This window comes from Peromyscus eremicus, chromosome 1, assembly GCF_949786415.1.
Source record: "Peromyscus eremicus chromosome 1, PerEre_H2_v1, whole genome shotgun sequence".
Lineage (NCBI taxonomy): Eukaryota > Metazoa > Chordata > Mammalia > Rodentia > Cricetidae > Peromyscus > Peromyscus eremicus.
Window position 1 is genome coordinate 17,240,890 of NC_081416.1, and position 60,948 is coordinate 17,301,837.

At 54.3% G+C, this 60,948-nt stretch overlaps 7 protein-coding genes across 13 annotated transcripts in view; 3 read left to right on the forward strand and 4 right to left on the reverse strand.

The window, feature by feature from the left end:
* Positions 1–2,376, reverse strand: part of Sfxn3 (sideroflexin 3) — an 8,463-nt gene extending 6,087 nt beyond the window's left edge. The window contains exons 1-3 of the mRNA XM_059257380.1: positions 2,181–2,376; positions 840–1,003; positions 165–335 (exon numbers count right to left, since the gene is read on the reverse strand). Coding sequence (XP_059113363.1) covers positions 165–335; positions 840–1,000 — 332 coding nt within the window. The 5' untranslated portion in view covers positions 1,001–1,003; positions 2,181–2,376. The remainder of the gene's footprint in view (positions 1–164; positions 336–839; positions 1,004–2,180) is intronic.
* Positions 2,377–4,200: 1,824 nt separating this feature from the next.
* LOC131902774 (PDZ domain-containing protein 7-like) lies at positions 4,201–14,787 on the forward strand. Its single transcript, XM_059253746.1, has 8 exons — positions 4,201–4,576; positions 10,051–10,191; positions 10,399–10,573; positions 11,086–11,262; positions 11,505–11,652; positions 13,103–13,163; positions 13,500–13,925; positions 14,232–14,787. Exons 1-8 carry the CDS (start codon positions 4,351–4,353, stop codon positions 14,588–14,590), a joined length of 1,713 nt encoding a protein of 570 aa, XP_059109729.1. The 5' UTR covers positions 4,201–4,350; the 3' UTR covers positions 14,591–14,787.
* Positions 14,788–20,652: 5,865 nt separating this feature from the next.
* On the forward strand, positions 20,653–22,237 carry LOC131902775 (PDZ domain-containing protein 7-like; the record flags this gene model as incomplete). Its single annotated transcript, XM_059253747.1, has 3 exons — positions 20,653–21,250; positions 21,472–21,572; positions 21,977–22,237. Coding segments are annotated over 3 exons (960 nt in total), but the record flags the coding sequence as incomplete, so codon positions are not given.
* A 646-nt stretch (positions 22,238–22,883) lies between these two features.
* On the reverse strand, positions 22,884–33,829 carry Lzts2 (leucine zipper tumor suppressor 2). Of its 5 annotated transcripts, none has more exons than XM_059257420.1 (5): positions 33,709–33,829; positions 27,677–28,126; positions 25,783–26,445; positions 25,053–25,310; positions 22,884–24,216 (listed from the first exon to the last, which is right to left on the reverse strand). In XM_059257420.1, the coding sequence occupies exons 2-5, from the start codon at positions 28,082–28,084 to the stop codon at positions 23,524–23,526; spliced, it is 2,022 nt and encodes a 673-aa protein (XP_059113403.1). In that variant the 5' UTR covers positions 28,085–28,126; positions 33,709–33,829; the 3' UTR covers positions 22,884–23,523. The 5 variants fall into 5 exon arrangements, with proteins under 5 accessions (XP_059113403.1, XP_059113387.1, XP_059113394.1 ...); XM_059257404.1 differs by having other exon boundaries at positions 33,699–33,821; XM_059257411.1 differs by lacking the exon at positions 33,709–33,829 and adding an exon at positions 32,026–32,512.
* A 2,397-nt stretch (positions 33,830–36,226) lies between these two features.
* Positions 36,227–43,555, reverse strand: Twnk (twinkle mtDNA helicase). Of its 3 annotated transcripts, XM_059257437.1 has the most exons (6): positions 43,377–43,555; positions 41,234–41,360; positions 40,177–40,417; positions 39,653–39,760; positions 39,269–39,410; positions 36,227–37,311 (listed from the first exon to the last, which is right to left on the reverse strand). In XM_059257437.1, exons 3-6 carry the CDS (start codon positions 40,296–40,298, stop codon positions 36,991–36,993), a joined length of 693 nt encoding a protein of 230 aa, XP_059113420.1. In that variant the 5' UTR covers positions 40,299–40,417; positions 41,234–41,360; positions 43,377–43,555; the 3' UTR covers positions 36,227–36,990. The 3 variants fall into 3 exon arrangements, with proteins under 3 accessions (XP_059113420.1, XP_059113427.1, XP_059113415.1); XM_059257444.1 differs by lacking the exon at positions 41,234–41,360 and having other exon boundaries at positions 43,377–43,554; XM_059257432.1 differs by lacking the exon at positions 43,377–43,555 and having other exon boundaries at positions 41,234–43,086.
* On the forward strand, positions 43,111–44,262 carry Mrpl43 (mitochondrial ribosomal protein L43). The gene is made up of 3 exons (XM_059257457.1): positions 43,111–43,295; positions 43,395–43,501; positions 43,614–44,262. Exons 1-3 carry the CDS (start codon positions 43,165–43,167, stop codon positions 43,853–43,855), a joined length of 480 nt encoding a protein of 159 aa, XP_059113440.1. The 5' UTR covers positions 43,111–43,164; the 3' UTR covers positions 43,856–44,262.
* A 1,583-nt stretch (positions 44,263–45,845) lies between these two features.
* Positions 45,846–60,419, reverse strand: Sema4g (semaphorin 4G). Its single transcript, XM_059257469.1, has 15 exons — positions 60,336–60,419; positions 57,016–57,530; positions 56,778–56,926; positions 56,482–56,544; positions 53,020–53,118; positions 52,814–52,907; positions 52,554–52,667; positions 52,190–52,353; positions 51,947–52,116; positions 51,513–51,657; positions 51,165–51,387; positions 50,815–50,930; positions 50,553–50,713; positions 50,343–50,404; positions 45,846–48,128 (listed from the first exon to the last, which is right to left on the reverse strand). The coding sequence occupies exons 2-15, from the start codon at positions 57,137–57,139 to the stop codon at positions 47,296–47,298; spliced, it is 2,517 nt and encodes an 838-aa protein (XP_059113452.1). The 5' UTR covers positions 57,140–57,530; positions 60,336–60,419; the 3' UTR covers positions 45,846–47,295.
* Positions 60,420–60,948: the final 529 nt, after the last annotated feature.

Below are 60,948 nucleotides of genomic sequence, written 5' to 3' on the forward strand. Positions count from 1 at the left end.
ACAAATGGAGGCGAGGTTCTGAGAAATGGAAAGAATTCTTACACATCCCCCCCCACACACATACACACTGTTCTTTACCCAAAAGGGTGCAGAAAGTGACTTCCAGCCACCCAGCCGTGTTCTGGGACACAACGCTCAGGACGGGGACATGGGATGAGACTTACCTGTAGAAGGTGAGCATGCACCCAGTAATGGTCATGTTCATGGGCACCTGGGCAGACATGCGGCCAATCAAGACCACCTTCTCCCCTGTGTCCGGATGGAATGCAGAGTCGTACACATACTTGGCTCTCCATAGCTGGTCCTCAGTGAGCCCCGGGATTGCCACACCAGCCCTGCAGAAGTTGGCAAGGAACCAGCAGGCTGTTGTAGGGGTCAGACCTGTCCTTCCTGACTCTGCTGCTTGCCTCAGGGAACTCTGGGCAATGGACCAGGAACTTTGACACTCAACCCCAGAGTAAAGGAGCTCCTTGTCCACAGAGGAGACCAAATGCCTCTCATATGTGTACTTTGCTCTTTCTACATCTTTCGTGGTCCCACATTTTCTTCAGGGTCATGGTGATGGTGGTTTTCAAAGGGTCTGAAATGACTGGGGGCGTTGCAAGAGTTAAACCTCCAGAGGACAAAAGGGTTATTGCCTGTCTGTCTGCTTGGAACTCTCCTTCGGGCCCCTCTGTCCTTGCGGAGTGGACAGCACTGGGAATGGTCATTAAAGGGGATCTGTGAACTGTAGAGCTGCTGTCTACCCACAATCCAACGCTGTCTCCTCAACCCAAATGTCCTAAAATCCTTTGAGCTAAAGTGCTGTGTCACTGTCATCTGGTGTGAGGCAGGCTCACCTGTAATTCTGCACAATGTTGCGGGAAGCTTCCAGCTGGTCCCCGGACAGCAGCAGATTTCGAGGGTCAGTAACTGTGAAGAAGTGCCGGGCTCTGCCCAGGAATGTGCTTTGGTCCCATCGAGGTTCCTGGATGTTGATATCTAAGGGCAAGTCACCCATCTTCTGCAAGGCAACAAGAGCGAGGATCAGGTCCAAGGACTTCACTCGGGGAAAACTTTGGTGGCTCTGCCCTGCTTCCAGAAACTATGACCAGTCCTTGCAAGAGCTCAAGGTGACTCCAGATAGGTAAGGTGGGGGAGGAGTTGTTTTCCTAGGTAGTGTTTTAGCCAGGGACCTATAGCTACAGAGGAGGCGGAGGGAAGACCAGAACCAAGAGTATATGTAGCTTCCCTCATGCTCCGGCCTGGTGCAGATTTTACATGGTGGGGATTTACATGTGTGTGGTTGGTTCAACGGCAGCAACTAATCCGGGCCAGCTATCTTGAGCTCCGGCTGTAGGAGCATAGAACACGGATAACACAGCCAAGCCCATTCCAGCTTCAGGCCCCAGCTGCTCTAAAACCTAGATAAGAAAACTTCCGAGGCTGTTTGGGAAGATGACATCCCACATTCAAGGCCCTGATTGGAGGAGACCAGGATCACTAGCCACCTGAGGGCTGATCAGTACCAGATCTCAGAGGCCTCGAGTGGCAGCCATTTGTGAGTATGAGAGCATGCACACATCACCTTCAAACCCATCTGCTTCAACTCCTGCACAATAACCCAGGACTCTCCGGGTCCCTGGTTGCATAGGGCTGACACAGATACCCATGCAACTCCCCCTGAGCCATCTACCTCAGGAAAGGGCAAGATTAAGTGCCTGCCCCTCCACTCAGCACAAAAGGGAATGTCAGAAGCAGCCATCTGGCTGTGCTAGGCAAAAATCCTGCAGAATGACTAATCCCCTCCAACTCCACTTCCTCCCTCACAGCAGACAACGCCCCTACCCGACTCTCACATACCCACGCACAAAGACATGCATGCCCTCCTTGGCACACAAACAGGTTAGACCCACTGTATACATTAGCCAACCAGCCAGAATACCGTTACACACACACACACACACACACACACACACACACACACACGAGCAATATCTATCATGTGCAGATATTTTAAAGTATGCCTGCCTACACATAGCCTCACCCAACCAATCCTTCCTTGTGCCCTGCAGGTCCTAGCAGACCTTGCATTCTGGAATTCCCACCAGACAGAGAGCTCCTTTCAAGGCAAGCCTCCTCCTCTGACCCTAGGCCCTCACCCCCACACTCTGAAGATTCCCAAGGCAGCAAACACTCACGCTTTCCGGGGTTTTCAGCCTCTAGCAGCTCTCAGACCCGCCTTCCTCACAGCTCTCTTGCTTTCCTCCCAGCCATCACCGGGACGTCACGCGTGACGCTGAGCAGCAGGGAAGGGCGGGGGCTCCCTAGGCTCGTTTGCCCAACCCGCCCCCGGCTTGGCAGAATTCCGGGGCCGTGGATGTCACATGGAGGGACTCCCCCCCCCCCCCCCCCCCGACCAGGCCGTTGAGAACAGACCCGACCCAGTCGTGGGAATCAGTTCTGGCCGCCTTCCCAACAAGAGGGAGGAGGGGAGGAGCCGCCCCACTCGCCTCCTTCACTTGCAGTCCCTTGGCTTGCCTCGGGAGGCACCCGACCCAGCAGCACTCCGTCTAGGTGCACTGGGCGCGGGGGAGCGGCGCGGAGGGCGGGCCTCTGGCGGTGCGCCGCCCGGAGGGACTCGGGTTACTGCTTGTTTACTTGATGGCTGCCTTGGCAATGGGCCTCTGCCTGCTTGGCCCCCTGGTCTGCTATTTCAGGACCTATGGGCTCCTCTTGCAGATCCTCACCATCACATCCCTTCCTAGCCACATTCCTGTGGTGCCTGCGCTCCTGTGTCCCCACCCCTCTTTGCCACCCAACCCCCAGCTCCATTGTGCTAGCAGTTTCCTTACGCCCCCAGCACTGAAGCTCCAGCCCCTGGGATGTGCACGGCCAGTCTCCCGTGATCTCTGCCTGCATCCAAGCTTGAGCATCAGAAAGATTCCTCTCCTGGTGTGCTGTGATCAGCTGCTCTGTCTTGCAGACTTTCCAGAACAGGGTGCCCAGAGAAACACTTTTTCGACTGAGGATGTGAAGGCATCACACACACACACACACACACACACACACACACACACACACCTCACCCATTAGCACCCAGAGCACGGCCGCTGCACACCCAGGCTCCAGCTTTCGTTCCTGCTCATCTCAGGTCCACATTCGGCTCTTTTGCTCATGACATTCTCCCACAGGCAGACCTCAGGAGTGACTACGAAAGGGATGGCAATTTCACGAGCCCAGGCAGGCAGGGTGGCCTGGAGAAGACGCGATTCTAGTCGCCAGTGCGGGGCTCCAGAGCTGCCCTAGGTTCCAATGACCGGTGGGGTTCAGAATTGGGGCGGGCAGAGCCCAGAGGTACCAGGCAGGTGACTAGCTACAATCCGGACCGGGTACCACAAGTGCCAGAAAAGAATGACTGGCAGTCTCAGCAGCCAATGGGATCCCAGGACCGTGCGGACCAGCCTTATTCCCCGCAGCCGCACCGAGCGTGGGCGGGGTCCTTAGCGGGTTCAGTGTCTCGCGCTCGCCGGCGGGCAAAGCGGGCGGCTGCGCAAGCGACCAGGTGAGGGGGCCAAGTCCTAGAGGTAGCGGGGCAGGAGGGCCCACAGGGGAGTCTGTTTTTTGGGTTACAGAGATGCTCCAGAGGACGTAGCCCGTGGTTTTGCACTAGCGATTGTGGGGCTCTCTCTAGCAGATCGCGCAGTCACGGAATAGGGTCTTTCAGCAGCTTTAGATCCGCAGCCGCAGCCGCAGCCTGGAACCTGGCGGTCCCTTGGGGGTGGCGGTGGGGGCAAGCTCGGCTGCAGCTGTCCCAGGTCCTGAAGTCCAGCTCTAGAGGCTAACCCCTACCCACATACACATACACAGGAAAGATGCTGCAGTAAACTGTCCTGACACCCATTTTTCTCGCTCTTTTTAAAGTTGCTGTAATCCCGTCTCCACTCTCTGGAGGACTAGAGACTGGTGGGTGACTCAGTTGAGAGCAGCAGTGAAGGGTGAGAGCTCCCCCATGGCCTCATAGAAAAAGCTCCCCAAATCCAAGATGGTTCTGAACTGGGCAGATTTCCTCTGGCCCCAGGGTAGGAGAGGTGAGGGTCCCAAGAAATGAGAAGGCAGGATGCTCAAGGCACGGGGAAGTGTGGAGCGCTGGTCAATAGTACAACACTCATGCCTCTCCCCCAAACCCTGTTCTTCCTACACAGATTTGGAACCCACACTTCTAAGACGCATTGAGACTGAAGGCTTCCATCTGCCTCACTGAGACTCCAGCCCTACAGAGAACATGGAGCCTGGAACGTCAACAGCCAACCTCTGGAGGACAAGCAGACTCCGTCTGGACCTGTAGGGCACTGCCCCAGCCTCACCACCATGGCACGTGGTTTCACAGTGGGCTTTGACCCATTGGGTCTAGGAGAACTCAGCTCTGGTTCTCTGAGCTCCCTCTCCTCCCGAGGCCACCTGGGCAGCGACCCAGGCTCCACAGCAACACGATACTTGCTGAGGAAGCAGCAGCGCCTGCTGAATGGGCCCCCCCGCGGAATCCGAGCCTCATCACCCATGGGCCGAGTCATCCTCATCAACTCGCCCATTGAAGGTGGGTGTGGGGCCCAAGAGTGGCTTAGATGGGGATTACTGAGGACATCAGGGACCGCCAATTCGGATGAAGGTTGGTTAGACTAGTACGGTTAGGGGAATTCAAGAGATGGAGTCTTAGGGAAGGGGATCATCTTTCATCTACCCTTGCCTCTCCTCCAGCCAATATTTTAAGGCCTCAGGGCAGTAGAAGGATCAGAGGTGGGAGATGAAACCACTGTGTAAGGAAAAGACATATGTTAGCCCCAGGAATTCACAAGGCGGGGTGCTGAGTCAGGCTCTGCATCCCTTGAACTCCGACTTTCTCCTGACTCATTTGTATGTACACCAACCAATCAGTTGTGTGACCAGCTCGGTGCTGGACTATGGAGAGTCGGTGTCCAGGCTTCGGGGTGTGGGGGAGGGGCCTGAAGACACAGCAGCCTATGTTCAGAAAAAGGGAGGGGGGGCCAACAGGGAGTTGTCAGGGAGTGTAGCCCAGAGCTGGGTCCTTAGGAGAGAATGACTGTGTATGGCTGCCTGGCACTGTGTCATCGCACACCAATTCTGTGTCCACCCTGCTTAGCTCTTGCAGGGGACCTAGAGGGATGAAGCCCAGGCTTCACCTTTCAGGAATGTGCAGCGTAGTCCAAAGTAGAGATGCAGCAACAAGAACGGCTGGTGGGGTTGCAGCTATCCCACACAAAAGTCAGAGATGAAAAGCATGAAGCATGATGGGACGAATGCTTGGACCACAGTAACAGATGTGAGGCGGCAAAAGCTTGTGAGCAAGACAGAGCCTTGAAAGCCAGGAGGGGAGCGAGCCCTGTGGGACCGGGCTCTGTGGGCAGGACCAGATAAATATCTCCAAGTCTTCTCCTCTTTCTTAGCCAGCACAGTTCCCCTGGCTGGATCCCAGAGTGAACTTTCAGGCCTGGTGTTTCCTCTGATCCAACTAGGAGCCTCTGTCCCCTTCCAAAGTCAGCTGGGCAGGGGTGGGGTGAGCTGCCCAGGATGTGGCTGGCACGCTCATTGAGCACGGTAGGTCCCGCCCTCAGACAAGCAGCAAGGCACTGCTGAGGTCATTATTGCCATTCTGACCAAAAAGCAGAAATCCCCGGAGGACAAGAAGGCAGGAGACATGACCCTTTCTTTTTCTCTTTTTTTCCTTTCTTTCTTTTTTTTTTTTTTTTTTTTTTTTTGGTTTTTCGAGACAGGGTTTCTCTGTGTAGCTTTGCGCCTTTCCTGGAACTCACTCTGTAGCCCAGGCTGGCCTCAAACTCACAGAGATCTGCCTGCCTCTGCCTCCCGAGTACTGGGATTAAAGGCGTGCGCCACCACTGCCCAACATGACCCTTTCTAACCAGCCCTTCCTCCCCTCCTAGTTTGCTCATTCATTTTTTCATTCTTTAGCTCATCTGTTTATTTATCCAAAAATACTTATCAGATGCTATGCACTGTGCAACGTACTAGGGATGTATGGATGGGAAAGAACCTCGAAGTCCCATGATTAAGCTTGCAGACTCCTGAAAGACAGTAAATAATGCGCAAATAAACAATAAGACACAGGCTAGAAAAATTCTGAAGGAAAAATCATGGTGACCAGTAGACATAAGAATGTTCCTAAAACTTCAGAGCAGGCCAGGATTGCCTGGGAGAGCTTGCTGGAAGACAGATTGGGGGCGCGGGCGCTGATGAGATGCTCAGTGAGTAAGGACACCAGCTGCCAAGCCTGATGACCTAAGTTTAATCCCCAGGATCACACTGTATAAAAGAACTGTTTCTTGAAAGTAGTCCTCTGATTTCCACACATGTGCCATGACATACACATGTGTGGGTGCATACACACACAATAAACTAATAAATGTAATTTTAAAAAAGATTGATTTGGGAACGAGGTTGGAGAGATGGCTCAGCAGTTCGGAGTACCGGCTGCTCTTCCAGAGGACCTGAGTTCAATCTCCAGCACCCAGATGGTAGCTCACAACCATCTGTAATGGGATCAGATCCCCTCTTCTGTCAGCATGCATATACTTCTGTCATATACATAAAAGACATAATTAAATATCTTTTTGTTTTGTTTTGTTTTGTTTGGGGGGGGGTTGGTTTTTTGAGGCAGAGTTTCTCTGGGTAGTTCTGACTGTCCTGGAACTTACTCTGTAGACCAGGTTGGGCTTGAACTCAGAGATCTCTTGCCTTGGCCTCCTGAGCACTGGGATTAAAGGCATGCACCACCACCACCACCACCACCACCACCACCACCACCACCCAGTCATAAATAAATATCTTAAAAAAAAAAAAAGAATTATAGGCAGGGCAGTGGTGGTCCACACCTTTAATCCCAGCACTCGAGAGGCAGAGGCAGGTGGATCTCTATGAGTTCCAGGTCAGCCTGACCTACAGAGCTAGTTCTAGGACAGCCAGGGCTACACAGAGAAGCCCTGTCCAAACCCCCTCCCCCCAAAAAGATAGATTTGGTCTGGACAGTGGTAGAACACTTGCCAAGCATGTGCAAGGTCCCAAGCATGTGCATGATCCCCAGCATCACAGTCAAAAAAAGTGGGGGAGGAAGAAGAAGGAGGGAGGGAAAGAGAAGGAAGGGGAAAGGGAAAGGGAGAGAGAGGGAGGGAGGGAGAGAGAGAGAGAGAGAGAGAGAGAGAGAGAGAGAGAGATGAAGGGATCCAAGTCCTCAGGTTAGAGACATTCAGGACTTCTCTGTTGTTTCTTTTCTTTTCTTTTTTATCTTGTCTTATTTACTGCATATGAGGGCTCTATCTGCATGTACTCCTTTATGTGAGATCCCACTATAGATGGTTGTAAGCCACCATGTGGACAGTGGGAATTGAACTCAGGACCTCTGGATGAGCAGTCATCTTAACCGCTGAGCCCTCTCTCCAGCCTCCTTGCTGTTGTTTCTTTTAAAGATAGATTCTCGCCATATAGTATTGGCTGGCATGTAGACCAGACCGGCCTCAAACCCCGTGACGATCCTGCCTCAGCTGCAGCGTATTGAGCTTACAGCCCTGGAAAGCTACACTGGCTGGTTTGCTTTGGAGACAGAGTTTCACTAGAGCTGACCTTGAATTCCCCATCCACGGGCTTCGGTCTTCTAGGGGATAAGATTTTATGTCTGGGCTACTGTGCCTAGCTCTTAAATTGAAACAAAACCCAAAACAAACAAAAATTAGAGCTAGGCCTGGTGGTGCCTACTCACTACCCCAGCCCTTGCAGTGGTCTCTTCAAGGTCAACATGGCCGACATAGCAGAACTATGTCTCAAAATAACAAGGACTGGGAATGTAGCTCAGTGTGGCAGAGGACTGGCCTAACACACAAGGCCCCAAGCTCCTCACCCTCAGGGCTATGAGTCAGCCAGGACGCCCTCAGGATTCTCATGTTTAACAGGTTTTCCAGTGATGCAGTGACTGCCACTCTGACACCATGCCCTGGTCCACCATGCCACTCTGAGAAAGTGATGTCTAAGATGAGAGGGGATGAGGATAAGGAGCCGAGCTCCGCCCCCCAAGCCAAAGTGAGAATATTACAGGAGGAGACAGTTTCTAGCTCATATGAGACACAAAAAACACCTCAGAATGGGTGCTGGAGAGACGGCTCAGAGGTTACTGGCAGCTCTTCAAGAGGTCCTGAGTTCAATTCCCAGCAACCACATGGCGGCTCACAACCGTCTACAGTGGGATCTGATGCCCTCTTCTAGTGTGCAGGCATGCATGCAGACAGAGCACTGTATACAAAAAACAAAACAAAAACCACCAGAATGGCTGAAGCCCACTGATGAAGGGAGGGCCACCAGGTGGCAGAGGAAGACAGGGAGGGCTGTGCAGGGCCAGGGACAGCCTAGAGTTCTAAAACAGGCAGGAATAGCTGATATGTATACTCAGTTCCTGTGTAGGAATGGAAAGCAGATGGCTAGGAAGCTCCAGGGAGGGTGAGCAGCCTAGTCAGGTCAGATGAGGGAGAGGGGATTCCATCCTCAGAGAACCTCAAAGCTCAGATGTGGCAGGACATAGTGGTCCCAGCACTCGGAGGCAGAGGCAAACAGATCTCTGAGTTTGGGGCCAGCCTAGTCGACATAGTGAGTTCCAGGACAGCCAGAGCTACACAGTGAGACTTGGTCTTGAAAACTAAAAACTAAAACAAACAAAGGCTCAGATGTAACATCCCAATGGCCCAGGGATGTCATAGGGTCCCCAAGGGGACGTGGAGGACAAAGCAGATTGTGGACAGGGAGCTTAAGGCTTTTTAGATAAGGCTAATGGGGCCTGAGAACTGTGTAATAACTGGTTAGGACACCCCAGGGTCCCTGTCTTTGTCCTGTACCACCCCTGCCCAGACTGTCCTTGGAGATTTCAGCCCCATCTGTCCTGGCCACACACTGAAATCTGATAGACCAAATTGAAGTGTGTGTGTGTGTGTGTGTGTGTGTGTGTGTGTGTGTGTGTGTGTGTGTTCTCTCCCTCTCAAATAGCTCTGGAGTAAACGTTGCCTGAAGGAAAAGTGAATCTCCCGTCGACCTGGTAGCAGCCTGCCTAGCACTCTTGTCGATTTCACCCAGAGGTCGTCTTGAAGGTCGTTGACCTCTGAGCTCACACATGACCTCCTCTCTTTTTGCTGCCCAAATCTCTCCCGTCTCATTTCTCTATGGAACCACCCCCTCTGCCCCTTCCCTGGGCCCTGCTCTGGGCTCTAGGGAGACACTGCAGCATGCTGAATTAGAGGGTCTGTCCTCGGGTAGCCATGTAGTCCCTAGAGCTGTCCCCCTAGAATCGGAGTCTATAGCAGAGGCCTCAGCAGTTCTTCCGTAAGGTCCGGGTCAGGGATTTACCAAGTTTCTGTCTTCACGCCTCCAGATGGAAAGCCTTACTATCTGTCCCAAACAAGAAAATCTGTCCCTGTCTGACCTCTCTGTGCGAGCTTGGTTCTGCCCTTAAGTGACTCTGGGCATCTAACGACCTCCACATCTGTTTGAAGTTAGAGCTGATTCTGTTGCAAGCTGAGAGCCCAGACTCCCCACAATGGAACCTTGAACCTTCCATTATTCTCAGAATGGCAAATTTTCAGAGATTGGACATAAGAATCCAGAAAACATCTCTCTCTCTCTCTCTCTCTCTCTCTCTCTCTCTCTCTCTCTCTCTCTCTCACTCACACACACACACACACACACACACACACACACACACACACGAGAGAGAGAGAGAGAGAGAGAGAGAGAGAGAGAGAGAGAGAGAGAGAGAGAGCACAAAAGAAGAGCATGGAATCCAATTGAGCTGTTCTCACCTGTTCCCGTACTGTCAATGAGTGGCCTGTGGTCTCAGAATTACCCAGAGGGGACTTGTATGCTGTCTCCATGTAGGGCCTTGTGCATCATCTGGGTGGCTCTGCACAGAAGCCTAGCCTTTGCAGACACCAAGTTAGGGACCCCAGATGCTCAACTGCCAGAATTAACATGGAGGTCATACTTGTGTGGTTATCTTCACAGCCAACAGTGATGAAAGTGACATCATCCATGCAGTTCGGGTGGAGAAGAGCTCCTCTGGGAGGCTGGGTTTCAGCGTGAGAGGCGGCTCTGAGCATGGCCTGGGCATCTTCGTCAGCAGGGTGGAGGAGGGGAGCAGTGCAGGTGAGCAGGGGGCCCTTAGGGGGAGCATGGGGTGTGCCACCTCTTCAGTGGGTAGCAGAAACCAGGTGGCCAAGGGTAGGGGCCACCTCTGTTCTGAGGGTGGGAACGGATGGGAGGCAGAGCCCTCTCTTGCTGAGTGGATTAGGGGACACAGCCTAGTGTCAACGGACGTGTGCGGCCCACTGACCCTTGCCCGCTCCGGTGCAGAGCGGGCTGGCCTGTGTGTGGGAGACAAGATCACGGAGGTGAATGGGCTGAGTCTAGAAAGTACCACGATGGGCAGTGCTGTGAGGCTGCTGACCAGCAGCAGCTGCCTGCACATGATGGTGCGGCGCATGGGCCGTGTGCCTGGCATCAAGTTCTCCAAGGAGAAGACCACGTGGTGAGTAGCACCCGGCCTTGCTCAGAAACCACCACCGCTACCACCACCACCACCACCCCACCACCACCACCACCCACGTCCCCTGCCCCTGCCCAGCGGCTCTACTCTCTAGCACTGAGCCCTGCACTCTCTGGGTATCTCCCCATGAGGACTTGTAAAGATCAGAAATGGGGCTCTGGGGCTCTGGGGCTCTGGAGCTCAGGGACAGAGACAGTGGTAAAGGAGATGCTTAGCATGGTCCAGGCAGGCCTTGGGCTCCATCCACAGCATCAAAACCAAACAGAAAAGGGAAAGGGGCCTCCACACGTTGCACTACTTAGTAGGGAAAGGTGAGGGGGTGGTTCAGATTGTTCCACAGGTTTGATGAAACCTATATTCCACTGAAGACTCTGGGCCACGAGAAGTCCTCTCCCCCGCCACAAGGGAATCATCCCTTTCCCAATCAGTTGCCAAGGCTTTTAGACTGGAAGTTCCTGGGGGACCCGGGGTCAGGGCCTCTTGTGTTTCGGCAGGGTGGATGTCGTGAACCGTCGGCTAGTGGTGGAGAAGTGCAGTTCCACACCATCGGACAGCAGCTCAGAAGACGGTGTGCGGCGCATCGTCCACCTCTACACAACCTCTGACGACTTCTGCCTGGGCTTCAACATCCGCGGGGGCAAGGAGTTTGGCCTGGGCATCTATGTATCTAAGTGAGTGCTAGGGTGAAACGGAGCAGCTGGAGGCGGGGCTCGGGCGGGGCTGGAAGTGGAGTTTGGGGATGGGTCAACACATGAGGCTTGGCCCTTCAGGATAGCACCTGGGGAAAGGGTGTTGTCAATCAGAAGAGGCCCAAGGGGTGTAGGTGGGCACTCCCATAGCCAAGTGAAGGGGGTCTGGATTAGGGGAGGGAGGCGGGCCAGGGTCTTATCAAGCCACACCCGTCTCTCTCCAGAGTGGACCATGGTGGGCTGGCTGAGGAGAATGGCATCAAAGTGGGGGACCAGGTCCTGGCGGCCAACGGCGTCAGGTTTGATGACATCAGCCACAGCCAGGCCGTGGAGGTGCTGAAGGGCCAAACGCACATAATGTTGACCATCAAGGTGGGCCGGATGATACCCCGTATCTCCCGCAGGGAGAGGCCAGACTAGGTCTGGGACTTCCCAGAACACCCTAGCTCTTAACTAGACTGCTTACCCTGCCACTAGTGGCAGCTCCACAGCCACGTGGAAGAGAGCAGAAACTCTTTCCATGCCCGTGTGGCGAAAGAGGGAACTGAGTCTTAGAGACGCAGCCGTCGGTTGTCACTCAGCTGGTCAGTAGCCTGGCCTGGCTCTGGTCTGGCTCCCCGTATTTCTAGCATCGTACGTAGCTCTCCTTCGGCATGGGGGAAGGCCTCAAGGTGAAGACTAATGTATGGAGTAGGAGCTATAGCTGTGTGCAAGACCTCAGCTGTGTGGATCCCTGGGGTACAGCAGAGATTGGGGTTCCTGGGAGGTGGTTGGTTTCATTATTCATGTGGCTCTCACGCCTACTTAAGGTCTTTATCTGTGCACAGGGGTGGTGACTCACTCTTCCCCGGGGCCCACCAGGCTCCCTGCTCTGCCCTCTCCCGGCTTGTCACCCAGCGTCATCCAGCGCTTCATTGGCTACCTCCTAACCTCTCCTGCCATCTCTCCCACGTACACGTTCCCTTTTCTAATTATCTAGAGCATTCTTCCTAACTCCAGCTCTTCCCCAATTCAGTTGATAACTCTGTACCTCTGTGCACGCGCGTGCGTGTGTGTGTGTGTGTGTGTGTGTGTGTGTGTGTGTGTGTGTTGTTTTTCGAGAATCTCACTAGGTAGCCCAGGCTAGATTTTTCTATATAGCCACATCTGGCCCCAAACTCCAGCTCCTCCTTTCTCGGGTCCCAGGCACTAGGGAACCCAGTATTCCAGGTAGAGCCACCCCGCCTGGCTGTTCGATAGTATTTTTGAGCACCTATGAGGTCAGGTGCTGGGCCGCACAGAGATCAGGGTAGACCAACAAGGCCTCTCTGCTCCTGGGGGACAGCGAGCACAGATTTTGACAAATGCTATCAGGAAATTAGCAGAAGGGGGGGTGGGGTAATTGAGGAAAGGCTTGTATCAAGGCCAGAGGAGAGTCGCCCAGGTAGTGCCAGTCAAAGAACGAAGCTAGCCATGTGATTAGCACAGGGAGGAGAAAAGTGAACAGGAGCGAAGGCCTGAGCTACAAAGGAAATCAGCACGTTTAGAAAGTACGCTGGGCCGGGCGGTGGTGGCGCACGCCTTTAATCCCAGCACTCGGGAGGCAGAGCCAGGTGGATCTCTGCGAGTTTGAGGCCAGCCTGGGCTACAGAGCGAGATCCAGGACAGCCAGGGCTACACAGAGAAACCCGGTCTCAAAAAACAAAAAACAAAACAAACAAACAAACAAAAAAGCCGGATGGACCCAGTGGAGAGGGACGGAGCTGCCCAGTTTACTCCCGTCCTATGCGAACGCCTCGTGACCTCTCTGCTGCTCCTCCAACACCCGCCATGTCTTCTCCAGGAGACGGGCCGGTACCCCGCCTACAAAGAGATGGTTTCTGAGTACTGCTGGCTGGACAGATGTGAGTCCTGAGAGATGAAGGAGGAGCCCGAGGGGGGGGGCTGGACTCCTTAGGAAAAGAAAGAGAGGGGCCAAGATGCCCTCAGGACCTTCTTGCAGCCCAGAGCTGCTTATAGCCTTCACTGAGGATTTCCAGACTCAATGCCAGGCTCTTCTAGGCCTCGAGTCCCCGTGGGTGAGGAAAGAAGTGACTTCCCAGGGCTCCCTGATGTAGATGACAGTCTGAGCACCTGGCATCTCTGACCCACCCCAAAGCCCAAGGGTAGTGTGTGAGCACGGCCCGGCCCCCAGGGAAGGAGGCAGGCACCTGAGCGACCTCGCTTCCTCTCCCTTGCAGTGAGCAGTGGGGTGCTGCAGCAGCTGTCCCCAGCCTCGGAGAGTGGCTCCAGTGTCTCCTCCTACGCCTCCAGTGCCCCGTGCAGCTCAGGCTCACTGCCCTCTGACCGCATGGACGTCTGCCTAGGGCCTGAGGATCCCGGTGGCCATGGCCCAGGCTGGGGGCGGGCAGACACGGCCATGCAGACTGAGCCTGATGTGGGCAGCCGTGTGGAAACTTGGTGCAGTGTGCGGCCGACAGTCATCCTCAGGGACACGGCCATCCGCTCTGACGGCCCCTCTTCTGTCCGACGCCTTGATTCTGCACTTTCAGAGTCGCCCAAGACGGCTCTGCTGCTGGCCCTCAGCCGACCCAGGCCTCCCATCACCCGATCCCAGAGCCACCTGACACTGTGGGGTATGTTGGGAGGGTCCCACTTTCCCCACAGTCCCTAGTTCAAACAAAGCCTGCCTAACACACCAAGGAGCAATCCCAAATCTGCCTTTGCCCAAATCCCAGGGCCTAGGCCGAGTTCCAGGTCCAGTCCCAGAATATCCGCAGATCCTGCTCTAGGCTTCCCTTCATAAACAGGCCTGGGCCCCAAACCCAGCCTCAGTCCCAGCCCCCAAACTGATGTGCTCTGGGCCCCAAACCCGCCCTAACTCCAATTCCTCCAGCCTGGAATGACCAGACCTGTTTAGTTACAGACACAGTAGATTCCCTGCGTCCCTGGAGTTGTGTGGTAGGGGAGAGGTGGAAGGCAGGAAGAAGACCCTACTCCATCCACTGCCACTCTGGAATGGCTGCAGACCCCGTCTGCCTCCCTCTCTCTGCCCTTTCCTATCCCCCTGCCCCCTCCTTCACTTCTGCCCACCCTCCAGCCCCCCCGGGGGCTCCCTCATATCTACAGAGGAGAAGAAACAGCGGAAGAAGGAGAAGTCAGGGTCCCCCGGGGAGAAGGGGGCCTTGCAGCGCTCCAAGACGCTGATGAACCTCTTCTTCAAGGGAGGGCGGCAGGGGCGGCCAGCAGGGGACGGGCAGAGAGAGGCCTGGACGCTGGACAGCAGAAGCCCCACCAAAGTCCGCCCTCGCCTGGACCTGGAGAAAGGTAGGTGCTGGAATCCATCCGGCAGTTCCAGGTTGAAATCTCACCCTACCCCGCCACTCACCCTCACAAGTAAAACGGAAGGGTTAAAACTCATTTCTTGCCAGGCACGGTTGTGCACGCCTTTAATCTCAGCACTGGGGAGGCAGAGGCAGGGGGATCTCTATGAGTTCGAGGCCAGCCTGGTCTACAGAGTGAGTTCCAGGACAGTCAGGGCAACACAGAGAAACCCTATCTCGAAAAAAAAAAAAAAAATCTGTAGAACTCGTTTCTTTGGGCATATAGAAAGTCAGAGAACAAGTGACTGTAAGTCAGCACCTTGTCTAGGTCCTAGAAGGTGCTCCGGAAGTTGGGTGGCCACTGTCATCCTGTCATCTTCTGTCTTCTCAGAAAGGTGAAATGACAGACTCAGGCACAGCAAGAAGTGACTGAGCTCAGTTTGGAGTCACGTGCTTTGCTGGTGGTGGCAATGGAAGTACCTTTGCTAGGGCTCCTGGCTTCACACCCTCCATCCAGAGCGCCACAGGCCCAACCCAGTTCTAGAACTGTCCCCAAGGAAAGCCACTTCTCAGTCAGGACTCAGATGGAAAGGACTCAAACGGAGACACCGTCCCCATCCCATTAGTCATGATGATTGAACCTTCCGGCCCCAGGCCTGCTAGGCAAGCACTGTGCCACCAGGTTCCAGCCCCAGCCCCAGGTAGTTTTCCTAAGGACCTTCACAAGAAGCCTGTCAACCCTGTTGAGGCTCCAGACCCAACATGGATGAGGGAAAACTCACAATTGCATGGGACAGAAACTCGAGTCCAGCTAGCTTTAGAGTGCTTCTAGGCTCAGCTCCTGACATTAGCCCATCTGAAGGAGCAATACCAGCAGACAGATCTCCCTCAGGCATGTGCCTCCACCTTAGAAGGCTTTGCCAACTTGAAGGTGAGATGGCCATTGTCCCTTAGTGACCCTGAACAGGAGGGAGTTTTTGTTGTTTGGGCTTGTTTTATATTATTATTGGTTTTTCAAGACAGGGTTTCTCTGTGTAACAGCCCTGGCTGTCCTGGAACTCACTTTGTAGACCAGGGTGTCCTTCAACACAGAGATCCACCTGCCTCTGGCTCCCAAGTGCTGGAATTAAAGGCGTGCGCCACCACCACACCTGACCTACAGGGAGATTTGTAAACAGTTCCAGCTGAAGGGTCAGTCAGGGCTCTCTCTGCCTCCTGGGGTCATCTGTCATGCTGAGCAAACCACTGTGACGTGTGTGGAAAAACAAGACAGGAGCTCCCGGACCTGGTAGACAGGTGATTTTGCTGCTCCCCTGGGCCATGTGCTCAGCTGAGAACGGAGGGGGTCACCCAGGAGATAAGCAGGGTGCTGCTTCCAGAAGTGGGAGCGAGCATCGGGGAGGTGGAAGCAAGCCGAGGATGAGAAGTTGGAGGTTGCTCCGCCTTAGAACCAAGTGTCCAGAGGCCTCGGGGTGACCGTCCAGCCGAGGCGGAGGCAGCCCCTCGCCTCCCCTCTTCTCTTCCCACAGTTCCCAGGTTGTTTTCTCACGGTTCTCAGCCCACCTCTCTGGCCCCTCCCCTCTCTGTTTCCAAGGCTCCTCCTTCCCCTCTGTCTCTGCACGGTAGGTACCACCACGCTCTGTCCTGCCTTCCTTTCCAAATAAATCTCCATAAGCAGTGTGTTCACACTGCCTCCTCTCCTGGCCCACCACCTTCACTGACCCCCCAACCCCCATTGCCCATGAATGAAGTCCCTAACTGGGCCTGACCTTGAAGGCCCACAGAGGCTCTTGTACCCGCCCTGACTACTTCTAACGGGAACTCTGGTTCCGGCTGAACTGAACCTCTTTCTTCTTTACAGCAGGGAGCGTGGGGCCTGTGCAGAAGTTTGTCACCTGGAGACTGAGACGTGGTAAATCCAGTATCCCAAGGTCCCCACAGGAAAGCAACAGATGGGGGGATGAGGGAACAGGCTGGGGCCAGCTTATCGGCTTTGAACGAAACTCCTTTAGATCTGAGCCCGTGGTATCAGGCAGAGAACGTGGTTAGCTTACTAGAAAAGATAGGGGGCAGAGATGGGACCCCCGAAGGGATTTGGGGGTGAAGGAGCCTGTCTGTGCTTCAGTGGGGGGAAGATTAATATGACGGTAAAGGAGCTGGAGTTTGCTCTCTATTGATGGTAGTTTGTTAGGAAAGGCCATGTTGGGGAGCAGGGTCAAGTGGGATTCTGTCCAGGGTGCTCAGTCTCTCAGCTGGCCTCTCTGGAGCCTCACCCCTGCCAAGAGGAACTCTACCTTACCCTAACAGCTCTCGTCACCTTCATCACACCCTCTTACCCCTGCCCTACAGAACGGGAGAGGGGCCGGGCCCTGCTCTCTGCCAGGTCCGGAAGCCCCTCTGGCCAGCTGCCCAGTGTGGATGAGCAGGTGCAGGCCTGGGAAAGTCGACGGCCCCTCATTCAGGACCTGGCCCGGCGGCTGCTGACGGACGATGAGGTGCTAGCAGTCACTCGACACTGCTCCAGGGTGAGTCTCTGCCCAAGGCCCAGCCCCTCATTCCAGGCCGCTGTCCATTGGCCAGTTCCTGGGAGGTCAATGTCAGTCAGTAAGCTCCCACGCAGGAAGAAAAGATAGACAATAATTAGAATCTAAATTCCCCAAGTGACCAGTCTTGCAGAGCACTGTGAAAGACAGACGTGGGTAACCCAGGAGATCTGGGAAGGCCTCTCAGAGGAGGTGACATTTAAGCCGAGGAGATGAGGAAGACAGATGATGAGTGGGAGGGGAGAATCTTCACAGGCAACTGACTGTACCCCCTCTAAACCCCGACTTGTCCCCCATCTCCCCTTCTATTCCTGGGGCAGGTTTTCCTTGGCTCCCATCTCAATCCTCCCCAGTACTTACACTTTTACTTCCTTTCTCTTCAGCCAGTTGCAGAGGGTCCCAGTTTCTGTGGGAGTCAGTTTTAGAGGACTCCCTGGGTCTAAGTGTTGGGGAGGCTGTGGAGTGCTACTCACCCCTCCAGGACAACTGGAACATTCTTTACTGTCATTCTCTCAGGGACCCCAAGGGTCCTGTGGTGGGTTCTCTGTAGGGAACATGCATTAGTGCATACTGTGGGCAAGCTGAGCCGTTTTAGAAAATCACTTCTGCCTTCACCTGGTTCGTGATGGGGCTGTGTGTTGTGACGTGTCCATTGGCATGTCTATGGTGTAATTGGTTTGTGTTGACATGCCTGCATGCATTCATCTGTGCATAGCATGCATGTATGTGCCCCTGTAGTATCACTCAAAGCCTAAGGATGGGGTCGTTCACACATCCCTTTACCAAGGGCTGGTTTAGAACAGAAATACAGATGGAGGTTCCTGTCAAGGGCTCTGGGCTAACTAAACTCTGTCCCTCTCTGTTCTGAACATTAAGTGGGCTTTGTGGTCTAGCTCCAGAGAGCTTGCAACTCTGAGCTTTGGCCACTAGGAGGGGCCCTGCACCTGTGTCTTTGGCCGGCGCTTTTCCCTCATCCCTCCATTCCCCAACCTCTGCAAACCAGGACTTCGTTTCACCATGGCTCATTTACCCTGTAGGCTCTACAAACGATCCGCACCCAAACCAATGACCCACCCTAAACCTTCTGAGATGGAGCCCGGGCCTGAGGGATAGGCAAAGCTCCTTCATGACCACCATGTGCTGTCCTGAACCTGGCTTCCCGTCTCCTCTCCGAGCCATCCTTCCACATCCACCAGGCCCAGAATTACAAGTCAGCTCTCTTATTGCTTTACAGTTCCCTTATGAGGCAGAACAGAGAACAAGCTGCTTTCTCCCACTTTCTCGGACTTCCACAATGTGGCATCTCAACCCGCTAACCCCAGCTTTCCTGGGCCACCACTCAGCTGATACAAATTATAAGCTGCATAGTTTTAGGGGGTGCTAGTCACATAGAGCAACCTGTGCAGCCCTGTAGGAGGGTCTTCGTGGCCCTTGACCTTCATTTCCTTGTTATTCTGCAGGCCCTTAGGACATTTTCCTCCCCAGGTCCCACGCCGCTCCTTGTCCACTCTGGAAGAGCTGGTGGAGTAGCCACCGCTTCTGAGAGGCCCGTTCTGAAACTTCAGCCTTCTCTGAAACCCACGTTGCCCCACTGCAGTGGTTTACAGTTACTGCCGAATGAGGCTCATCTGTCCCTTGTTCCGACTTGGGTCCCCGAGGCTCTGGGAGAAGGTCTTATTAACATTGTGCCTCTAACAGTGGATGCTGAATTCATGCTTGAGGGACATGCACATATATGGCAGCGTACTGTTGATATGAGTCCCTGTAACTGTGTGTGTGGTTTAGGGATACACACACACATTATTCTTTATCTATTGCTAAATATTTATTGATGATTCACTCAGATGACCAGAGCGCCTGCTAATTCTAATTCTATGCCCAATACGAGGTAACTATCCGTGGGTCTCTCTGAAGCTGTCTCCTTTTTACCACCAGGGGGCGGTGTGCTGCCCAAGTAACTTGGCTCCCAGTATTCCCTTCTCCAGAATCCATGGGGTGTGGCATCCGGGCTGGTGGCATCCAGGCAGTGCCAGGCAGAGGGTACTGACTAGAGAGGCTTTCTGTGGAGCCACCCGTTCCCCAAGCTCACCATTCTAGCTCTGAACAAAGGGTGGGCACAGCCGGGACCACAGCCTAGTGTTGGGCTCACATTCCTTCTTTCTGCCTGGGCGAGGGGTAGGGGGAGAGTCCAGTCGCTGCACGTTATTTTCCGGCATCGGAGCAAGCAAGAGCTGGATGTCTTGAGTTCCAGCCTTTTCTCATTTTTTCTTATCTGCATGGCTTTGAACAAATTCTGAGCCTCAGTTCCTCCCTCTGTAAAACAGGAATCATCTCAGAGTGGCTGCTAAATAAGAGACTGTAAAAGTCTTAGGGAGTTGCCTGTCCAGAAGCCAAATTGTTATTTGTTGCAGATCTGCGGCTCGTCACAGGCATCCACAAAGTCACTGACATACCATCTTGTGGACCTTGGATAGGGTGAACCTATCTTAGAGTGAGGATGGCTGGATGGGCCCCAGGGCCCGTGTGCCCTGGTGTCTCCCCACATCCAGCTTTGGAGTTGCTGCTTCTGTCTGATCTGTGGTGTTTATACACAGTATGTCCATGAGGGTGGTGTGGAGGACCTGGTGCGCCCCCTGCTGGCCATCCTGGACAGGCCGGAGAAGCTGCTGCTGCTGAGGGACATCAGGTTGGGAGGGGCTTGAGAGAGGGGGAGGGGAAAGAAGCCCCTGGGACCCTAGGGCTGATGCTCCTCCATGCCGGCACCTCCAGAACCAAGCCCTGCTTACCCCACATCCCTGCCTTCCCCAGGAGTGTGGTGGCCCCCACGGACCTCGGCCGCTTCGACAGCATGGTGATGCCCGTGGAGTTGGAGGCGTTTGAGGCTCTCAAGAGCAGGGCAGGTCAGCAGCTGGGGGAGGACTTCCGGCTCCTGAGCTCCAGTTGCGGGTGGGAGTGCAGGGTGGCTCAGGCTGCTGAGCCCGCTGGCATGCCTATCTGGGAGTGCGGCAGGAGTGCCTGGCCTCTGCCTGACCCGGTGCTCCCTTCCAACCAGTTCGGCCTTCTGCTTTGAGACCAACCAGGCAAGACACGCCACCCAAGCGTCACCTCATCACCCCTGTGCCTGGTCAGTCAGAGTCCCGTAACCTGGGGGAAAGGGACAGCCCTGGGGACATCGGGACAGGGAGAACAGGCCTCCCATCCTTGCCTCCAAGCAGCGTCACTGAGGTCAGGAAGGAGGAAAGCCCTGTCCTCCAGGCCATCGCCATCACATCCACACTCCTGTAAAGGGCGTTTTTAAGATGACACACTTTTAAATCTGGTTTCTTGGCTATGCTAAAGTAGAACTGTATTACAATACAAAGTGCTAGGATACTATTAGTAATGGTGGGCAGTGTCCCTTTACAATGGACCTGAGCAAATCCAGGCCTTGTTTACACACGCTCGGGAACCCTACCAACAGCAGAAAAGACCAGGGTCTGGAAAGGTTATCCTGGGGTTGATGATCAAGAAGAGCTAGTTGACCTTGACCCTGTTCCCCAGATAGCCGTGGAGGCTTCTACTTGCTGCCAGTGAATGGCTGTCCAGAAGATGACGACGGAGAGATAAGGGAGAGGTTAGGGGGCCTAAAGGTCTCCCTCAGTGCCTCTGGCCACCACCATAAAGGAATCCCCCCTCTACAAGATGTACCAGTCGATGCCTTCTCTCCTCGCCGAAGCGCATGTACACCCCCTCCCCAACCACCTCCTGTGGCTCCCCGGCCTCCCAGGCCTAACTGGCTACTGACAGAACCCCCAAGTAAAGAGGGCACTCAGCAGAACCAGAGCCAGACCCCAGGCCAAAGCCGCAGCCGCAGCCGCAGTCGAGGGCGAGGCAAGTCCCCTGGGCGCATGCGCTCCCCTTCCCCAGCACCCATCACCAATGCCACCACAGCCAATGGGCGCTACCACAGGCCTCGGAAGGCAAGGCCCTTGCTTCCACGACCTCTGGATGGGCAGGAGGCCAAGGTGGGAGCCAGGCAAGGGCCCTTGGAGAATGGAATTGGTGGGGCAACCGAGGAGACGACCTGGAAAGCCTCCACTGGAGAGCTGAGGACAGTCACGCTATCCAAGATGAAGCAGTCTTTGGGTGAGTCCAGGAGGCACTGGGTACACAGGGTGGACACCTGGGCTTGAGAGAAGATGGGGGATGGGGGTGCAGAGAAGGAATCTGAGTGCTAAGGTTCATAGTTAGGAAATCTAGGTTTGGAGGTGGGAAGAAGTCAAGGCTGATTTTGGGCATGGGAGTCCATGCTTCTGGGAGCTCAAGGTTTGGGCTAAGGCTATGACTATGCTTTGGACTTTGCCCAGGCATCAGCATTTCTGGGGGCATCGAGTCCAAGGTGCAGCCCATGGTGAAGATAGAGAAGATCTTTCCCGGAGGTGCCGCTTTCCTCTGCGGGGCCCTGCAGGTGGGTGAAGCATGAAGCCTCCTCAGGCCCAGGGTTGAAGGGTACAGGGCTGGTCCACATTAGTCTTCCAGCCAGGCATGTTCAGACCAGGTCGTAGGCGGTGGCTTGGGGGCAGAGAGGTCAGGCCAGTAGGATGGGCAGGCCTAGAGAAGAATCTGTCCCCTCATGCTAGCCTGGGCCTGAGAATGGCCCATCCTGTTCCACCTCAAGTCCCAAGGGACAAAGGGCCATTGTCTGTGCCCCACCCTGCCCCCAACAGTTCCAGGCACAAAAGTTCTATTGTCCATCCCCAGCACCCAGATGGGGGAGGAGTGTCCTCGCTAGTGGAGGTGAAAGGCCACTGCCTTCAGGTTGGGTGGTGGGTGGGAATGATGTGAGCGCTGACTATTCTATCTCCATGCCAGGCTGGCTTCGAGCTGGTGGCAGTGGATGGGGAAAGCCTGGAGCAGGTGACTCACCAGCGAGCTGTGGACACCATCCGCAGAGCATATAGAAACAAGGCTCGCGAGCCTATGGAGCTTGTGGTCAGGGTTCCTGGACCTGGCCTGCTGCCCTTACCCTCTGCCTCATTAGCCATTAAGGACCAGAGCCTTCCTGCTGGCAGTTCCTCTGCCCGTGGACCCCTTGACAATAGCCCAATCCCCACCCCAGCTCCCTCCCCCTGAGGCTAGGCAACTACAGCAGGGCTCTCAACCCCCCTTCAGGCTCCTCCAAGTGCCCCCAAACTCTCCCCTCTTCTTACGGATTCCCATGACCCCTCCCACTGACCTTCAGGATTATTGCTGCTCCCCGGTATCCTGCAATACTGAGGCCCCTCTGTCCTATCTGCCTGACAGCTGAGAGCACCATACTGTGGCTGTGATCTACTCCAGGCTGTCTAGAAGTCTCTGGCTTTTTAAGATAAGCTGGATGTCCAACGACAAGGCTCTAGTGGGCAGCCCGTGTCATCTGCATTCCCTGGTCCTGGACCGCTTCAGTGAGGGGGCAGAGAAAATCAAGTCTGAAACCTGTAACTGGTGTGAGGTTCTTCAGGATGCCCCTGGCTTCCCATACTCTGAGAGGCTTCAACTCAGAGCCCTTAAGGAGGTCACTATATCCATCCCCTAGTCTCAAGCAGCATTCAGTACAAAGGACAGGGTGGAAGGCTTTTCCAGTTCCTCAGATCTTAGTAAGACTCATGTTGTGGTCCACTAGGACCTCTGACTCGACTGAATTAGCCCCCTATCTCCCCCCCCCACCCCCAGTAAGAACTCCGTGAGATAGGTGAGTAGCCAGCAAGCAGAGGGGACAAATGTTCCAGACAGATGCCAGACAAGTTCGCCTGCAGTTCTTTATCCAGCATACTTTTTTTTTAAAACAAACTTTTTTTTTAAATTTTTTCTTTGGGTTTGTACAAGAAATTTACAGTGTGAAAAATATACAAGTGAAAACGAGGCCATAAACCTGGTATTCAGAGGGGCCTGCTTGGTCACAAACACAAATAAACACGACATTGCTGAGTTCTTCCTTTGGTCTGACTTCAGCCCCCTCAGTCCAGAAGAGGCTTGCAGAGCTGGGACATGGGGATCAGACCCCAGTCCTAGCCCTGTCCCTCCACCTGGGCATGTTGGGGGCAGGCACATCTGGAGCAGCTGGTGCCATCTGGCTCTCTCTGGCTTCAGGCAGGTAGAATGTGGAGATGGGGTAGCCCCTTTCTCTTCCCAGCTGGAGTGGGCTGGCAGACATCTGGGGACAAACAGGGCTGGCAGTGGCACTGACCGCTGGGGAGTGAAATGGTGCAGTGGGTAGGAGCCTCTGGGGACAGTGAATGGAACTTCAAGGGGTCTGATCTTGCTCCTTCAAGTCACAAGGCCATCTGAATGCTTGGCCGAGGCCCTTCGGCTGCGAGACCTGGAGTGCTCAGTGGATGCTGGGACCCAGATGGTCTTGTGGCTTGTGCCCCTTGCAAAGCCTAGATTTCGGTGGCAGTGATCTCCTCCAGACAGATGCAGGGGGCTGGTTCAGCCAGGCCCAAGTCAGCGAGCTCCCGGGCCTCCAGCTCCAGGCTGAGCTGCTGCAGTTCCTGCTCCAGCTGCCGGTTACGCCGGTACATCTGGATGTAGTTGTGCTGCAGCTGCTTCTGGTAGCGGATCACCTGCTCCTTCTCTGCCTGCCAGGCCAGCCGCTCCCCCTCAAAGCTGTCCCGCTGCTCATCCCCTCGCCGCTGCTCCCGCTGCAGCTCTTGCCGAAGCCGGTCCACCTGAGCCCGCAGGCTCCCTCCTGCCCCAGCTGCTGCCCGCTGCACCTTAACCTCATCACTCTCCGCCAGGAGGAAAGGGTCGGTGGTGGCTGGGGGTACAGGGGGCACAGGGGGCTCCCGGAGTCCTGCTGCCTCGGCATCCAAATGCCCAGCCTTCTCCCGGAGCCGCTCGGCCTCCTGGCGGTACCGCTGTAGCTCCTGGGAGCAGGCCTCCAGCTCTAGCTCCCGAGCTCGGGCTGCCTCCTGCAGGCCCCTGGCTCGGCCCTCGCTGACCCGCAAGGCAGCCCGGGCCTCTCGAAGGGCCACCCGCAGCGCCACCAGCTCGCTGCCCTTCTGTACCAGCTCTGCCTGAGATTCCTTCAGTTGCTGCTTCAGCAGAGAGATCTCCCCCGATTTCTGGCACACCTGTGGGTAAAAGGCAGCGAGGAAGGATGGTGAGGGAGACCTCCCTGGGGGTTGGGCACTGGGTACCACTGAAGGAGTGGAGATGCTCTCTCGCTATTTTACACATAGAGGCGCAGCAGGAAGGGAGCCTAGGGACGCATCCATAGATATACTTCTAGGAAGAGGCGAGAGGAAAAAAAGAGACCCAGATCTTTTCCCTTCGATGCTGGTCTCCTTATACTAGGGGTTGTAAAAGCACTGCCTAGGCCTGGAGAGGGTGGCAGGCGCTGCAGGGTTGGAGTGGGGAAGTCCAGGACAGTGGCCACATGTCCAGGTGAAAGGCATCTTGGGTAAGAACAGGCATCAAAACCAAACTGCCGGGCTGGAGAGATGGCTCAGAGGTTAAGAGCACCAGCTGCTGTTCAATTCCCAGCAACCACATGGTGGCTCACAACCATCTAGGATGAGATTTGATGCCCTCTTCTGGCATGTAGGCATACATGCCGGAACACTATATACATAATAAATAAATAAATCTTAAAAACAAAAAACAAAACAAAAAAAACCCCAAACTGCCTGGGTTTGTATCTCAGCCCAGCCCCTGCTAATTTAGGTCTAGGCTCCAGCCCTTCCTCATTCATAAAATGGAGGTATTAACAGGACCCACCTAATACGGAAGGCAATGAATGCCACTAGCACCAGATCAGACCAGGGAGTTCCAACACAGAGGCACAAGGAAACCCCAACCCAGAAAGACGTGGAAGGGCAGAGCCCCTAGGGTAGCTACCCCGGGCCACGTCTCCAGAGTGTGGCCCAGGGTGACCCCTCCAGCCTGCCCAGCACCTAACCTCGCATACCTCCCATTTGGTCTCCTCCAGCCGTGGCCCGAGTTCCCGCTGCTCCCGCTCAAAGGTAGCACAGCGACGCTCCAGCTGCTCTCGCTCCTGAAGCAGCTGTGCGAAGTCATCCTGCAACTGGCGCTTCTCTTGCTGCAGCTGGAACACCTGCAGCTGCAGCAGCTGCTGGGCCCGCTGAACACGCTGCGTGGCCTGCTGCGCCTGGGCTGCACAGTCCTCCCGCTCTCGTGGCCAGTGCCTCTGCCGCGCTCCGAATGCCTAGAGAAAGAAGGCATGCTGGAAACCTTCCGGCCCCCAAGATCCTGAGCTCTAGCCTCCCGGCTTGGGTGGCGGAGGGCGGAGCACACAAATTCAGTATATTTACAACAACAGTAAAAGCAAGCACGGATACACCATTTCCTAGGTGTCAGGCATTATTCTAGGCGCTTTATACCTTTCACCTTATTTAATCTCACAGCCCGCCTAGGAAGTCCGAACTATCCCCATTTAGACAGGGAAACTGGGGTTTGGCAAGGTTAAGTAACTTGCTCAAGTGTAACAGATGCTCCGAGCCAGCCGGATCCAATTCACAAACCCTACCTCCTCACTCCTTTGAGGGTTAAGCTAACGACCGTGAGGGTGTCACACAATGGGTCTTCATCCTCTCCCTCCCCCAAAGCCATGCTCCATGCATTGTTCCTAGGCCTCCAGATGCTATACCACACCACCCCAGGACTGCCTTGGGCCGCACCTGACACACGGTAGCCTCACTCTCATCCATACTGTCCCGAAGCTGCTGCAGCTCTGCCTCTCGGTCTCGAAGCTTCCCTTCCAGGACACAATGTAGCAAGGCCTCATCCGAAGGGGGCGGAGGGGGCGGAGGGGGCGGAGAGCGGTCTCCACCCGAACTGCTGCCCGGGGAGGCCCGGGCACCACTGCCCAAGAGGCCCCCAGCTACACGGCCCCCCAAGGAACCTGTGCTTTTGCTGGAGGAGGATCGGCCACTGTCCGAGTGGGAGGGCCCAGTAGGGACCCCTCGGGCTGGACCGGGCAGTGCCCCTCGGCCAGGGCCGTGGGAGGGCAGGTGCCCACCTGGAGAGCTGGTGGTCGGCTCAGCACCTCCGGTGCTGTAGGTGGGCAAGCTGGATAAAGAATTTCGGCCAGAGTCTGACAGTGTTCCCGATGGGCAGCCACTGGCCCAGCCACTCAGTGCCAAGGGTTTGTCAGCAGCAGAGGAGGAAGAAGAAGACGAGGAAGAGGAGGCTGGCCCCCCAAACAGCTGTGTCAGGCTGCCCTGACTCCCAGATAGCCCAGCAGCTCGAGGACCCAGGAAGCCAGGTAGGGATGGTGCCCCCCGTGGTTTGGGTAGCACTGGCTTGAAGGCTGTTGGCCGGATCAGGATTTTCTCCATGTTCTGAAATGAGGTACCATGTGACAGTGAGGAGGAGCTGCATGATCACTTTCTTATAATTTTTGTTGTTGTTGTTGGTTTGAGGCAGGGTTTTACTCTATTGGCCTGGAACTCACTATGTACCCCTAGGGCTAGCCCTGAATACAAGCAAAGTCTTCTGCCTTTTAAGAAGTGGGATTACAGGTGTGAGATACCAAGCCCAGCTTGCTTGCTTGATCTTTCCAAATGCTAATCAATGTATGTGTGTGTGTGCATGAATATGTGCATGTGTGCACACAGGTGTCTGTGTGTGGAGGCCAGATGTCAAAGTCAGGAGCCTTCCTCAGTTACTCCCCCCTAATTTTTGATACAGTCTCTGACTGATGCTGGAGCTCACCAATTCAGCCAGTCTGACTGGCCAGCAAGCCCCAGGGATCTGAGTGTCTCTGCCCCACAAGTGCTGAGATCACAGTCCTGTACCATAATGCCCAGCTCTTTGCATGGGTCCTGGGGATCTGAACTCAGATCCTCACGCTTGTGCAGCAAACATCTTACCCACTGAGCCATCTCCGCAAGCCCCAAACCTTGATCTTTCAAAACCCTGTCAGACTTTCCGCCTTCCCACACAGGGTCCTCCACCCCTGTAAGTTAAAACAATTGCTCCCACGGACAGTAGGCCTTCTACATGTCCACTTAGGTTAAGTAATTCAAAATGCTCATTTTTAATCATTGCAATTGCCATGCAAGCAAAACATATCCTCTTCTCATATTAAAAAATGAGGAAATAGAGGCCCCAGGAAAGTTAAAGGCTTTGCCCAAAGACACACTCACATCTGTGTAATCACAACTGAAGCAACTGGCTAGGCATGGTGGCTAATGCCTTTAATCCCAGCACTGAGGAGGCAGAAGCAGGCAGATATCTGGAGGCCAGCCTGGTCTACATAGTGAGTTCCAGGATAGCCAGGGCTATGTAGAGAAAGCCTGTCTCAAAAAAAACAAAAAATAAAAAAATAATCGAAGCAACTAATATCGTTCACTTGAAGGTTCTGGGTACTATGCTAAGTACTAATTCTAACAGGAACCTACGAAGACTACCCTATAACCTTAACTATACAAACACAGAAAATGGGGCTCAGACAGGTTGCTATTTCCCTGAGCCAGTCCACATTCTTTGCTCTATATGTGCTTCCAAATTCTAGCTTCCCTAAGGGGCTCCTGATTCCACCCAGACCCTCCCAAACCGGCTGGCTCTTACCTTCTCCAGCTTCCCAGAGACAGGGATGAGCTTTGGTGGGGGCCCACGGAGGTGGGCATTGTGTGCCCGCTGCTCTCTCGGGTCTTCAACATCACTGCTCGGGCTGGGAGGTGACTCTGTCCGGAAGTCCTCATTGATATAGGTAAAGCTGGTGCCTGGGACAGTCTTCCTGGGAGGCACAGCTGGGCAGAGTGGTTCCTGTGCCTCGTAGCCACCCCGTAGCAGCCCATCCTGCTGGCGGAAGAAGGTGGGCCCAGGGACACCATGGTGGCGTGGAGGAGCAGATCCCCCGGGACAGGGCCGGCCTGAGATAAGACTGCTCACGCTGCCCATGGCTGGAGCTTGTGGGGCAGTGGCTGTCTCACGTGCGGGCTCCAGTGGCACTGGCAGTGTGTGCACAATGGCCATGGTGGCAGAGGCTCAGGCCTGGCCAGGGGCCTCCAGGGCAACCTGTGAGCAGGGCATTGGTGTCAGAGCCCCTGCACCTTGAGTTCTCACCCCCTACAGGCCTGCTCCTGACCCCTCCTCCAGACAGCACACTCCCAACATTAACTGGCAGGACCTCAGTTTTCCCTGGGCCTTACACCACTCACTACCCAGCTCTAGTCTAGACAAGCCTAAGGAATAATTCGGCCAGAGATGATGAAGGAATCAGGAGACCCAGGAGGTTATGCAGGTTCCCTGTCAGGGAAGACCCAGTCTTAAGCCCTAACCTGCATCCCCTATAAAGGCCAAGACTCGGGCTGGGCAGAGATCCCTAACTACTAGCTCCCAGTACAGGGCCCTACTCTCCTGGGACAGGTGGCCTCGTTACTGGGCTGTTTGGGCAGAGGACACGTCAGGGATGCCATCACCAACTCAGATGGTAATTAGGGAACAAAGAGCCACAGCCAGGCAGTGTCCAGCCTCCCACTGCTGGGCCTCAGTTTCTCCCAGACACGGAGGCGGCAAGGGTGGAGCTGGCCAAACAGGAAAGCTCACAGGTCTCAGGAACCCACAGGTGCCCTCTGGGGTCTCCTACCTCCCAGAGGTTGATGCTGGTTATGCTTGTTTCCATGACAACTCCTAGCTTCTGCCATCCACTCAGGACTAAGGGAGTCTACACAGACCCCAGCCAAGTGCCAACCTTTACAAACCTTCCTGCTTCAGTTACTCTTCCGAGTACCCCTATGGGGGGTTTCACCACCTCTGGTAGGATCTCAAGTAAGCTGGCTCCACCTCCCCAGTCCTGCTCCTTCCCGGAAGGGACAGCAAGCCTCCAACCCGGAACTCCCTCCCAGTCCCAAGGCTGCTGATGACCAAGACTTAGGCATCTGCTGAAGTCATCATGTGGAGCAGGGGCCAAGAAGTGAACAGAGAATTCCATAAGAGTGTGTGCATTTACTTGTGGGTGTGAGCACACCTACAGAAGCATAAAAATGAGCAGTATTTGTGAAAATGTGAAAATGCGCAGTGAGTAGACGTGCGTTTAGACAGATATCAGTACATCCGTGTGTGTGTGTGTGTGTGTGTGTGTGTGTGTGTGTGTGTGAGTGTGTGTGTGTGTGAGATGTGGGGGACATGACTGAAAGAGGGCTGTGCTACATAGCACAGGCAGGCCTCAAACTCATGGATCCTCCTGCCTCAGCTTTCAGAGGGCTAGGATTCTAAACCTGTGCCACCATGGCCATGTATGTGTGAATTCTTATGTCTTATAAGACTGTGAGTTTTATTACTGAGAAAGTACACAAAAGTTATTAATGTATATGTAATAAATGAATCCATGGGGTCTGAATGTTGACTATATGACAAAAAAAAAATGTTTGGGCAGATAATACCAGTTTGTCCACATATATGGGAGTTTTTGTGTGAATATCACCAAACTTGGGGTCACTGCCTCAAGAAGCCATTTTCTTCTCTCAGTATGAAATTCCTAGGAAAAGCCTCACTTCTTTGGGGTGCATTGTTTCAAGCCTCTCATAGATTGAGAGACAGTGTCTCTGTAGGACATCTTCATTTCTGCCGGGACAGTTACACCAATTACTGTGTCCATCTTACACAAGTGTGTGAACAGGAAGGTGTGTGAAAGGCACATTTGGAGTACCTTGTATGAGTGAGCATTTCTGGGGGTGGGTTGGGACCTGGGTGATATTCAAGACCACCTGGGTGGATGGAAGTCCTCCCCCCCTTTTTAAAATCTTTTTTTTTTTTTTGTTTTTTTTTGGTTTTTTTTTTTTTTTAAACTTAAGGGTGTGAGGAAAGGTGAGCTCACAGTATCTGACCCCATTACCCCATCTGGTCTTTCTATGTTGTCCTCCATTAAGCGTCCCTAAGTGTTAAGACTCTGAGAAATCACAGAAGTCCAGCCTGAGGGAGGAGTTACAGCGAGCCAGGGTAGTAAGTGAACCAGAGATTCGAGGAGGAGCAATCACACATTTCTCTGGAGAGCCAGGAGCTGAGATTGCCCCCACAAGGTCCGGCCGGGGGTAGAGATCGCTCCACAGGACGGAGGAAGAGTGGGAAAGGGCTGGCACTGCTGTTCACACTCCCCACTCCAGGGAACACAGAAAGTGAGAGCCCGAAGGAAGAAGGGCAAGGGCCGCTGTAGCCAGAGACAGACTCCAGAAGTCAAGAGACAAAGAGGCCAAGAGACCCAGACACGAGGAGCCAGAGGCAGACCCCCGAGTTAGGGTTGCTAAAGCCACGCAGGCAAGGGCCCCCAAAGCCAGAGAGACGTAAAGCTGGGCTCTGAGGGCCAGGAGTCTGGAAAGCCAGGCCTAGCCAGCCTGGCTCCCGCTCTTGAGGCCCAAGAGAGAAGGAGGGGCAAGCGGCTCCATTTTGAGAAATGCGTTTGTGGTTGTGGGAAAAATGAACCCCCGGTTCTCCCCCAGCACGCCCTGACCTATCACTATGGTACACAGACCCCCTGCGCCCCCCACCCCCGCACTGGGCTGGGGTTCTGGAGCCTGGGGCCGCGCCAGGCCCCGGGGTGAGTCTGGCCCGGGTCCCAACTCTCTGACCTCAGGGTTGGGGGTTGGAGAGTTGGGGAAAGTCCCCCCAACACACACACTCAAACTCCGGAGACCAGCCAAGCGGGATCCAGCCTGGGATCACGAGTTCCCTTTCCGGGACTGAAAGCCCCGGAGTCCCCCCGGCCCACCCACAACTGTCCGCTCCTTCCACGGACCGGGGGCGTCCGTGGAACGCCACCTCCCCACCGGACCGCATCGCCTACAAGTGGGGGCACCCTGAGCCCCGGCCCCCTCACCTCCGCCGCGCTGCTCCATGCTCAGCCCCGGGCCGCCCCAGCAGCACTCCACAGGCGCGCCGCCCGCCCGCTCCAGCCCGCGCGCGGCCACTCGCAGCGGCCCGGCCCGGCCCCGCCTCCGCCTAGCCGGCGCCCCCGGCCCCGGCCAGCCCCCGCCCGGCCCGAGTGGGCGGTGCGCGCGGAGCGGGGGAGGGGCCCGAGGGGCGTCCCCGCCCCGGGGCGCGGACACGCGCAAGCACCCCCACGTCACGCGTGCCCGCCAGGGCGCACGCGGGGGATTGATTGCACGGCGGCGGCGCCCAAGATCCCTCCCGGAGACGCCCCGCGACTGCGTCCGTGTGGGGAGACTGGGGAGGGGGGCTCGAGAGTCGTCGAGCGGGTCATCGGCTGGCCCTGCCGGGGCCCTCGGGCCGGCGGCGGCGGCAGCAGCTGGTCATTGTTCCAGCACAAAGAGCCGAGGCGCCGCGCCCGCCCCTCCCCTCCCCTCCCCCTCCGCTCCTCTAGACCAGGCTACCCTCCCCAGTCCCCGGCTTCCCAGTCCAGGAGGAGGCCGAGGGTCAGCCGTCCCTCGCCGCTGGCCGGCTCCCGGGCACAAGTTGAGGGACTGGCTCGGTGGCTGGCTGTCCCACCCCCAGCAGGCTGGAGGTCACACACTAGGATTTTTTCAGAAGCGGCGCCACCTGGCGGCCCCCTCCGGCAACTTCTCAGCCACCCCCTCCCACCTCCAAAGCCCCCCACCGACCCCACTTCCCCGGCGCAGCGCCCTCACGCCGCGAGCCCAGGCTTGCCCCTGGCATGGCTCCAGGCTCCCTCGCCTAACCTCGGGGTCATCTGCGCTAAGAAAGGTCGCTGCTCAAAGTGGGGAGGGGGGACCTGGCCCCCCAGTAATCGCAAGAATGAACGGTTCAAACCTACACGGGCTCCGCAGCAGACATCCCAGTGTCTTTTTCTCAGGGTCACAAATATTTTTACCCTCTCGAAAACAACAGTCTCAACACCCACACGACCTTTCCCACATTCTGTCTTAGGCAGCCACAATCACGGTCTCATCCATCACGTGGTTCCATATTCCTTCATTCCGTAATCCTTCGGGCCAACTCACAGAAGACTTGGTGTTTCGTGCCTGTCGTGCACTTTCACAAGTCCTTTGCATCCAGTCCCAATCTTAAAATACACTTAGTCTCCCAACCAACCCTCTTCCGCGCAGTGACGGCGGGGTTCAGCCGCGCAGACAACTTCTTACATCACATGCACAAACTACCCACTTTCCCTGAGGGGTCTCTGTGACCTGCTCAGGTCAGCTGACATCCACATCCTCTGGCAAGGCCACCCTCCCTTCTCTGCTGCCCCCCCACCTCCCAGGGCCAAGGCCTGCCAGAACTGGGCTCAGCCCCAGGAAGAAGCATCCCCCCCCTCTTCCAGGCCACAGCCTGGCCGGCTCTCAGCTCTATTTTTAGCTCCATGGAAAGGGTTGTTTTTCTTTCTTTTTCCCTGGAAAGGGAAACACAGCCCAGCCACCCTCAGGCTCACTCCAGTCCCTCAGCTTCCTAAGGACAGACTGAACCCCTCTCCCCCATGGAGACCCCCTCCTCTGGCCTTGCCCTGATCCCTGCCTCCCGGGGCACCGAGAGCCTCCTCCCCTTTCTGGCTGCCTGCCCAGAAGCTCAGGCAGCAGCTGGGCTCAGCGTGTGGCGGAGTGAGGGGTGGGGGATGAGGGTGGGGGCCGGCGGGGGCGAGAGACCTGGGGCAGCAGCCCCCTCCTTCATTTTCCGAGAGAGAGGGATCTGGTCCTTCTTCCTCCTAGGGAAGGCAAACTCCCCTCGGGGTTTAAGGATATATTTACTCTTAGGCACTCTCGGTGGCAAGGGGTGTGGGGCGAGGGGAGACTGTTGCTCTCGCATGGGTGGGCTTTTTGTGCTCAGTCCTGCAAGTCGGTGGTGAAGGGAAGAGGACCTATAGACAGCTGCTCCCGGAGCTGAGTGTGTGAGACCCAGGCAGCTGTCAGGGGCCATCAAGGTACTCTTCGAATACCTTTCAAGGATGCCGGCTCCGAGAATGTGTCACTGAGCAGGAAGGCAAGGAGTCCAAGTAACCCCACCCCGCCCAATACTCTCCCGGCCTCCTGAACCACCCAAGCCCCCAGGGGCGCTGAGCTCCCATTCTGGGTGAGAGAGTTTATCATCATCCCAGGTGGAGTATGGAATAAAGCCCCGTACAGGGAAGCAAGCATGCCGGGACTGGGGGAGAAGTGGATGAGAGAGTATCCCTGCCTAGACAGGGTTAGGGGAGCACTGCCCACCGGTCCGCGAAGCAGTCACGTGCTCAACGCCTGTTTACGCCTTGGTCTTCACCTGCAGGCAAGCGGCCGGGAAGCAGGAACCGCCTGATGCGACAAACCCCGCCCGCCCCCGCCGACAGTCTCAGGGCGGCCCCTTTCCCTCGGCCTCGGGCAGAAAAACTCAGTGTCCATCTCTCCGGGGGTCGCGCGGGCCGGTGGCACTGCCTCTGGGACTGCTAGGGTATCTCGCTCTGCTTGTCCCTTCCTGACCGCACGTGTGTTCGTGTCCTGAGCGAATGCATGGGTCTGTGCATGTGTGTGTGTTGGTGCGTCTGTAAGTTTCCCTGTCCCTTTCCTATTCAGGCTTTGCCTGCGCTCCATAGAGTGCGGACCCCTTCCTCATCCCAATCCCGTTTCTCAAGACGCGGAAAGTTCTCTCCAGAGCGAGCATGTGCGGGAGGCCGGAGTTCCTGCACCCCGTCCGCCCCACCACTCACCCAGCGTCACCTGCGCCGCTGCTCCCTCTCGGGCCGGGCTCCGGCTCCAGCGTGCCTACTTCCTCGCCGCGAGAGAACTCTGGCTCTCCAGCCCGCTCCGGGCTCCGGGCTCCGCGCTCCCGGCTCCCGGCTCCCGCCAGGCCGGACCTGGAAGAGTGGGGCGGGGCGGCTGAAGCCGCGCCCCCCCACCCAGAGAGGGGAGTGGTCTGCCCCGCACTACCACCCCCCCTCCCCCCGAACAGCCAACCTAGTACCAACCCAAAAGTAGCCCGACCCAGTACCCAGCCCCAAAGTAGGCTGACGGTGGTCTACGCTCTGGCCTGTTGACTACACAGCGTGCCGACTTTTGACCCTGGGGGAGGGCAGATATGACCGACGGCTAAGCTACCTGGCTGCCTTACTAAGGGGCTATAAATCCGGTCCACTCTGCCCACAGCCAGAAGAGGGAAAATCCTTGTGAAGCAGACAAAGAACTCTCGAGTTTCATAACCCCCACCACACACACACACTCGCGCACACACACTGGGTCTGTCCTAGCAGAACTAGTACCGCCCCATTCCCTGGAGTAGTTATCAACCCAGGTGAGAAAGCTGTTGTCCTGGTCTCCCATAGGGCATGGCTAGGCTTCCCTTAGACTCATAAAGTCCCACCCACAGGCCCAAACAGGAAGTTGGCCTGTATTTTAGGGAGGTACCAAGGGCTCCCTTCCTCCCTGGTATACCAGGTACATTGTGGAAGGGCTTAAGTTTACAGCTGTGTGAACCATACCCACTGCCTGAGTAGTTGGGCCACAGGAGACCAAGGTGAGTTTGGTCTCTTCTCAAATCCACGCAGTAACAGCTACTGAAGACCTAAAGTAAAGCTGCCTCCTCACAGCCATGTGTGACACAGTGTCGGTCTGAAAACAGGGCTACAGATCCAATTTGACCCTGCTGGGCCAGACCTTTCCAGAAGGTCTCTGGGACATTCTTAAGTCAGCTGAAGACAGAATTACATGTTTCATCCCAGGTGATTTGCCTCAAGCCACTTTCTTTGAGTATGTGGATAGAAAGTGGCTCCTGGGAACTTCATATGCAGGCTACAGGGACCGGCCTCTTCCTGCCTTCTAGGCTCCAATGGCTCCTGAACACACTCTGTGCTGGATCTTGCCGTGGGGCGTTTTAGGCAGGTATGGAGTGGAATGTGTTTGTGTACTGGGTGTTCGTTTCCCTCCCCCTCATCATTCTGGTTTGTGCTGTGTGGGGGTGTCTGCTAGGAGGGTGGAGCAAGACAAACAGGCAAATGTGTACTATTTCTCTAGGCTGATTGTACAGCCCTCACCAGAAACTCTGAAGGGTTTCCTGAGAACACATCAGGCATTCTAGGGAGAGTAGAATATGGAGCCCATGCCCTTATAGGTAGAAATGGTCTCGTTCTGTACATCTGGAAGGCATGGCTGACTTAAATATTTCAGACCCTGGATGAGGCCCAGAGCAGCTAACTGCTGGGAATGATTACTGCAGGATTAGAGAGGCCTGGCTCCAGCCAGTCTGGAAGAGACCCCCAAGAAGGCAGACCCTGGAGGAGCTACCCCCACCCCCTAGGTTCTTCCCCAACAACAGCTTTGCAAAAATCTGTTTCAGCTCTTTATGGCTAGAGTTCTCAGAAGGCTGGACTCTTCCCTCTGGTTCTAAAAGCTTCCTCTTGGGTTGACTTGAAAGATTACTCTTCCTCTAGGGAGTAAAAAAACCTCCCTTATACCTGAAGCAGAGGCTTTCCAGCAACCCCAATCTGAACATCTTGAAATTGGTCCTTTAGAGTATCAGAGGAAGTGAGATAAAAAGGTCATTTAGCAATATGCCTGGCAGTCTGTGATCATTTCTCTTACAGTCTTTAGTGCTTGTTAAACCGAGGCATCCATATCCCGTGTCAGACTACAGAACTGCAGACATGTAAAGGCCGGGGAGAGAGAGGGCCCTAAGCTCTGCATTTTTAACGAATTCCCAGGAGTTCTAGCAGAGGGAGAAACGGGAGAATACCAGAAGTAAACGGATGAGGTAGAGGTTACAGATAAGAATAAACTGATTGTATTTTTGAGACAAGGTTTTGAGTAGCCCAGGCTGGCCTTGAACTGTGTAGTTCAGGATATCTTTGAACTCCTCCCTGCCTCCTACCTCCCAGGTGCAGGCATTAAAGGCACTCACCACCACACCCAGCTAGGGCTGATTCTCGAGTCTACATTGAGAATGTGAATGGCTCACCTCCCAAGGGAAAGAGGGACAGCTGGTGAGACAAGGCCTGGGTGTGTGGCCCACTGACCCACACCTGCCAGGAATGAGCGCACCACCCCGTCTCCCCTAGGCCAGGGGAAGGTCTATGTTTAGTGGGTGGGATGTGGAGACCCTGTCCTTCTCCCTGCTATCTGAGGGGCTGAAAGTGGGAAGTGAAAGACCAAAGAGGAGAAAAGAATCCATTTACTCCCAAGTCTGAGAGGAAACCCAGCTAGTTTGGGGAGACATCTGGTGGACAAATCAGAAAAAGCACAGGAACAAAGGCCACTAAAATGTTTCATTCCAACTGGAGGGCTCTGAGAGTCCCAGCTCCAGCTGTCAGAGGCAGCATACAATGGAGTCAGTATCCAGCGGGCAGGCACTGTGGGCACACAGCTGCTCTCCAGGGTTCTATGGCGATGCAATCTGGGGGAGGAGGTTCCCATCTTTGAGGCCCTGAGAGTACAGGGATAAGCACCGAGGATCGATTCCAACAGGGACAGCTACCTTATGCCTAACTCTACAAAGCAGAGAGCAGAGAGGCTTAGTGCCCAGTGCATCACTTTGTCTCTGAATGCCGAAATGCTGGAGTTTCAGCAAGAAGCCTCTTGTTCTATGACAGGCTCAGGGGCCTGGCCTGTCTGACCTGCTCATTCCCACCTCAGCTTTTAGTCCGCCTCTCTGCCAGGACCCCTTTCCCAGAGGTTCACAAGGCCCCCTCCTGGTTCTCACATGCACTCTGCTCATACACCTTTTTAGACTGCTTAATGAAAACCAGTCTGTGAGCAGTCTAACATTCTTCACTTTGACTTATTCCTTTCACCAAAATGCTGGTTCTTTGGAAACAGATCTTGTCTTTTCAGTGATATATATAAATGAAAACCCAGCATACATACAGGCGGTCCTCAGTGGCTGCTGAGTGAAATTTCCTCACCCTGGAACCCAGCCCAGGACTATACGGAAGAGGAGCCCCAGCGGACGGCCAGGCGTCTGTGTTAGCCTGGTCCATCGGGCTCACTGGAGCAAGCAGCTAAGCACTGCTTTCACCTGGAGGACTTGGAGGACTCTGGCTGGTGGGGACTGGCATCCTGGCCTGAGCAAGTCTCAGAGTTCTGGTGCCCTGCACCTCTTTTGCCAGAAGAGGACTTTTTGGCCACTAGTCCATTGTCATCCTTGATCTTCTTGAGTCGGGCTTTGCTCTTCGGTGGGATGGAGAAGGTAAGGGAACTCTTGTTGAACTCAAGTGGGAAGACACCTACATCTCCATCAAAGCGGTTCTTGGACACCTGCAGGTACCGTTTTCCGGGCCCAGTCACCAGCTTCCTATCCTGAAGGATCAGAACGTTGTCTGCTTCTTGGCTTGCCTGGGGGGGGGGGGGGGGAGGAGAAAGAGGACTTATGAGTGGAAGGAAGGTTGAAGAGTCAGGGAGGAGTGGCAAAATGGGAAAAGGGGAGCTAAGAGCACTTGCTGCTCTTTCAGGGGACCCAGGTTCAATTCCCAGCACCTACATGGTAGCTCACAACCATCTGGAACTCCAGTCCCAGGAAATCCAATGCTTTCTTCTGCCCTCCGTGGGCACCAACATGCATGTAATGCAAAGATAAAAATGCAGGCAAAACACCCATATGCATTAAACAAATTTTTAAAAATTTTTAAATTTCTTTATTTTTATTTTATGTGCATTGGTATTCTGCTTGTATGTATGTGTTAGGATGCCTGATCCCCTAGAACTGGAGTTACAGACAGTTGTGAGCTGCCATGTGGGTGCTGGGAATTGAAGTTGGGTCCTCTAGAAGAGCAGTCAGTGCTCTTATCCACTGAGCCATCTCTCCAGCTCCTAAATAAATTAAATTTTTAAAAATGGGAAAAGGAATAAGTGCCCCTCATCACCAAGCTCTTTAAACAACTAACCATAATTAATGCTGGAGCCGCCAAATCTCCCAGCCATGTTACAAGCTTGCCACAGACTCAGACTTTGTGCTGCTCCTTCTGCTTGCCACGCCTCTCCCCCACAGTGGACCTTCCTACCCACCCAACGCCTCTCCCCCACAGTGGACCTTCCTACCCGCCCAACGCCTCTCCCCCACAGTGGACCTTCCTACCCACCCAACGCCTCTCCCCCACAGTGGACCTTCCTACCCACCCAACGCCTCTCCCCCACAGTGGACCTTCCTACCCGCCCAACGCCTCTCCCCCACAGTGGACCTTCCTACCCACCCAACGCCTCTCCCCCACAGTGGACCTTCCTACCCGCCCAACGCCTCTCCCCCACAGTGGACCTTCCTACCCACCCAACGCCTCTCCCCCACAGTGGACCTTCCTACCCACCCAACGCCTCTCCCCCACAGTGGACCTTCCTACCCACCCAACGCCTCTCCCCCACAGTGGACCATTCTACCCACCCAACGCCTCTCCCCCACAGTGGACCTTCCTACCCGCCCAACGCCTCTCCCCCACAGTGGACCATTCTACCCACCCAACGCCTCTCCCCCACAGTGGACCTTCCTACCCGCCCAACGCCTCTCCCCCACAGTGGACCTTCCTACCCACCCAATGCCTCTCCCCCACAGTGGACCTTCCTACCCACCCAACGCCTCTCCCCCACAGTGGACCTTCCTACCCACCCAACGCCTCTCCCCCACAGTGGACCTTCCTACCCACCCAACGCCTCTCCCCCACAGTGGACCTTCCTACCCACCCAGCTTGTTCTTACCATTCACGTGACACTTCACTAAGGACCACTTTTGATTTCCTAAAGTACCACCAATTTTGTTTTTAAACTTCTGCATTATTCTTGTTCCGTGTTTGTTCCAAACCAACATATTTTTGCTCCTCCACCTGAACTCCCCTTGCCTAGCTCAGGCCTGACACGTCACAGGAATTTAGTCCACCACTGGAGGCTTTGGGCTGGGGCTGGTCCTGTGGCCCAGAAGGCCTTCCCATTTATTTGATAGTCTGACACTTACTGTCTGGAAACCTCAGTGGAACTTCTGTTGGTACATCCACTGGGAAGTCCCCCACATGTCTCAGGATGACCCCTCCCCAAGCCCTCCTGCTGCCTGTCATAGCTCTCATCCCACTGAGCTACAATCGTGACCTCACTCTTTTCCCTACTGACAGGTGTGACTCTTAGATGGCAAAGAACCAACTAGATCCCTGTACTTACTCCTGGCTCATGTACTCCTCATGTCATGGCCCCAGAACCACGGCCTCCTGCCTTTTCGGGGCAGTCAGGAGGATCTGAGGCTGAATGAAGACTGCCTCTAGTTATGCCTGTCTCTCTAACTCTTCAAAGCTTGAGTGCCTTAAAGCCGACTCACTTTGGCTGAGCCAAATATGGATGCTGTCTGCAGTTCCTTGTCATCATCCTCCTTCCGTGGGTGAATAACCAGGGTCACGTGGCAGCTATTGTCTGTGGCGAACTTCCGAAAGGCTCCAACGATGTAGTCTTGAGCTGCAATCCTGCAGCAATGAAATTCGGTGATACACGAGGTTACTGGGTGGAACATGCACAAACTCTTGAGCCAGTCCCTGCACACGAACTATCCCAGCCCCGCTACCCTCTTCTACTTAAGGATCCACACTCAGGTCCCTGGCCAACTTCCCACTGCCACAACCTCTCAGAAGACAACAGCACTATGACTGTACTAGAGGCCAGCTTCATGAGAAGACAAGTGTGTGTGAGTTAGACAAGAAGAGCTCACCTGTCGGTGGAGAACTGCTCATGACCCATCATGAACTGCAGGTTGTCGATGACCACATGGCAAACGTCATAGACGTAGACAGCATGCTGCATTGTGTCTATTACAGACCTGGGAAGAGAAGCAGGGATTCAGTCAACTACAGATGGCCTCAGGACACTCCAGGAGAAGAGCTTGCATCCTGAAAATACTGATATCATCCGCTCTTCTGACTTCCCATTCTCTGGAAACCGCAAGCCTGTCTAAAGATCCCTGGAAGGCACTCTCACTGGAGCTGGAAAGAGCATAAAGAATATGATGTGTTGGGATCTCTCAAAAATGAAAATAAGGGCCAGTCATGGAGGTGCAAGCCTCTAATCCCAGCACTCTGAAGGCAGAAGCAGGTGTTGAGTATGAGGCCAGCCTGGTCTACATAGTGAGTTCCAGGACAGCCAGGGCTACCTAGAGAGACCCTGTCTCAAACAAACAAACAAACAAACAAACATTAAAAATATTTTTTTAAAGTAGCCGGTCTCTGGAGCTCTCACCTGATGCTCTGCTGTCCATGGAAAGTCATGAAATAGAGAGGCAGGTCCTCAAAGCGGTCTGCCCACTCTTCGTACTTGTCCAGCTGCTCCTCCAGACGTGTCACAGCAAACTGAGTCAGCATGACCCGGGCTAGTCTCACGTTACTGATCTCAAAGCTACCCCAAAGTGTGTTCACCCCCTGGGTACATAAATCCAGGGCATACTCACTGATGAATGTTGTCTTTCCACTGCCTGTTGGACCTATAGGGGGCATGGACACAGAGGAAAGTTAAGAGGAAGGTCTGGTCCTTGAACCAAGATTCTGGTAAAAGTTGGGAGGGGAAGCCTCCTTTTAACATGGCCATTAGGGGCTGGAGAGATGCAGCAGTACTTCAGAGCACTTGTTGCTCTTGCAGAAGACTAGATTTGACTCCTAGCACCCACATGATGGCTCACAACCATCTGTAAGTCCAGTTCCAAGGGATATGATGACTTCTGGCCTCTGGGGGCACCAGGCACACATGTTGTGTACATACACACATGAAGCAAAACATTCATACACATAATAAATAAATCTAAAAAAAAATAAATAAATTGAACATAGCCACTGGCCAAAACCACATACTTTTGTCACCTTATTGTATAACCTTTTACCCAAAACGGCTTTTTTTTTTCTTTTTTTAGTTTTTTGAGACAGTGTTTCTCTGTATAACATCTCTTGCTGTCCTGAACTCTCTTAGTAGATCAGGCTAGCCTTGAACTCAGAGATCCACCTGCCTCTGCCTCCCCAGTAGTGGGATTAAAGGCGTATACCACCACTGCCCGGCTGTAAAACAGTGATTTCTTTAAAAACATTATTTTATTATTTTATGGGTACAGATGTTTTATCTGCATGTATGCTGTGCACCATATGCATACGTGGTGTCCTCAGAGGTCAGAAGAGGGCATCAGATCCCCCTGGAACTGGAGCTACAGACAGTTGTGAGGCACTGTGTGGGTGCTGGGAAAAGCAGCCAGTGCTCTTAACCACTAAGCCAACTCTCCAGCTCCCAAAACAGTGATTCCCTAAAGAGTCACCTGTAAAGACTGTCAGCTCGCCCTTCCGATGCCCCTTCAGCAGACGATTGAGGTCTGGGAAGCGACTCCAGCGGACACCAGCTGCTTGCTCCACATTTGATAGCTCTCCTAGAACCTCCTCACGGAGCTGACGGAAAGACACAATAGACTTGTGCCAGGCAGGAAGGGCCGTCCGAAGAATACGAGGAAGACTTAAGCCTTGGTTTAAGGCCTCCAGGGGACGAGGCTGCTGGTTACCAGGCCTCACCAAAGAACATCGCTTGGGGTTGAGTTTTCGGGCAAACAGTTTGGCGGCCTCCCAGGACCGAAGGTCATCCCCTAACCAGAACACAATCCGACGAAACTGTTCGAGGTACGGGAGTAAAGCTGGGGGTAAGCAGACCGTTCCTCGGGGCAGGGAAAGGGTGGGCAGCCCTATGGACTGGCTCAAAGCCAAGCTGTCCAGCTCACGACTTGTCAGGACCACCTCAGCATCTCGACGGCTGATCAGTGGTAATCCAAACAGGTTGTGGTAGGCACCAGGTCGGGGGATGGTGGTCTCCACGTACTGCACTCCATTCCCCTGGTCTTCAGCGCCTAGTAGCTTCAGGCCACGTATTCCTGTGCTCCCAGGGGTGAACCAAGGGAACACCAAACTTCGAGTAGATCGAAGATATCGGACACTGAACCTCCTGAGTGTATCATCTGTCACCTTGGTAAGGCCAAACATCACTCGAGCCAGCCTGGCTTCCTCAGGGTCAGGCAGCTCCCAGAGAGGTATAGATCGGTTCCAGATTCTCAGGACCTCCTCCCTGTCCTCGGCTTCCGGGCCCACAGTAAGCAGGACTCCCTCTTTGGTCCCATCCCCTCGTCCCTCCACACTGGCCTGGAAGTCTTCCCAGCTCCCTTCTGCTAGGCTAGTCATGCAGAGGAAGTGTCCTGTGGTCTTGTCAATGAAGAGGCAGAAGGAAGCGGTAGAATCCTTCTGATTTTTGATGTCTGAGGACTCAACAAAGGGGCTTGGTGCTCGAAGACAGCTGTGGCCATCCTGGAACGGGATCCCATGCGCCCTTAAGTACTGGCGGATTTCAGTTGTAGTCACAGGCGACACTGGCACCTCTAAGGCTGGGAGAGCTTCCTTCCTGTACCTTCTGCGAGGAGGGCCTGGAGCCAAGCTTCGGGGCAAGCCCCTCCGACCCACCCACACCCCTCGCAGTGGCAGCAAGGTCCGGAGGGGATACGCACATCGGAGTAGGAGCCACATTCCTAATGGAGTGGTGGGATGCCTCCTCCAAAACTTCTGGTATCTGGTTTGGTGCCCTTCACTAGGCCAGACCGTAGGAACCTTCCAGGGGGCACTCACTAGAGTTGGCTTCTCTCTCTTCTCAAATGTCTCCCTTACGAAACCCTTCCTTACTCCCTTGGCTTGCTACTCTACATCTCTGCACATCCGCACGACCCTTTCACGTCTCCGCCCCTCTCTAGGGCCTTTTCAGCTTCTCTCCACCAGCTCACTTCTTGGACCTCTCCGGTCCCTCAATCTAAACGGCTTCTCTCGATCATCTCCTCACCCCTACCTCCCCTCCACGGCCTCTCCTCGCCACCCTCATCTCTACAGCCCTGCGCATCCTGGCTGAACCTCAACGCCGGGCGTTCCCCTCCGCTCCTAGCACTCACTGGGCCCCTGCCCACAGCCAGAGGTCACGAGCTGAGGCCCAGTCCTCTCCCTGCCTCCCGGGTTCTACCCTCCGCTCCGGGAACTCCACGCTCCCGCCCCAGACTCGCGTCACTACCCCCTTTTCCACCCTCCTGTCCGCAACGTGGGTCACCCGCACGCGCCACGCGCTGTGACCTCGGAAGCAAAACTCCCCCGGGAGCCCATGAGCCCGGAACCGGAAGTCGCTGGTTAGTCCCGCCCTCCCTCTCCCGGTCCGGGCTGCCAAGCGGTAGCCATGACTGCGCGCGGGACTCCGAGCCGCTTCCTGACGAGCGTCCTCCATAACGGGCTGGGTCGCTACGTGCAGCAGCTGCAGCGCCTGAGCCTCAGCCTCAGCCGGGATGCTCCCTCGTCCCGCGGCGCCAGGTGAGGGCCGCGGAAGCGGGAGGACCGGGGTGGGGTGGAGGGCGGGCACCGACGGGACTGGGTCCGGGTCACCGTACTCACCTTCGCTGGGCCTGGCAGGGAGTTCGTGGAACGCGAAGTGACCGACTTCGCCCGACGCAACCCAGGGGTCGTAATATACGTGAACCCGCGGCCGTGTGCGGTGCCCAGAATAGTGGCCGAATACCGTGAGTGGGGCCGCGCTGGGGCGGGAGGGCGGGGTCCCGGCTTGCCCGCTGCGTTCTTCTTGTGGAACTTCCGACCGGGCCGTTTGCACTCATTCCCACGTCCCTCTGCCAGTTAACGGGACCGTGCGCGAGGAAAAGGTCAACAGCAAGTCGGTGGAGGAGATCACATCTCTGGTGCAGAAGCTGGCAAACCAGTCCGGCTTGGATGTGATCCGCATCCGCAAGCCCTTCCACACGGACAACCCTAGCATCCAGGGCCAGTGGCACCCCTTCACCAATAAACGGACGGCCCTCCACGGGCTGCGGCCCAGAGAACTTCATGATCCTGCTCCAGATTCGGTACAAGCACAGTAAAGAACCAGGCTTTGGACAGTGAAAGTGATGAAATTGCTTCCTCTTTCGGGTTTCAAGCTCAGGCCAATAAATGGCGACTACCAGCGGGGGCGTGGCCCGGGATAAAGAAGAGCTGACTGTTACCTAGCTAGGTACAGTGACCTTGTGAATACCCTAATTCTGATTCTGCTGGCGTCCTTGCAAGTTGAGATGTGAAAAGGCTTCCAAGTGTTGTACAGGGTCCTTGTTTTGTGGAATCAAAATAATAATGATTTCAAAACGCAGTGAAGGGTCTCAAGGCTGGCTTCTGAAGAGCCCGTGGTGTCCTGTTGTTCTTGCTGTGGCCTGGCGTTGGGCGAGGCACCTTCCATCTGTGTTTGTGTGCAGATTGGAAACTGAAGTCATTATTAAACTTACCTAAGACCACATTTGGAGATTTATATTTATCGTGTGTATAGGTGTTTTGCCTGCTTGTATGTCTGTGCGCCATATGCATGCAGTGCCCCCTGGAGGCCAGAAGACGGTGGACGGTCCCCTGGAACTGGAGTTACAGACAGTTGTGGGCCACCTTGTAGGTTCTGGGAATTGAACCTGGGTCTTCTGAAACAGCAGCCAGTGCTCTTAACCACCTAAGTCATCTCTCCAACCCCTCAAGGTCATGCTTCAAAATGTGCTTTTTTTCAAGACAGGGTCTCACTATGTGGCTTTGGCTGTCCTGAAACTCTACACCAGGTTAACCTCGAACTCAAGGGATCTGCATGCCTCTGCCTCCCAAGTGCTGGGACTAAAGGTCTGCACCACTATGCCCAGCTCAAAATGTGTGTGTATTTTAAACATAAGTCTTCCTTTTGATTCTAAAACCAGAAACAGAACACAAAACTTTTCAGTGGTTAGTATCAAAGTCCTAGGTGCACTTCTACCCCCAAATTCTTTGTGCAGAAATAAGCACATATCTTCCCCTGGATCGAGGAAGGGGAAGTGCTGAAAAATTTCTTAGGGAAGAACACAAGGACTGGCAAGAAGTATCTTCCAGCCTTAGACAAGGCAGGGGCTAGAGGCATGGCTCAGAAGTCAAGAGCATTTGCTGCTCCTCCAGAGGACTCGGGTTCAATTCCAAGCACCCGCATGGCGACCTACAACCGTCTGTAACTCTAGTTCCAGGGGATCTGACTTTCCTGATCTCTGAGGTACACAGGCTGCATACAGACAAAACACCCAAACAAATCGAGGGGCGCGGTGTTGGCAAGGAAAGGAACCTTTCCTTGGTGTGGTAGTACAGCTTCTAGTCACCAGCACTCAGAAGTCAGAGGCAGCCAGATGAATGAGTTTAAGGCTAGCCTAGTCTCTACATAGAGAGTCCCAGGCCAGCCAGGGCTACATAGTGAGACCAAGTCTTTAAAAAAAAAAAAAAGGCAAGGCTGGTGACATGGCTCAGTGGGTGAACACAACCACTGACAACCTGAGTTTGATCCCCAGGACTCACATAGTGGAAGAAGAAGCCAACAGATTCTCCTGAGTTGTTCTCTGACCTCCACGCGCACACCCTGGCATGTATGAGTACATGTGCATACAAACAAGTGTTTTGTTATAAAGCAAGGAGTGGGGTCTGCTGTATATCAATAGTCCCACATATCCTGAGGCTGAGACAAGGAGGATCACTTGAACCCAGGAGTTTGTAACCAGCCTGAGCCAACAGTGAGATCCCTACCTGAGCAGATAAAGCCAGAGGCAGAGGGCCGGGAGTAGAAAGCTAGGAGTCTTGTGAGTGCTTGAGCTGGTGTGATTTTGTCACCCTCATCATCAGTGACTAATGTGAGCCTCAGCCCATGGCCTCTGAGCCTGCCAGCTCAGTACAAGCAGGAGGGGAGGATCTCATTCCTTATGTAAATATTTGTATGGGGAGCAAAGCCAACCCTAGATGAGGAAATCTCTGCAGCACCTTCTCCTTGGGCCAGAAACCTATCCCTGGTAAAGCCAGTCTAGACCAAGCAGACACTCAGAGCCGTGGGGAAAGGGCTTTTATTAACCAACATGAGGAGGAGCAGAGCCCAGGCTCCCCATTCCATCAATGCCTGTTCCACCCACCTGGGTGATGAGTGGGGGGCATTCCTCAAGAAGTACAGCCATTCTCACAATAAATACATTCATTGTGGGGTGGAGGTGGGAGAGGTATGGGTGAAGGGCAGTAAAAACTCGTGGAGTTCCACGTTCTCAGCTACAAAAATAACAGTCATCCTCACCCAAGGGGAATGGGAGAGCTCAGTCAGAGTTGATTGTCCCATACGGGCCTGGAGACATCTGAGGCCCCTGGACCTTGAAAGTGCCCTGGTGAGGTAGGACAGGAGTGGGAGCCAAGCATCCAAACTCCCAGCCTCTGCCCTTTGCATAGTTCCAAGAACGGGCTTCATGTGCCAGGTGAGATAGAAGATCACTTCCCCTGCTCTGGTCTAGGAGAAGCAATTGCTTGGTCCCTAAGAGGGAGGCTGGCTCATTGAGTGCAGTGTTGGTCACTTGTCCTAGTTTCGTAAGGACAGCTAAATGGGAGGGGAAGTCTCCCTTTGAAATATCCATGGACCAAACCTAGTAGACACAGGTCTGACTGAGGCAGCAAGGGGAGCTTCCGAGTGTGCATGTGGGTGGGAATGGAAGCAGATGATATGAGTGTGTCACCACACATGCACAGGAGAAGGACGTGCCCGGAGCTCTGGCACTCTCGCATGTGAATGAGAGCAGTGGGGAGGGAGGCTGACTCACAAGGGCTACACAGGAAGGGAGAGGAGGGGAGGGATGTTTCTTACCTCCCAGGCTGGCCTATTCCCAGACTCCTGCCAAAGGGTTACCACATGGGGCTGGGACTGAAAGAGGACTAGATAGGAAGGTGACAATTGGGAGGGTGGCCCTGAATCTAGGAGGAATGAAACAAGGTGCCCCAGGAGGCAGGGCACTGCAGCCCAGCTGATAACCATTCTTCTGTGTGCACATGGGAATGTAAGCAGGACTCAGGTGGCTGGGAGAGAGAGAGGTCTTGTCTGAATTCAGGACTACCCAGCACACAGAGCTATGCAGAGGGTGGTGACATTGAGGCCATCTGGACCTGTAGAACCCTACCTGAGAAGAAGAGGAAGGTTGGGCAGGTAATGGGGTAGGAAGACAGTCCACTCCTCCCAAGCTCTTAGGTTAAGGGATAGAAACTGGGTCTGGGTTTGCAGAGTACTTGGTCCTGAGGAAGCACCTACCTTTGAGGAGCACCGGTAGGCCTGGGCTGCTCACATGTGTGCCTTGGAGACTGAAGAGGGGCTTTTGGCTAACCATGATTCTGGCCAGCCCTACAGAGACATCAAAAGGTTGGGGGAGGGGAGTGGAGCTGGGAGCATGAAGGAGGGTGGCTGTGTTGGGGAGGCAGAGGCCCGGCCTGGGGCAGACAGGCTGGCTTGGAAGAGCATTTGTTTAGGAGGCTGGGCTCAGACAGAGCTCTCATCTAGCTGCTCTACAAGCTGTGTGTGTTTCCTCTTCTCCAGGATGCGGCTGAGCTCCTCGGCAAAGGAGCAAGGTCCTGCTGGCACTCCATTGTTGCTCTGCCTCAGGAGCACATAACTATTGCCATTCATCCTCCGAAGGCGGCTGGGCAGTGCCACCAATCCATTGGTCAGCTCAGCTGGGGGTGGGGGTGGGGGTGGAGGGGGTGGGGCTGGGGCTCCTTCCCCAGGGATGATCTGGAGGCAGCCACTCTCCAGGCCCCCGGCCCCCTCCCCGTCGTCACCTTCATCCTCCTCTCCGGGACACTGGCCTGAGACTGTCTGCAGCTGCACAGCGGAGCCCCCTGCCCGGCCAGCCCGACCCAATGAATATTTTCGCCTTCGACCTCGTCTGCCTCCCCTCAGACATGCCACATAGAGGAGGGAAGATGCCAGGATGAGGCAGAGGCCACCAAGTACAGCAATGGCCACCACATACAACAACCTCATGTCATGTGCCAGCTGGGCCCCGTGTGTGGCAGGGGCTTGTGGAGCGGGGGCAGGGGTAGCCGGCCGGACTGTGAGGCTGTAGGAAGCCAGCAGCATCCGGAGACCGTTCTCCTCAGCATAGCAGCCGTAGCTGCCACTGTGCTCCAGTTGTGTGTCTGTTACCAGCAGCCCATCCACTCCTACTCGGTAGCCGTCCTGCCCATCACTCAGGATCTTGCTCCCATTGAGTAGCCACAAAGCTCGGGCCAGGTTAGATGGCTGGTCACAGGGCAGGAGGACATCATCACCCCGGAGCACAGAGCGGGTCTTGAGTGGTGGTGGTGGTGGTCCTGGGGAGGATGGGAAAGGAAAGGTCAATATCTGCCCATGCTAGACAGCACTGGAAATGGCAAGAGAGCTTGTAGACAGCTAAATTCTTGGCACCAGGCACAAAGTCCAGAATCGGTGCAGCTAAGCAAGCCTGTGAGTGCATGCTTCTCAGGGTGCACACGGACCCTTCCTAGGAAGTAGGCAGTGTCTTGGGCCTTTTCTCCTTTTACCTCTAACTCCTCTCTCCTGTGGTTTCAGTTCCCGTCATCTACCAAGGACTCCTACTCTTTACCTTCAGCACAGCTTCCTTTCCTGAACACCAGACTTGAATGTTTACCATGTGCTGGGAATCTCGCTAAGGCCAAACCCTCATTCATCAACCACACCAGGTCCTTTCTTTGAATTGCTAACCAGCAGCTGCCCAGCAGTGTACCTCAGGAGCCAGGAGTCTCCCTTGCCTCTCTTGCTCATGTCAATCCTCATGAGACTCTCAGACCCGTTCGCTTCTCTCCTGCCACAGCTGCCTGCCCTCTAGGGCCCTCATTCAGTCTCTATTCCTTGCAACTATAGCTAATCCCTTGAAAACACAAATCTAGACTGAGGAGATAGGTCAGTGAGTCTAGGTGTTTGCTGCCAAGCTTGACAACCTGAGTTCAATCTCTGGGAGCCACATGTAGGAAGGAGAAAACTGACTCCCATAAGGCATGTGCACATCCACATCACACACATGCTTGTGAGCAAACTAAACATAGTTTTAAAATTTTTATTTTTCGAGACAAGGTTTCTCTGTGTAACAGCCCTAGCTATCCTGGAACTCACTCTAGACCAGGCTGGCCTCAGACTCACAGAGATCTGCCTACCTCTGCTTCCCAAGTGCTGGGATTAAAGGCGTGTGCTCCACCACCCGGCTTAGTTTAGAAAATTTTAATACAGGGGCTGGAGAGATGGCTCAGTGGTTAACAGCACTTGTTGCCCTTGCTGCAGAGGCCCTGAGTTTGGTCCCAGCACCTACATGGTGGCTTACAAGCACCCCTAACTCCAGTTCCAGGGAATGCAACACTCTTCTAACTTCCATGGGCACCAAGCATGCACATAGTGCACCTACATACATGTAGGCAAAATGCACTCATAAAATTTTTTTTTAAGTTTTAGAAATAAGCCAGGCAGTGATGACACATGCCTATAATCCCAGCACTTAGGAGGCAGAGGCAGGCAGATCTCTGAGTTCTGAGTTCAAGGCCAGCCTGGTCTACAGAATGAGTTCAGGACAGCCAGGGCTACACCAAGAAACCCTGTCTTGAAAAACCAATAAATAGATAAAAAGCAAAAAAATGTTTAGAAATATGAATGTGATCAGACTACTCCCTGGTGTAAATCTCTTCAGAGGTTTCCTGTTGCTTTTCATTTAAGGACCAAAACTGTTGCCATGGTACCTGCTCACTCTCCAGTCTTTCCCTCCTGAGTTCTCTCTTCCTGCTGAACTCGCTGCTTGAGTGTCATGGCCCTCATGCTCCCACCCTCCTGCTTAGCTTGGAGACAGCACAGCTTAGAACTTGAATCTGACTGCTCCAGGCCAGACTCTGACCCTGCCGCTTCGTACTTGAGTAACCATGGACAGTTTCCTTATATTCCCCATGCCTCAGAAGGGTTGTCCCTCATGGGGATGATAATGGTGCCTCTCACAGAGAATGCCGTGAGAACAGACACATGGAAGTATTTAGATCAGTGCTTGGCACATTAGTACTCAGCTCTGATTACTGACTTTTTTATTCCTTCAGCTATCAGCTCTGCTACATGATCTTTCTTTGGAGAAAAACACATTACCCTTCTGCACCTTGTTGTAGTTGCAATTATTAATAATTATAGATAGATATTTGTATTTATATCTCCCCACCATTTAGGCATATAGTTTAGAGGTGATCATAAAACCTTTACTAACTCACTAACTCCCCACCCCTATCTGTTTCTGTCTGTCTGTCTGTCTGTCTGTCTGTCTCTGTCTGTCTGTGTGTGTGTTGCTAGCGAGTAAACCCATGTGTCAGGCAGGAAGAGCTCTCTACCAATAAGTGACATCCCTGACTGTCTCCAAGTCTTGAGCCTGTGTCCTCATTTATTTTATTTGATTAAAAAAAAAATACCTATGGAATACTTGTCCTGTGCTGGGTCATCCTCACCAAAACCACACAAGCACAGCCACTCAGAAGCATCCACACAAGTCCATGAGTTCCACTTACCTGTATCCCTGCTGCCCTCACAGCCTCGATTTCCTCTCTCTATGTCCTGTATCAATGCTGTCCTGAGGACAGAAAATCAAGATTCATGAACAAGGAGAAATGTGCAGCAGGATTACCAACAACAGCTCACATCCCTTAGGGGTTGGTGGGCTTTCCTCTTCGTTCAGGGCACATGTACCCCATCCCTACTTCCAACCTCTACCCTGGGACCTGTTGGCTACGGTGGTGGCCACCATGCAGGCGTGGGTGCTGGAGTCCCAGCCGCAGTAGGGGTCCCGTGCTAGGATGCAGTCATAGCAGGAATGGTAGCGTGAGCAGCTGGACAGAGGAAACTGGATAACTCCACTGGCAGCCCCCACGTAGAGGCTGTGCTGGAACCAGAGAGGACAGTCGGTCAGCAACACCCCAGTCTCTGCCCAGTCTCCCCAGGCCCCTACTCTGTTAGCATATTGAGGCCAGAAGTCAGTTCTACCTGCATCGGAGAGACGACTAGATTGTCCACAGGCTGGGGCTCCTTGAACACTTGTGTCTCTTCGATAATGTGCATCCCAGAGCCCAGGACTACGGCCTTGTGGATCCAGCCATCAGCTGATGTAGAATGAACAAAAGTCAGAACCCAGAGTGTGATCTGCTCTCAGTACCCCACAGGAATCCTAATGGGAACAGCTCAGGAATCATAAGGTTAGAGACAAGGAATCAGCCACCAGCAGTGGTCCCTCAGGACACTGGACACTCCAAGGCCAATGTGGCAGGAACTACTGTGTTCAGATTTATCAGTAACCAAAAAGGCCATTAGGGATCAGGGATTTGGGTCAGAAGCACCTGTGCCCAGAAAGAGCAGGTCATAGGTGGGTCCAGCAGGTGTGACGACGTGTGTTCCCGTGAGATGTGTGTAGCGTACATTGCGCTTCAGCAGCAGGGGCCGCCCACGTGTGGGCACCACAGGCCGAGCCATCAGTGGGTGCAACTTCACAAAGTCCAGGACCAGGGATGGCAAGTCTTGGGATGAGTTGTAGCCTCGACTGCGCAATGAATCTGTAATGCACTGAGTTGGGGGGTGGGGGATGAGCCTCAGGACTCCACCACCTGCCTCCCTCTTTATAATGCTGAACTTTCCTCCCCTCCCAAGGCTTTGTCTACTCAGCATAGGTCCCAGTCCTGAGTGCTCACCGAGCCAGGTCGGGGTTCAGGCACCCCACCCTCATAACGACCCCAGCGGCGGGCACCATCTTGGTACTCCATGAAGGGGCCTGTGAAGACAGCCTGCATCTCAGCCAGGTCATAGCGGCAGATGGCTGAAGCCTCCAGGGTCTTCCTAGGAATGGGACATGGGGGAGGACTTAGTCACAATGAATGGAGCCTGCCCCCAACCCACGCTCCACCTGGAGCTACTGTTACCATGGTCCATCTCCACCTCAGGCCTATGGACCTGTCTTGTGCATCAGTGGACCACAATGCTCTCTGGCCCTAGGATAGTTTGACATACCTGACTTAATTCTGCAGCCAGCTCTCTCCCTAACAGATCATATGTGCTCATCATTGACCTCAGCTCCAGCTCTGAGATTTCCTCAGTTCCTTTCCTTTCCCAGCACTCCTGAGCTTACCACTGTGTTGTCAGCGTGAAGACTGCATAGAAGTGCGTGTGGGCCGATGTATCAGCATCCAGGCTGCAGACCCCACGCAGTGTCTCGTACTGTGGAATGTGGCAGATGAGGCGAGCCTTCAGGAAGGATGTCCACTTCTTCTGTAGGATCTTTTTTCCTCCCAGATCTCCCTGGGGAGGGAGGGACACAGGCTCAGGGTCAGGGATCTAGCCTTTCCCCGCACCCTGACGTCATCATATGCACCTTGCACACACGGGCGACTCTAGCCACACGGTGGCTGCTGCGACCCTGACTGAAGCCACTGGAGCCTTCTTCGCGCTCCATGAAGAAGTAGTAAATCTTGTCATCGTCACCCACGGCACTGGCCTTGCTCTCCCGCACCAGCGCAGAGAATACAAACTCAGCATCTGCGGGGTGAGTATTTGGGTGGCTTATGAGACAGCCTGATAACTCTCCCTTAGCCACGCCCCCTCCCTCCATAACGCACAGGTGCAGAATGGACAGGCTCACCTGGAGACCTGGGAATGGGATGGTCATCTGCCCCAGGGAGAAAACAATAAAAAATAGACCCCTCCCCTCCCCTCATCCTGTGCCTCATCCTCCTAACCATTGAGCCAGTGCATGGGCGCCTCCTCAGTCCTCAGGGAGTGTGGGTGGCGGCTCCGGCGGATGTCAGGAATGCTCCGGAATTCATACCGTGTGGCTGTGTAGAGGCCTCCATCTGAGACAAGGACATCCAGACATGAGATACATGTCATGTACAACAGGGGACGTGGCATGCATAAATGGCAAATGCTAGCAACAAGATCCACACTCAGATCACAGCGTTCCTGTGGTTGAGGACTGGCAGCAGGAATGCCTGCTCACCGATGACAAGGCCTGTGAAGCCACGGGCTGGGTCATAAGGACATTTCTCCTTTCCCTCCTCGAAGCTAGTAGGCAAGATGAAGGCCTCAGCATCCTGGAGAATGAGGGTCCCAATCAGTCAATGGTCCTGAAGACAGGCAAAGGCTGCAGCCCCAGGTCAGGCCAGTCTGGGGTTAACCATCAAGGCCAGGGGCAGAGATACTCACAATGGCTGCACAGAGGGGCTGGAAGGCGTGGGTCCCACATGCATAAAAGTGGGTGGCATTGAGGCGCTGAAGGAATCGCACATGGTTGAAACACTCGGTCTATGGACAAAGGGAGGCAGTGATAGAAGTCCTCTGCCTGGATACACGCCATCTCTGTTAGTCTAGCTTTGCGGTCTGATTCTTGCCCTCCACAGTGAGGATATACTTTCCAAAATGCCTCTGATTACCTGACGCTACTCTGCCAGCTTCTCCTGTTTCTGTCTTTCCTGCAGTCCCTTCCGCCTACTCTTCAGGAGCCATTGGCACTCAAAGGTAGAGAGCATTTCAGGAAAATGACGGCAGCTTGACATGAGCTCAAAAGTTACCTTTTTTTGAGACAGACTTTTTCCGTGTAGCCCTGGCTGTCCTGGAACTTACTCTATAGACCAGGCTGGCCTCAAACTCAAGAGATTCACCTGCCTCTGCCTCCCGAGTGCTGGGATTAAAGACCTGTGCAACCATTGCCCAGCTCAAAAGTTACTTTTAAGCAATGTTCCTCCCTAATGCTGGAGCTCCCACAAATCCTAACTCTCTCTCTCTGTTGCCTCACAAGCAATATCAATCTCACCCTGTCCAAGAGCAAGCTCCCATTTTTCCTGACCCAAATAGTCCCTCTTAAGCCTGTTTATCCAGTCTTTCCCCCCTCAACCTGCATCCACCTTGCTCGGATCCAGAAGCATCTTTGCTGCTGCCGCCCACTCTCACCCCCACATTCAGTCCCTCTCCATGATTCACTGTGCCAAATGGTTCTTGAACTTGGCTCACGTCACTATTTTCATCTAGTACAGATAATCATCACCTCTTCCTTGGACCACTCCAGTGGCCACCTGACCCCTCCTAACCCGCCATGCTACTGTTTATAACAACTGTTCACTCAGTGAGTGAGGGTACTCCAGAGTAAAATCCAAACAGCACAGGGCTTCTGTTGTCAACAGCCTCTCATGTATTCCTGTCTCCCAGGGGGCCTGCGAGGGGGACCAATGCCACCATGTCCGAAGTTTCCTTCCAGAGACATTCCGTCTGTCGACAACCTCTCACTCCCATCCAGTCCACTTCCCAAAGCACCACAAGTGCAACACAGACCACGGCATGGTAGCAGCTCCCTATGCTCTGAACACGCAGTCCCACACGCCCCCGGGCTTGTTCCCCGGATGCTCACTTCATCACTCCAGGCACACTGGCTTTCTCCACAGCCCTCGGGTGCCCTGAGCTGCTGTCCAATTCGCTTCGGCCGTCCTCCCACCTGTTACCCAGAGTTTGAATCCATGGAGGACATCTATGTCCACTTGGTCACCCGCTGCGGCCATTGTCTACGTCTGTTCCTTGTCAGCCTGCTCAGGCCGTCTTTCTAACCCCTAGGGTGCCCCAAACTTTCTACTGTTCTTCCTGTCCCTAGACTCAGTCTGTTTTAATCCATCTGGCACATGGGGTGAGACAGACATTCCTAGAGCAGCTCCCTAAGACAGCAAACAGGCAGTTGGGGAAGAATTCTGTAGTCAATGAGCTTGGAAAGCAGACGCATCTATCTTTACCGGGTGACTTCTCAGAGCCTTGAGGATGTCACTGTGCACTCGGTAGGAATGCTGTCCTTCTCACACTTACTAGACTGTAGTGCATAGCTGTTCTAGCTATGACCTTGAAGCGCCGCCCCTAGTGAGGTAGCAGGTAACTGTTACACCTGCCTATGACCTTGAAGTACATGGCCCTGGGGCCGCTCGGGACCCTTAAGACCTGGGATGCACATATGCGGCTCTCTCTTTGCTCCCTTGTGGTTTTGGATGCTGGAGACAGACCAGGCAAAAGAACAGCGTGGGACTGTACCTCAGCCTTCCAGGACCCTGCGATAATTCCTCTGTTCTGTATCGTGAGTTTTCCTTTTCTAATAAATTCCTTTGCCCTTTAAGCAGACTCTGTGGATTGCTAGCAATATCTCTACCCATTACTAGCCCACTCAGTTCCTCCTTTGAAAATGAATGTCCTTCAGGACAATGCTTTGGGACATGTTCTCTGATACTTTGCTGCTCAAAGTGGTCTGGGAACTAGAGATATCAGCTTCAGTTGGCTTTCTAGAGCAGTAATATCTTGGGTCCTTTCCAGACCTAATGATCCAGAACCTATGATTCATGTATGAGGGCCTCTAAGGCATCAAACAGTATGGGTGTCATTGTCACAATAAAGTCCAAACCCCTCGTTGGCATTTATGACACTTTGTGTCCTGGGTTTACCTACCCCACTAGCTCTGTTTATTAACCACAATGCAGTGAGATAGTCTCTGATGGAAAGTCCTAGAGGGGCACACCATAGACTCATTGAGTCAGAATCTCTAGGTTGGTGGACTGTGAGATACTTTTGCTTTTGTTTTGAGACAAAATCTCATATACCCAGGCTAGCCTCAAACTTGTTTGGGGCCAAGGCTTTCCTTAAACTCGTAAACCTCTTTCATTTACCTCCCAACTGCTGGGATCATAGGCATGCACCACCAGGATGCCCAGTGTGAACATGTACTTTCTGTCTATAAGTGTGTGTGTGTGTGTGTGTATCCTCATCCTTCCAAGGGCCGGGATTACAGGCACATGCATCATAACTGGCTTGGAATGTGTATTTTTTTCATTATTTCATGTATGTATGTGTATGCCTATGCTATGGAACACATTAGAAAGACGATCAGAGGGCCACCTGTGAGGGCAGGTTCTCTCCTTTCACTGTGGGAGTAGTCAGGCTTGGTGGCAAGTGCCTTAACCTGCGGAGCCATGTTGCTGGTCCAAGAATGTGTATTCTTAAAAAGCTCTCCAGCCAGGTGTGGTGGCACACACCTTTAATCCTGGCACTTGGGAGGCAGAGGCAGGCAGATCTCTATGAGTTTGAGGCCAGCCTGATCTACATAGTGAGTTCCAAGCCAGTTAAGGCTACATAGTGAGACCCTGTATTAAAAAACTCCGAAATATGTATATAAATAGAGGAAACTCTCTAAATGGTTTTTACATAGCCAGCCACAATTCCCTGCCCCCAGACACCCTGCTTTTTAGCTAGAAAGAACTAATGCTTGACTAAGGTCCTTCTACAAACACCAGGTACTTGGACTAGTGTTCCAGCAAAGTCTCGTTTTTTCCTATCTGTGAAATGGGGGATAATAATGCATCATAGGATTGTCTTAGAACTAGATCTAGTTGTCACTCATTAGCAGCTACTTATTGTTATGATTATAGTTTGAGATTCCCCTGAGGCAGGGGATTAAGATACTGTAACAGGCCAAGTTATAGACCACGGATGGTTGGGGTAGAAGGGTTACCCCAAGGCCTGCCTTTCCTAATGTTCACTGTAGCTGTGTAGCTGGCTGCAGCACATCTGTACCACTCCACCTGTGTCCCTTCCAATTCTGGCACCCCCTGGTTGAGGAGGAAGAAAGGAGAGCTGGGGACATACCTGGTTGTTTTTTCCTTTCTGATGACACTTGCTTTGCATCTCTGGGGAGGCCTCCCAGTGGATCTAGTGAGAATAAAGGGAACAGACTGCAATATCGACCTCAATATCCACTACCCAGAGAATCAAACAGTGGGCCTCCGGAGTACTGGAGAAACCGGAGTGGGGCGAATTTCAGAAGGAGCTCTGGGCTGGAAGGACAGTGCTATTGAGAGGCCGGAAGGCTGGAGAGGTCTCCAGGTAACTGAGGTCCCAGGGAGCTGGAGACCCTGTGGTTGGTCCAGGTGCCAGGGGCTGACCTCTTTGTGAGCCCCATCTCCTATGTCACGGGCACTGAGAGAGAACAGGGCGCCTCGAGCCCCCACCAGCAGCCTTTCCGAAGCCTCCTCCAGCAGGAGCGTTGAGTAGTTCTGGGCTTGGCCCTTGAAGTGCCGGATCCGGGAGAGCTCTGGAACAAGAGAGGCAGTGAGCCATCTGGGGGGCTAGTTCCTGCCCCCTGCTCCGGCAGCCATAGCCTTTCAAGGTTGGGGATCTAACCTTCGTAGGAGATGGTCATCCGAGGGGTCGCATCTAGCTCTCGGGATGGTCTCCGCAGTGAGGGGCCAGGGACTGCTGCTACTGTGAGGAAAACGAAGAGAAGGGGCCAGAGCCTCCCCCACATCTTCCTGGGGAAGTTCAGACTAACAAGACCCCAAAAGCAGCCGGGGCCAGAGTCACAGGACAGGAGGGGAAGAGCAATCACTGGGGTCAAAGTCCAGGTCGTGATCACATGGAAGGTCAGGGGTCAGGAGGCCATGGAAATCAAGTAGTCATGGGGCCATGGAGGATCCTGGAATGGGGGGGACATGGAGCCACAAGGTTGTGTGGCCATGGAATCACAGCTCAGAAGTCAGAGGGAGGGATGGGTCACGGGTCACGTGCCTTTCTGCATCAAAGGCAAATTCCATGGAGAGTGGGCATTGGAAGGTCCCAGCAGAGTTGTAGGCTACTGAAGGGGTCACCTTGCCCCCAACCAAGGGTTTGGGGGGGAGTTCCAGTTCTCTCTCTGTTTTCTGAAGGAGAAAACAAAACAAAAATCAAAATCCCTCCAAAATGGAAAGCCCTTTGGTCTGTGTGTGTGGAAGATGGATGATGTTACCCAGACTTCAGGAGGCACTGAAAGACTGAGGCCTAGCATCCCCAGAACTCCCACATCAGGACAGACCCACAGTCATTCTGTCCATCTCTGCCCTGGTAAAGAAGGCTGTGGTGAACTTACTGTTTTTACAAGACCCTAGACTAGCTTTAACCTATGCCGGTGGTAACAGCCCTCACCCAGTCAGAAGACTGCTTGGGACCATCTTGGTAGAGCATTGGTTCTCAGACAGGCCTGTTCCTCCAGCAGCCCTGCCTGTGGGGGTGCCTTCTGCAGGAAGGCCTGGGCAGAGGCAGTTAATGGGCCTTTGTTAATTTTGTCCTGTTTTCCCTTTGTTTTTTTCTTTCCCATTGGCCTGAGAGCTCCCTTTGGAATTTCTCTTTAATTAGACACTTCTCTCTGGCATTTTTCTCTGAGGGGGTGCACATCTCTGCCCTGCCCATGCGAGTCCATACTGCACCCTCTGGCCGGGCATCTACACGAGTCCCTACCTGCTGGCAGGCAGCACAAGCATGAGGGGGTGGGAGTGAGGCACGGGTATCTTGGTCCCTGAGCTACACAAGGGTAAAGTCTGTGCAGGAGACTGCATGCAGTGTGTGCACGACCAGTTAAGACCTAAGCAATGTGGAGACAGTGAACAATGGGATCCTGAAACTCCTGGCCACCTTTAGTCCCGCAGCTGAGGTGGAGGTGGATGATAGGCCTCCTCCTTATCTCTGGGGGACTTCCAAAGATTTCCTGGGCTGGGCGAGGTGTGGAAGACACCTGATCCACCCAATATCATCAGACACCCATAGGCAGGGTCAGAGCGTGTCACCTGCCTCTCCTTTTCCTTCTTGGTCAAATATTAACTATCTGGCCTTAAAGAGATGGGAGGGATCTGGAGCTGGTCAGAGGAATAACAGGAATTTGGAGGGTCTGTTCAAGAGTTAAAGGTTAGCACTGTCATGAGAGGAAGAATATAAGAAGCAGAAAAGAGAGCCTCTGAACCACAGAAAGGGCCTTGAGTTCTTGTTTTGGGGGCTGGGGCAACAGAGGTTTTAGGCTGCTTGAGCTCCACCTCACTGTGAGGGCACACCTGTTTACATTTGGGGCCTCCTATTTGCTCAACACAGAAGAGAGAGCCCTATGGGCTAGCAGAAGTCTGTGCCAAGGACAGGGCAGGAAGACCACATCCGAGATCAGAGGAACCACTCAGTGTGGAGTGCATGGCACACGCGCCCATTTATTTTGAGTCATGTAGGTCCCGAAGAATGTGACACACTTGCACACAGGTGTGCACACATGTTCAATAGCGCGGAGAGCACATGTATTTTTAAGAGTCATGCACACACACCCCCAACAGAGGCTTAGCAAAAGTATGCTCACACAAAGGGCCAAGGCCACACATAGTAGTACAAATACATAAGGTTGTGTTGACATGCCATCCATTCAATGGTTCACATATCCTCAGAGGTGAACAAGCAGGGCTACATACATTGCTTCCTATTCAACAGGAGTTTCTTGTCCACACACATTTGTATAGGAGCATGCACACAAAATTGTTGATGGTGGGCCAGGCTCAGTGCACATATGTATGCAGAGTCCTCAAACACAATTACATCCAGGCAGAGGCAAACACTCATGAAACGCATAAAGGCTGCAGGCTTGGTGGCTGCCAGTGTCTGCTAGGGTTAGATGCAGAGCAGAATCCTGTCCCCTTTCCTGGAAGTCCTGGTCCTAAGGCCACCTCTCTCTCTCTCTCTCTCTCTCTCTCTCTCTCTCTCTCTCTCTCTCTCTCTCTGTGTGTGTGTGTGTGTGTGTGTGTGTGTGTGTGTGTGTGTGTGTTGTGAGGCTTCTGACTTGGGGTGAGTGCCTGAAAGGGAGAATGGGTAAATAGCCCAGAAAGGAGGAGGAGGAGGAGGCCCTCAGATTTAGCAAAGTGAAGATGGAATGCTACCTCGGCAGCCCTCTTTCCCCCTACAGACTGCCGTTCTAAATCTGGGGAGCTGGACTGGAGCGTTCAGCCCCCACTTAACCTGTTGGGAGGGCCGGGTTAATGGGCAGGAGGTGGAGCACGCCACCCCCTCCCCCAGTACTAAGAGGGTTCAAGGTCTCCAGTTCACACCCCACACTTCACTCCAAGTTTGGGTTCCTTCCCAGGGCCTGCCTGCTGAACTCTGATCATCTTCTGTTCGATCCTAGGGTGGAGAAAACTGGGGAGGTGAGGATTTCCTCCAACAATAGCCTCAGTAGGCTCTCGACCTTCATCCCTGATGTCCACCTGTCTGGGGTTAGCGGTATTTCCCTCTGCCCGGTACGATGGCGGTCTCTCCTGGCTTGAGGGCCCCTCTCCCTCGTCTTCCCCTCCCTCCACCATCCTGGACAGTCCGCGGTTCTCTCCTTTGATAAGATCTAACCTCAGTATCTACTGCTGCAGCTCGAGGACAAGCTCTCCTTCGATCCCGCCGGACGCCAGGAGACATGACCCAGATCCAGGGGAACACTGTTCTCCACGCGGGTCCCTGCCCCGCTGCGGACCCCGACTCCGCGAAGGCGGGTCCGCGCCCTGCGCGACCCGAGGCCTGGCCCGCGCCCCTCTAGAACCTTTTATGCGGGACCGGGGGTCTCGGCGGTGAGCAGGGCCTGGCCTAGCTTGGAGGGTGGAATGGACGTGGACCAGGCTTTGCCCGGCCGCGGCCCCCCGGCCCTGCCACCGCCCGCACTCCCCCGCCTCCCTCACCTTTGCGCTGGGATCCGGGGCCATAGAGACAGCGACGTGCGGCTCCGCGGCCCCACAGCACCAGCTGCGGGAGGAAGGGGCCGCGGCCAGAGAGAGGCGGGGTGGAGGCGGAGCCGGGGGTGGGGCGGGGGCCGGAGGCGGGCCGGAGGCGGGGGCGGGGAAGGGCGCCCGCCCTCCTTCGCGCCCCCCACCACTCACAATAGACACGATTTGTGGGAGACGCTTGAGGCCCACGGCTCCTGGCGTCCCCTTTCTTCCAGGCTCAGTCGATCTGGGTACTGCCCGCCCCTTGGTGGTGGTGGTGGGTGCTTACCACCGCGTGCGCCCTAAAACAAGCTGATCCTGCCTGTCTGCTGTGGTCCTATGACCCCTCCCATTTACCTATTGCAGGGACGCGTAAACCTCGGGTCCCTGAGTCCTGTACTCTGCTCTCTAACCTGCACCTCACTTCTTGCAAAACATGTTTACCATGCCTTCCTGCCTTTGGCCTAGGGTGCCGGTGTGCAGATGGGGACTACAGTTAAATGCATCAGGCTTTCTGCGTAGATTCTGTTTCCTAGTTCAAGGTGTGTGGTTCCCACCCTCGCCAGACTGTTCAGCTCGAGGTCTGAGT

Coding starts and splice junctions, on each gene's coding strand:
- Twnk (XM_059257432.1), bottom strand. CDS start 42,476: ATGTGGCTCCTACTCCGATGTGCGTATCCCCTCCGGACCTTGCTGCCA. Junction 40,418..41,233: donor CGAGCTGACAGTCTTTACAG/GTGACTCTTTAG, acceptor TGCCCCCTATAG/GTCCAACAGGCAGTGGAAAG. Junction 39,411..39,652: donor GAGCAGTTCTCCACCGACAG/GTGAGCTCTTCT, acceptor TCATTGCTGCAG/GATTGCAGCTCAAGACTACA.
- Lzts2 (XM_059257420.1), bottom strand. CDS start 28,084: ATGGCCATTGTGCACACACTGCCAGTGCCACTGGAGCCCGCACGTGAG. Junction 26,446..27,676: donor TCTCTGGGAAGCTGGAGAAG/GTAAGAGCCAGC, acceptor ACCTCATTTCAG/AACATGGAGAAAATCCTGAT. Junction 24,217..25,052: donor TGGAGGAGACCAAATGGGAG/GTATGCGAGGTT, acceptor TTTTACCCACAG/GTGTGCCAGAAATCGGGGGA.
- LOC131902774 (XM_059253746.1), top strand. CDS start 4,351: ATGGCACGTGGTTTCACAGTGGGCTTTGACCCATTGGGTCTAGGAGAA. Junction 10,192..10,398: donor GGAGGAGGGGAGCAGTGCAG/GTGAGCAGGGGG, acceptor GCTCCGGTGCAG/AGCGGGCTGGCCTGTGTGTG. Junction 10,574..11,085: donor TCCAAGGAGAAGACCACGTG/GTGAGTAGCACC, acceptor GTGTTTCGGCAG/GGTGGATGTCGTGAACCGTC.
- Sema4g (XM_059257469.1), bottom strand. CDS start 57,139: ATGTGGGGGAGGCTCTGGCCCCTTCTCTTCGTTTTCCTCACAGTAGCA. Junction 51,388..51,512: donor CTGAACCCCGACCTGGCTCG/GTGAGCACTCAG, acceptor CCCCCAACTCAG/TGCATTACAGATTCATTGCG. Junction 50,931..51,164: donor CCTGCTCTTTCTGGGCACAG/GTGCTTCTGACC, acceptor ATTCTACATCAG/CTGATGGCTGGATCCACAAG.
- Mrpl43 (XM_059257457.1), top strand. CDS start 43,165: ATGACTGCGCGCGGGACTCCGAGCCGCTTCCTGACGAGCGTCCTCCAT. Junction 43,296..43,394: donor CCCTCGTCCCGCGGCGCCAG/GTGAGGGCCGCG, acceptor TGGGCCTGGCAG/GGAGTTCGTGGAACGCGAAG. Junction 43,502..43,613: donor CAGAATAGTGGCCGAATACC/GTGAGTGGGGCC, acceptor TCCCTCTGCCAG/TTAACGGGACCGTGCGCGAG.